Raw genomic sequence first — 72089 nt, 5'->3', positions numbered from 1 at the left:
GTCCCCCTCCGACGCACCTGTCTCACGTTGTAGATGTGCAAATAACTTTGTTGAGTATCGTGATAAAGATATTACTCGCAATAAACAAACATTGATTTGAATGTAAAAGGCACCACTAAAAAATATGAGATATGGGTGAAATGTCACGGTGAGAAAGAGTGATAAGAAGTATTTTCTGAATGTACAGTACTTGATCGGATCGGATTCCTGCTTCTGTGGGTGGAGAAAATGGTATGTCAAGAATGCAAGGTACTGGATATCACTAATAACTGTATATAACATTTGCTACAATGTTAATTCGTCTTAAGAAATTCCATCGACTAGCTTTCTGTTAATGGATGGACCTTTCAGCATGGCTTGAAAAAAAAGAGGGACTGCAGTGCACTGAGGAAGCAGTTTGCATCAATACAATCCTTATAGTTAATTGCTTGTTTCAGTGGATCGCAGATATTTAGTCAAGGACTGCAAAATAGTGAGCCGTCTGGCTGCAGACCTCATCAGCCTCTCCTTTTTGCTTTACCAAGATTTCATTTAATCTGCTTAAGCTGCTTGTTTTAAAAGTGGTGAAATAATTGGTAGGAGAGGAACCAATTAAGTAATGATACACCCATTCTCTCCTCGCATTATGGTACATTAATTTAATCCACTCCTCATTCTGCTGTTGCCAGCCTAAGAGGAGCATGCAAGGTCACTAGACCCTACTCGTTTTCATTACGTTTAAGCCCTTTCCTGAGGCATGGGCGTACATTTCATCTAACAGATGGGGGGGGACAATAAACATAAAATGTCTTAAGAGCAATTATTGAAAGGGACACCCATACAGCCACAATTGTACTTGTAGAGGATATGTGTAGTTGTGGAACTCCAGTAAGTAGGCTGGCAAAGCTATTTTATTCACTTTAAACATTGGATGAAGGGAGTCTTTTCTCTAATACAGATGATGCGGAACTGAGAACTAAGCCTTCTAGAAAGCTAGCTAGCCCACTAGCCGGCCGGCCGGCCACTAAATTAGTAAAGTTTAACAACTTAAAGTTTCATTCACACACTCTTGTCACAGGGTAGAAAAGCACAACGCTCTCGCCAGATGAGTGACAACTTTGTTAGGCTCGTCTTCGGTCACTAGTGAAAGCATGGTGGATGGAATTAACAAGCTAAAGTTAGCTGATTAACTATCCATCAAGCTACCAAACAAGCTAAGTAACTTTATAACTCCTAACATAGTGGACTCATGGAAAAATACATAATCTTTTTTTGTCATGACTAATTTATTAATGACTCAGCATCATCTGTATTAGAGAATATATCCCTTTATCCGATGTGTAAAGTGAATAAAACAGCCTTGACAGCCTACTTACTGACACAACTCGATCTCTCCCATGAGTCCCACCCATAGACAGTTAAAGAAATGAAGAAAGCGACGCCGTAGACTTCCACAGAGACCAGTGAAGGATATTAGAAGCACTTTTCCGGTGATGGCTGAGCGTTACTGCGCAGCCTCAAACTGAGCTTGCTGACGTGAGCAACCTGTCTGAAAGTGTGAAGTCTTCTGGTAGCTGTGCCAAGAGAAATCTCAATCATTCCTAATCTTACAGAGACGGAGAGCGTAGGTATATGTAAGGCGATAACATAGGCACAGGCTAATTATTGCTAACTAACATGCTAGTTAACATTAGTAATTAAACTTAAACAGCTAATGTAAGTCCAAACTGCCTGCGAGCTTCTCCTGACTGTATGGTAATTTCTCTACTATGTGACTAGAACTCGTTAGCTTATTTTTACAAAAGCGTCTGCTACGGAGCCATAACATGAGGTACAAGGTAATGGAGCCTTTTATACATTGTCGTGTTTCTTTAGAAATAAACAATGGACAAATAGAGTCTTTAAATGTAAAGTTATTCACTGTCAAAGTGACATCAAAATGAATGGCAGTCAGTGGAATGCTAACGGGGGGGAGGGGGAGGGGGGTTGATGGCTTGTTAGCAAATAAATGGCGCCATAGTAGGTACACTTTGTGGAGGCTTGCTTACCCCCTTGGTGCCACCGGACTTCTGATACTGTTAACATAAAGGGAGAAAACCATACAGTGGACCAAACCACTGTGAGGCAAGGGAGGGGGGACTCATGTTTTTAAACTTAAAACACATTTTGTTGCCCCGAGTGCGTTTTGTATTGTTTAACTACTTACACAATTATTTGAAGTGTATATTATTTACAACTACACAGCGTGGTTTAAATGATCAGACGGGGTCTCCCCCACCTGATTTCCGCTTATGTTCTGAGGCTCAACAATTTGGTGTTTTTGCTCAAAAGGCACAACAGGATGAGCACATTCGATGAAACTTGTAACCCACAGAGAACTGAAAGAGCACAGGGCACTAGCCTGCTGCTCTCTGCGACATGTCCCTTTGTTTAAATGCACAAGTATGTCTTTCATTATCTGAATTAGATAAGATATAGATGCTCCGTGAAGGCAGGACACGAGGTGCCCATGGGCGAGATATTTGACCTCTGTTTGGTATATGAGTCATACAGATAAGTGCTTTCATGCAGACATCATGGCTAATTTGAAATGTCCACATCAGGGCTGCTCATGCCAGAGATGACATCAGTACACTTCGCAGAGGGCCGGAGCATGAGAAACTCAGTGTGACTGATGGCTTTCGTCCTCTGTGCTTTTACAGATAAAATATCGCAGGGGTAATAGCAGAGTCATGGTGATCCAATTCACATTACTGTCTGCAGCAAGGATACTGAATCCCACTGCACAAAACAGTCACTCATAAATCAATAAGTTTAATTCATTTCGCCACACGTAGCATTTGGATGATAGATCTACTCGGGAGTATGTGCACTAACATGGATCACTCTTTCGGAAAAATGTTTGCCAGACTTGGTAGACAACTAAGTGAATCAATCTGTGTGTTTTGCCATCCCAGTGTGTTGTTTGCACTCCTCATTGCTCCCTCTAAGTATCACTGGGCTGGCATATGGCAAAACACACAATCCCAGTAACAGTAACACACACACACACACACAACACACACACATGGTCAGAGCAATACAGGCTGTCTTCAGTTTCTCATGGGATCTGACTAGAGTGCATCAGACGTACAGACAGCCCAGTGAGCCAGACATGGAAAAGAGAGGGAAGGAGAATGGAAGAGTGCCAGAGGGAAAATACAGGCTTATCGTGTAGACAGCCCAGTGTTTCCAATCTGCAAAAAGTTTTATAAGTTAGCAGTAATGTGTAATTGCACCACAGCTAGCCTAATTACCAGCCTGACAATGCATTACTTCAGGGCCAAGTGGTGGATGATGTAGAGGTGACAGGACGAGAGCTACAGAGGTTTTAAAGGGCTCGTTCACCCACATTACAAAAAAAAAACTCACTTTTTCTCAATTAACGCTTGTGGTGTCTGGCCACGCAGACAACTTTTCTTTAGTTAGTTTCTATTTTATTACTGTATTCATCTAAAGAGTTTTCCAGGATAATCTGGATAATACACAGAACACAATGTCAACCGTTTTCATTGGAACCATTACACACTATATATATATGTAAACATGGTTTGTGTGTTCTGGAGTAACTGACGCATTGCTGTAAAACCTTTGAAATGTAATTTTTTTTATGATTATAGCCCTCCAAACCAAACTCCATTCATCTTTTTTTTTAAAGTCCCATGCATGTCATGAAAATGTCACTTTATGAGGTTTTTTAACATTAATATGAGTTCCTCCAGCCTGCCTATGGTCCCCCAGTAGCTACAAATGGTGATAGGTGTAAACCGAGCCCTGGGTATCCTGCTCTGCCTTTGAGAAAATGAAAGCTCAGATGGGCCGATCTGGAATCTTCTCCTTATGAGGTCATAAGGAGCAAGGTTACCTCCCCTTTCTCTGCTTTGCCCGCCCAGAGAATTTGGCCCACCCATGAGAGAGAGAGAGACTTCATGGCTTTCAAACGAGCAAAGTGGCAGTTGGTCAAGGCCACACCCTCACCCTCCACCTCCCCCCCGCCCCCCCTCTCTCCTCCTCAATAGCATTTAAAGCTACATACACAGAAATGACACATCCTAAGGAAAGCTCATTGTGGGACTGGCTCTAGTGGCTGTAATTCTGCACCAAGGCTGAATTTTGGGAAAGGGACTTCAGATACAGTATTAGGGGACCACTAAGGTCTATATAAAAGAGACTTCAGATACAGTATTAGGGGACCACTAAGGTCTATATAAAAGAGACTTCAGATACAGTATTAGGGGACCACTAAGGTCTATATAAAAGAGACTTCAGATACAGTATTAGGGGACCACTAAGGTCTATATAAAAGAGACTTCAGATACAGTATTTGGGGACCACTAAGGTCTATATAAAAGAGACTTCAGATACAGTATTAGGGGACCATTAAGGTCTATATAAAAGAGACTTCAGATACAGTATTAGGGGACCACTAAGGCCTATATAAAAAGAGACTTCAGATACAGTATTAGGGGACCACTAAGGTCTATATAAAAGAGACTTCAGATACAGTATTAGGGGACCACTAAGGCCTATATAAAAGCATCCAAAAAGCAGCATGTCATGGGACCTTGATTTACACAGCCAAAGTCCTAAAATCACCCAGGCTAGCCACTGTCCCACTAGCAAGCACAATCTCTCCAAACAGATTTAATTAATCTGTCTTTCTGGAAAACTGTCCATATTCTAAGATAGTTGAGAAACTAATGCAGCACTTGCTACAAGAAAATTCAAACCCTCCATGATTTTGGCAAACTTAAAGAACAGTTAATGTGTTAGCATTAACTGCGCAGACTATGTCATCATAACTGTTGGTTTCTCCTTTATTTCTCCCTCATAATAGATAGATAGATAGATAGATAGATAGATAGATAGATAGATAGATAGATAGATAGATAGATAGATAGATAGATAGATAGATAGATAGATAGTCTTTATTGTCATCGAAAGGGAAATTCATTTTGATCTATCTATCTATCAATAATTAAATAGATAGATACCACAGTACAAAACAATATGATATGATATCTACATACTGTGCACTCTTTTCTAATGTCATCTTTTGTGTCTAACATCTAAACGGTTTGGCCCTCTCAGTTCTGCTGTTGTCGCAGACATGTCTGAACTTGCCTCTTCTGTAGAGCTGGTGAAATCGAATCCCCCAAATTCTCAAAGGCTGGTAAATGCATGACACGTGAGAGAGAAAAACAATAACATTTGTTTTTTAAAGTTAGCATCCTCAGGCTGAGCAAGCATGTTGTGTGACTGTTATTGAGTGGTCCTGAGCAAGGTTATGTTGGATTTTTGTCATTTGCATTAATACAAATGTTACTGTGATTTTTAATTAGTCAGGCTCTCTGTTAGGGTAAATTGCCAGACCTTTCTCCACAGCGCTGTGGAGGAAGGTCTGGCTAGTCCACACAGCATTCTGGGATGGGAGAAAAACGTGTTCTGGTTTATTGGCATTTCTTTAAACCAATCACAACGGACGGAGCCACGGTGCCTCTGCAAAATAGCCTCGGGAAGGAACTTGTTTTGGTGGAATGTGTACGTTCAAAAGTAGTTTTAGTCGTGCAACAGAAAACTCAGATTGGACAGATAGTCTAGCTAGCTGTCTGGATATAGATATAGACTAGGGTAAAGGTAGAGATTTCAGAAGTCAGGTCTTGTAGTCAGGTGAAATGTAGTGCAAATTTTAACCGAATTTCCAGAAAAATCAACAAATGAAAATGCAATTTAATGTGCAGTTAAGTGACTATTAGGAGTTGGATGTATTAAGATCTACGTTTAGTGGCACTAATTTCTCCAGTCAAATCTCATATGTTGGAAGAAAATGTAGAAAACATTTTTTTTATTGTTTTTCTCTCTCACTTGTCTTATTATTTTCTGTTTTTTGTTCTATATGATGGTATGACATTTTTAAATTATCAATGGGGATATAAGCCCACTGGGTTTTTTGTCTCTCCCTGCACTGTATTTGTTTGTTATCTTTGTCACTCTGTTAACTTTAAATTGTGCAAATAAACCTAAACCTAAAATGTGATAGAAATATGATTCAATTCAATTTTTTCATAGTTTCAAATCAAAACAGAAGTTATCTCGGGACACTTTACAGATAGAGTAGGTCTAGACCACACACTATAATTTACAAAGACCCAACAATTCCCCCCATGAGCAAGCATTTGGCACTCAGTGGCAAATATACAATATCCATTTATATTTCTTGTTAATTTGTTAACATTAGAGTCATCCTCATTGCTCCCCACAGATCCTGATGCTTTTCTCTCACATGCTTTATATACATCACAATTTATTCTCTAAGTCTGTTTCCATTGCACTTGTTAAGTTTCCGTTTCCCTTCAGCTCTCTGTTGGGGTGGAGGCAGAAATCTCAGCAACAGATAAACCTATTAAGGAACCTTTTTGGTTGGTGGCAAGTGTCTTTTTTTCGACGAGGGCCCTGCTGGGGCCAGGCACAGACTGATGGTAGCATTACAGAGCCTAATAGTTTTTGTTATAACAGAATCATGGATGGAATCGTGAAAATTGAGAATTTAAAAAAACTCTAAAACAGATTTCATAGGGCCCCACATTAGGTCACTGTTAAAAAATAATTCCCATTGACTTAGGCCCAGTGGGGGACAACTTAGGCCCGTTGGGCCACCAGGCTTGGAATACACTGGGGGAAACACTGTTTATTATTTCAGTTAACCAACCCCTTTTAAAGCTGATGATCTGAGTGCCAGCAGGATGACGCTCTGACCAGTACCAGGCACCCATCTCTACCCATCAACCCCGCTTTCGCCCTCCTCCACCTACTAAGACCATACAACCCAGCTGGGTGATAAGTATTGTGTGAGCCACTGACAAGAGATGAGATAACTCACATCTGGAGCCACACACTCACTAGGCGCTGAGAAGGGGGACAGAAAACCCTCACTTGAGTCAGCTGTAAAGCTCATACTCACTCTGAGAAAAACTCTCCATCTAGTCTACTACACTGGGCCCTCTCATTATTCACTGTTCAGTGGGTGAGCAGAGCACTGGTTCAGTTAACAAGAGGCAGGAGGGGAACATTGAAACTGCCCAAAACCACAGGATTGCACAATTTGTGTAAAGTCTTTCCTATCAAAACTAAAATGGAATTCCAAAACAGCAAAGGGTGATGATACCATGTTTATTTAACTAAAACCTGCAACTTTTTATCGCGCCGGTTAATTTCAGCAGATGGTATGTGTGCAAGACTTAGTCTGAAGTGTGACATGCAGTACTGTAGTGGCTCCATTATCACTTACACACACACTTCAGCATGCACGCAAACACACGGAACGACATCCATCCTTCCCAGAAGAGACATTAGCAGTATGTTTCGCTTTATGGGGGCCAACAGGCGTGAGAGATGGAAGAGCGACAGCGGTTGATGGAGAGTGCACGCACGCGCACACACACACACACACACACACACACACACACACACAGATGTTAGACACGGTTGGGATTCCTCAGCAGTTTCCCTCCTTCTCTCGACATGCTGCTCAGGGATAAGGAACTCTCTTCCTCCACCCTGAGGACTCACAGCGGTCACTGTTAGCTTTCCACGAAACCATTCCAGTGACTAATTATAGTGTCAGCCTATCTGCACCCATTCCTACACCCAGCTGTTCAACATACTCCCTGGGCTTTGCTTACTATAGCAAAGAAAACGGTACTCTTCCAGGATGCAAGAAACTAGGCAAAACTCATATTTCTTACTTACTTCTTACTTTATTTTAATGGATGGGTTATGCAGGAGCGGAGTGGGAGCCGATGGCATGAGAAGCACTTTCAATAAAGTTACATAAGTCCCATTGCACTTAAAAAGGCTTACCTGAATGTTCTGCTCTAAGGAATATCATTTTGAGTTCTTGGTAAATGTTGCCTGGTATGATTTAGAAATTTGAGAGAAACTGACCAAAAGAGAGAAAAATAGAAGAGAAGAGAAATAAATAAGCAGGTAGAAACTGGGAGGTAGAGCATGGATAAGTGGGAGAGGTGTGTCCGGAGTGTATCAAAACAAAACCACCGGCCTTTTTGTAAGCTCAATTGAACATTAAATCACTTTGGGCACGGGAAATATGACACAGTGTTATTTTTGCAGAGCTCTAATGCAAGCGCTCTGGAGAGGTAAAGACTGAGCGTAGAAGTTGAGCCAAGAGGACTAAAAGCGTTTGTTGTTTTTGAGCATGTTGATCCTGAGTGGAATCTAAGCTCTCTGTGCTGTTCAGTGCAACGCTGGAGGTCTGCGGCGAGGAATCGCTCAAGGATGAAGTCAAAGGCCCAATCCGCAACTCTCTTATGGCCCGTGGATGCTTCATTATCTTTGTCGCGGCGCTGCACGGTGTGGGACGGAGCTGGGAAGGGTGTCGTCTGTGTCAGATTTATAATTCATGCATCTGGATGACTGCTCCTCTCCAGCAGTTTGTGTAGGTGTAAACAATGTGACGGGGGACAGCAGGAAGCCTAGACTAGATCTGGATGCTCCATTGTGCTGTGCCGCCCCACCCGATTTGGTCTGCTACCAATCAACAATCAAATGTGTAGACCTCCTACGACGCAGCTGCATACACACACATTGCTCAACACGTTCCACTGGCTTCCAGCAACTCATTTACGAACATTATCAGCAATTGCCCAGTTCACTGCGAGTCCATCGAAGCAGACTGGAAGCAGAACACAGGGTCAAACACAGTGCATCACCACTGAATCATTCTTCCAGTTTACTCTGAGCCATAAGACCAAGGCTGCGGAATACAGATGTAGCGCTAGTGAATCACTGCTGCCTAAACTGCTCCAACCTCAAGCTGAACTGTACAGCTTTACTGTAGAGGCACTTGAGTTGCCCGCCGTCCTCATTCTAATCACCATAATATATTAAACAGAACCTGTAATGCCAGAGGTCAATAATTCAGCACACTGATGCAGTAATTAGCACATATGTCCAAGTCAACACTCTTCACATGACCATTATTAATAGGATCTTAAAGCATTAAAAGGGATGCAGTGTTTCATTAGTATGCAAATGTATGCATCTAGGTGCTCCAGTATCTAATCAGTTCATGTGCTCTGTATGTGGAACATGTACTGCGAGAATCATATTTCTAACATGTATTGTTCTTCAACAAACACACACCGGGATTACACAATGCACCACGGTGGAGAGACATAATGAGGGAAGAGGCTGTGATGACTGATGCAGGACAAATGCACAACTTCACTGACTTCCAGTGCAGTACAGTCCCTGTGTATCAGCTGTATCTACATCCTGTTGTCTATGACTATAACCAGTGGGAGAATGTAACTAAGTACATTTACTTAAGTACTGTACTAAAGTACTAATTTGAAGTACTTGTACTTCACTTGAGTCTTTTCTTTTCATTCCACTTTCTACTTCTGCTCCGCTACATCTCAGAGAGAAATATTGGACTTTTTAGTCCACTACATTCATCTGTTACAGCTTTAGTTACTTTACAAATTAAGATTTTTGCACACAAAACACATGAAGTTTATTAAATACGAGGTTTTATTAAACTACACAACAATGTAACAGCCTACGGCACTTAGCAGGATTTGGTTTTGGGCCTCACCCTTATTGTAACCAAGGGCGGAGTGAAGGGGTGGCTTCTGGGGCTCCAGCCCCGTATGTTTTCTCAAAAGCCCCAAATCTTTTTTACTTTTAATCAATGCAAAAGTTGTATTTCTGGGGAAACATCGCCATTCATTCTATAAAAAATAGGTTTTGGAAATGAGTCAAGTTATTGGTTGCATTTGAAGAAGGAATGATGTTAACACGTACAGTAAATCAGACGATACAATACATTTAGCTGACGCTTTTATCCAAAGCAACTTACAATTGCCACATATGTCAGAGAGGTTGCACACCTCTGGAGCAACTAGGGGTTAAGCTCAGGGACACATTGGTTGATATAACGCAGTGGGAATCGAACCCTGGTCTCCCACACCAAAGGAATGTGTCATATCCACTGCACCATCACCACCCCATACTATACACAGGCAATTTAGGGATATCCCTGCAGTTGTGGTCTTGAACAGTCTTGAAATATAATCCCGAGTCCTCTTCATCCGAGACAAGACCGAGGAAAATGTGATCGATTCCGAGACAAGACCAAGACCTTCAAAAGGTGGTCTTGATCTTGAGTACTACAACACTGATACTTAGTACAAATAAATAAGACATTTGTTCTCTCAAATGAACAGAATAGAATGTTGGTCTCTGCAAAAATCTAAATCAATCACCAATGTGACATGCGTGCTGGTAAAAAAAACCAAATGGGGTAGTGTGCAGGTTAAGAACTTGGTCACGTTGCAGGGCAGATCTGGGGCTGCCTGGCATGGCCTGTTTTGCTCTGAGGTTTGTATGCACACAACCTGTGATCTGAAGCCAGCAACAAACTATCCAACCAGCCACCTCCACCTCCCTCTTCCTCTGTAAACTGCAGTAATCTGCCGTCCAGCTGCAGCTCAGGGACAGTGGTGGGAGTCAGGGACATGAGGCGGCCATGGAGCCTTGACACTGTAGCCAAGGGGAGATGGGATAATGTAGAATGTGGGAGAGCCCTTGAGCCCTTCTCTTATTATTTGTTAGATAGGAGTTTTTCTGTGGCTGTTGGCCCTTACATGTCTGAGTTCACTGCTGTAACATGTGGGGTCCCCCAGGGTTCGGTTCTGGGACCAATTATATTTGCCCTTTATATGCTTCCACTTGGACACGATATCAGTAAATTTACAGGTATTTATAACCACTGCTATGCGGATGACATTCAATTGTATTTATCTTTTAAACCCAACCAGACTGATCATCTAATTGTTTTACAGGAGTGTCTGTCTGCTATAAAAGACTGCATGGCCAGTAACTTCCAGAGGTTTTGATTGTTGGACAGCATTGTGTCGGAGGTGGCTAGCAGTATTGGTTCACTAAACTCCAGTTCCAGCCCAAGAAGTCTTGGTGTGACTTTAGATCAGGCCATGAACCTTGACAAACATGTAAAGTCACTGTTTTTTTCCACCTTAGAAACATAACTAAACTCAGGCGTGTATCCTACACTGAGTTAGAAATTATTACACATGCATTTGTTTCTTCGCGTATGGATTACTGTAATTCTCTTTTTACTTGCCTCACTAGATCATCTGTAGATCGTTCACAATTGGTCCAGATTGCTGCTGCTAGGTTGCTGATAAGGTCAGGCAGGTCATGTCATATTACCCCTATTCTGGCCTCTTTGCACTGGCTACCGGTTAAATTCAGGATCCAGTTCAAAATTCTTGTAATTACCTACAGAGCCATCAATCGTCAGGCACCGGCTTGCATAAGTGATCTGCTGCACCCTTATACTGTCAGCAGATCGTTGAGATCATCACATCAGGGCTTAATGGCTGTTCCCCGTACTATGCTGAAAACAAAAGGCGATGGAGGTTTTCATACAATCGCTCCTAGACTGTGGCACGTGTTACCACATATTTTAAGAATGTCTGCATCTGTTGAAATCTTTAAAATAAACTGCTCAAGACGCATCTTTTAAATCAGGCGTTCATCTAGCCAAATTGCAGACTGTATTATTTTGTATTTATGATTTTGTGTTTGACTAAGATTTATTGTGGTTTATTGTGCTTTTTATGACTATTAATCTGTTTTAATGTATGTATTTATTTGGCCTGTGAAGCACTTTGCGACTTTATTTGTGAAAAGTGCTGTACAAGTAAACTTTTACTTACTTACTTACTTACTTAATGAAAACTGCTTTACGATCTGCTGGCACTTATTTTATTATGATGATAATTTTTTCTTTCCCTCATCTCTGGGGGTGTTATGGTATTCATCTTGTTCTTCATGTTTTAAAACTGGTGTTTAAAGGGTAATTCTGAAGAAGGAAACATGGAGGACCACACATATTCAAAATCCAAATTTCAGGAACAGGAGTCTTCTTCTTCGCCCAGAAAAAGAAAAAGGATATTGAAAAGAGCAAGAGACCGGCGTCATCAGAAAAAAAGAGTGAACATTGGAGCTGCCTTCCAAAGATGGAAAGACCTGATGAAGGAAAAGGGGATCGAAAGAGACGGCAAACGGCTACGGTAGCTGTAATACGTACTTTGAACTGCGTGGCGCGAGAGAGTTGATTGCGATATATGATCTCAACGCTAGATGGGAGAAATTCCCACACATTGGGTGAACGCTGGAACCGGCAGCCACAGACCGGGCGGCAACGTAAGCCTATGGGGCAAATGCACATTGTCGATTTGGTCCACTGAAAGTGCTTTTTTGTCACTGAAAGCCTGAGATTATTATTCTAAGTGTCTGACAACATTATGAAAAGGATCCCTACAGAGATAGGCATTTTAAAAACCTCTTTAAGACCTTTCTGTTTTACCAGAAACAGCTCTGAGGTCGTTAGCGCTAAACCCACCAGACTCCATTTAAAAATCAATACTTTTAGCGTGTATAGAGCCAACATATCTTTACATGTAAATCAGTAAACTGTGTGTTTATTTCAACCAAAACTAGAGTTGTGATGGTTGGAAAAGTGGAAAGACGACCCAGAACAGCTTTTCATAGTTTTATTTTGTATGAAGTGTATTTTACGATGCTAAAATGACTGTTTATTTAAATGGAGTCTGGTAGGTTTAGCAAACGCAATTTCGGCAATGTTTTTATGTTTAAAAAAAAGGATCTTACTCTTTAACAGAAAGGTTGACCTCCTTAGAAATCCTTTCCAAAATATTGTCAGACATGTAGAATATTAATCCGATCATGTCAAAACAAGCACTGCTGACTGCAACAATCTCGCTTAATACTGGACCAATGTCAAAGATTGTTGTTCCCATCAGTCACTTAGACACAAAAACACAGGCAAATAGGGTCCAGGTTGAAAAAAAACGGAAGTTACACTTTAATTTCACAAAGTGTCATGCCACAACAGATGGCCATGTGTCCGTGCCTGCTTAACAGTAGAAGAAGAGATCTCAATACACATCAGGGTGCTTCTGCACATGCAACACATTACAGCATTCCACTTCTTCTTGCCCCTTTTGCTATCCAAGAAAGACCCGAGAGCACTGACTAGACTGGGCCATAAAATCTGAGGCGGGGCGGACCACCAACGTAGCGAGGCCCTTTGGAGGCTCGTTTAGTGGTCGTTTTCTACAGCCTCCCCACCCTCCCCCAGTTAGTGGGTACTACAGGGTTTCCCCGTCCGGCCACATCAACCTTGCTGATGTCTGTGAAAATGAGACAAGGTAAAAGCCAACTATGAAAATATTGATCCAAGTGCTTTGGTGTAAAGGTTGACAGTGAGAAAAGATTTTCTGCTTCCTGGAGAATGATTTTGCTGTGTTTATGTGGGGCAGTGATGCATGCTTGGACACCTGCAAGGGAAAGTGGATTAAAAGAAAAAAGCCCACCATTAAACACTTTGGTGCTATTACAAACAGTTGTTGGTGATGTAACCTCCATGCTTGGGCCCATTCTGTTTCGTGGTTTTATTCTCATTAGCCAAATATTGATTAATCAAAGATGAAGACCCTCTTTGTTTAGTCACCATTTAATACCAGTCAGTTCAGTTATTGTAAAGACAGAAATCTGTTGCTGAAGAGGTAAAGATCCCAGTTTCGCAAGCAGCTGTGGCCTCTGTAAACCAGAATGCAATGCACAACACATGTTGCTTTGATCGCAGCTCTCACCTGGAAAAACTGTTATCACACTCTAGGAGTTTAGGGATGTCAGCATGTCCTGAGCAGTTTACATTTTATAATTTAAAGCTACACTAATCAATATTTGTCTAGTAACAATGGAAAAAAAATCTGTATTATGTAAAATTATCACCCAACTGCAGTTCCTGTCAGCTGTACGGAGAGTTTTGGCACCATTTAGCTTGTCTTTCAGCGACTAGCTGGTTAACATATTGGAGCATTTAGCAACTAAAGAGACAGGAGTTGGTGGAGACCTAGACTCACATTGCCAGAACTTCCTCCACAGCGCTGCAGAGGAGGGTCTGGCTAGTCCGCACAGCAATCCGGGATTGGGAGAAAAACGTGCTCTGGTTTATTGGCTTCTTTAAACCAATGACAATCGTCATGGGCCGCGCTAAGCGCCGGACGGAGCCACGGTGCTGCTGCAAAATAGCCTCGGGAAGGAACTTGTTTTGGTGCAACATGTGTACGTTGCTGCAAAAGTAGTTTTAGTCGTGCGAGAGAAAACTCAGATTGGACAGATAGTCTAGCTAGCTGTCTGGATTTACCCTGCAGAGATCTGAGGAGCAGGTAACCATAGTCCTCACAAATCCACCGGAGGTTAGAATTCTCAGACAAAGACAGAGGAAGGTAACGGACTTCCGGCCAGAAAGAAGGACATCCGGCGGAATTTCCAGCGGCACCAGAGCAATCCCGGAAAATGAAACATTGCGGATATAGACTTGTAGAGACCAAAACAGAGGTACAAGAGAGTGATTAGAGGACTTACAAAAGCCAGAAAAGGTGGCCAGAAACACAACTCCAAATGAATGCTAATTTTTCTCTGGTCTGCTTGATGTGTAAATAGACAACATAAACACCTTTATGATAATATGTCAGTGTTGTTGGAGTTTACAGTTTGTTTCACTGCCCCCAAGTGACCAAGATATAAATAATGCAGCTTTTCATATTAAGGTAACTCTAATAGTACGCTCTTCTGATTCAGCTTTTTTAGACTTTAAACATTTTTAAATGGATATGTTTAAAAAAGAATCAAATGATTTTCTCACCAGAATTTTATTCCTGGCAAATGAGAAAATGCTCTTAGAAAAAAGCAGTGGCTGACTTGTGAATTTGAATTATAAAACAAAAAATATATAACTATATTCAGTGCATTCAATGGAATGTCTCTTTTAAGGCGGAATTTCCCTTCATGTAATTCAATATATTAAACAAGATGAATTCCGTTTTGCATTGAGTCCTCTCTCCCTCCCCCGTCTTTATCTCACACACTCAGTGGAGTCAGTCTCGACATCCAGACGTCATTGCCATTTCTTGATTTTTAGGCAAACTGTGATTTCTGCCGCGTCCTTCGCTTCGCTCTGGACAGCGTCTCTGGTAGGGAGACACACCCATCCCGTCTCTGTGGGAACCCAGCCAGTGTCGATCCACATTCCAAGAGATAACAACATGGGAACACCGATAGCATGTCTTTGTGATAGCACTCCAAAACAAACCTGATAGCACACTATAAATACAAAACTTCAAGACGGCTTGATTCCATCAATAAGCAGTTTTTGCCCTGGAGCGCTACGCTGACAGCAACACTGAAGAAGTACAGTAAAAAAAAAAGGCATCCATCATAATTATAGCATGAGCTTTTAAGTTTACACCCACATGCTGATTGTTTGTAGAGCAAAGACATTCCTTTTGTCATGTCAGTTTAATAGGCTACCATGTAGGTCGGAGGAGGGAGTGTGTTGCTTTGGGGTTGATGCAGTAATCAGCTTTCTTGGAATATACCGCCACACGTTATTCGCATACAGACTGACTTCAGCAGTTCAAGCTATGTGCCAAGTCCAAGATGGCAACCGTACGCTACAGTTAGCGCCCACGTGATGAAAAAGCATTTCCATAAACAACACACCGGTCCCTAATAGGTCCTTACAGTGCTCCTTATTTGGGGAGTGGGGAGTAGGTCAGCTCTGATCCACAGCTACGCTAAGTTATGAAATGAAGGGAGTGTGTTGTCCCACTGGTGAAGAGGAAATTATACAAATAAATTGCTCTGGGACAAACAGAGTGGAGTCATGTCTCGCTGCAGCACGTGCATGCTGGAGTCAACTGTAAAGTGCAATGTTTGGTCTAGCCCCAACGCAAGCCCACAGCACCCTGAGTGTCTGTCTAACGGGGGCAGCCAGGGAATCTATCATGTGAATGGGGCTCTGTTGTGTGTCTGTGGGGGTTGGATGCAGGTCAGATATTAGCGAAGGTAGCGGTCAGGGGGTTAATCTCAGAGGGCTGGGCGGTCACTTTCATGGGTCAGGGCTCAGAGGCTCTCCAGGCCTCGGGGGTTGGTTGTCGTGGGGATGGACCGAGGGATCAGGGTCACTGGTTTGCGTGCTTCCGCAATAGCAAACACTAATCTGGGCATTAGACAAAAAAAAACAAAGCAAAAAAAAAAAGGTTGAGAGAAATCAGCCTTTTGTACATGTTGTGTTCTATATGGAAATCAAATGTGAATTTGGGGGAGAATTCTTTCCTAGTGCAGATAAGAGAACAATGAACTGGCGCTGGTGTCAGAGCTCAACTGACAGGAAACAACACCTCAAACTGAAACCTCTCATCACCAAGTGTCTACTGGAAGATTGCATGCGGCTAAATGCAGAGAGGGACATTGGAAAGGTATGATTAAGACGTGATTACACAGAGCAGGTATGGCAACCCCTCCCCACCCTCGCAAACACACACACAGACACACACACAGACACACACAGACACACACACACACACACACACACACACACACACACACACACACACACACACACACACACACACACACACACACACACACACACAAACACACACACACACACACACAGACACACACACACACACAACCACAAACACACACACACACACACACACACACACACACACACACACACACAGACACACACACACACACACACACACAGACACACACAGACACACACACACACACACACACACACACACACACACACACACACAAAGACACACTGACTGCTGTGGCTCTACAGATTGCTCACACATGCTCCTGGCTCCTGGCTGCCTGCCACCCGCCTCCCGCTCCCTCCCTCCCCCCCCAGCACAGGAAGCCCAGCAGGCAGGCTAGCGGAGCAGTGCGCTGAGGGTCTGGTGAGAGCGCCAGAGCACGGATCAGCAGGCCCAGTCTGGACGGAACCAGCGAAGTTCACAGTTGGTAACCCTGGACTCCAAAAACAACAACGATGGCCTGCTCCACATCGCTCACGGCAGAGTACTTCTTCAACTTCGGTCCGAGCCATTAAAACGGGTCACGGGCGCCAGGTTCTGGATGGTCGCCACATGGCAAGCTCAATGGTACGGTTCAGTGAGCCTAGGCGCCTAAAGACTACGTTTCTGATTTGGGGTATGTTAGTTTTAGAATCGCCCGGCGATATTTGAGTGTTTAAGTCCCTCTCTCCCCGAACCACATGCTTTCACTAAATCCTCACATTTCTCCTGGGTCTGCTTGGCCCCTCACATCTATCACTTTGTCCTTTCACGTCTAAATGAACATTTCATTTTTTTTTATGGAGCCAATAGACTCCAACTCATATTTACTTACTATTTTCGACCCATTGTTCCATGTTTAATAAAAAAAAAAATCAACACACTAGGTTTGTAGGAGAATGAGTATAATGATCAGCTGACCTACTGTATTGTGTGATGAAACATAAGAAATTGCCCGAGGTTCTACCGGTATATGGGATATCATTTTAAATGACTCTGTCAGCTGTATTTTATATGAAAGTAGGCCAGAATTAGCTTTAGCTTTAGCTATATAACATATGGATATGTGCAAAGCTCATTGTTTTAGGTGCTGCGGAGGAGGGTCTGGCCAGTCCGCACAGTATTCCGGGATGGGAGAAAAACGTGCTCTGGTTTATTGGCATTTCTTTAAACCAATCACAATCGTGACGGGCGGTGCTAAGTGCCAAACAGAGCCCCGGTGCCTCTACAAAATAGCCTCGGGAAGGAACTTGTTTTGGTGGAACACGTCTACGTTCAAAAGTAGTTTTAACAACAGAAAACTCAGATTGGACAGATAGTCTAGCTAGCTGTCTGGATTTAAAGTGCTCATATTATGCTTTTTGGCTTTTTCCCTTTCCTTTATTGTGTTATCTTTTTTGTGCATGTTATAGGTTTACAAAGCCAACCTCCATCATCTTTACCATCTCCAACAGAAAACACTGTTCACCAACTGCTCCAAACAGCTCTATTGTAGTCCAGCCTTTACTTCAGAGACAGACGTGGTCACTTTGTAACACACGTTATAATGCTCGCCTAGCTGCTAGTGTGGCATGCCCTCATACTCTGCTTCTGACTGGCTAGTAGTCCTTTTCTAGGTACTGTCAGGACACGCCCTCATACTCTGCTTCTGACTGGCTAGTAGTCCTTACCTAGGTACTGTCAGGGCACGCCCTCATACTCTGCTTCTGACTGGCTAGTAGTCCTTTTCTAGGTACTGTCAGGACACGCCCTTATACTCTGCTTCTGACTGGCTAGTAGTCCTTACCTAGGTACTGTCAGGGCACGCCCTCATACTCTGCTTCTGACTGGCTAGTAGTCCTTACCTAGGCACTGTCAGGGCACGCCCTCATACTCTGCTTCTGACTGGCTAGTAGTCCTTACCTAGGTAATGAGCATGTGCGACTCCCAATAAAGATGGAACAGAAGTGAGAGGTCTCACTCTGTAGCTAAAACAGAGAGCTCAACACACAGGGTGAAAAGAGGAGCTGCAGCAATGTGCAGTACAACAAAAATATGGTGTTTTTTATTTATTAAAAAGTAGAAATGGCTTACAAGGTCGTCAAACATGTTTTAAATACTACAACTGCAAAGTAGAATAACTAGAATAACAAGAATAACTAACTCACTAACTAACTATGAAGCGAAACAAAATATGTGCACCGCATCCAATCAAATGACAATGTTGACTACTTGCTAGTAACATTGTATTTGAGAGTCAGTAAATGAGGTTGTTGGACAAGTTTGTATGGACAAAATGTTGTCCTTGATCACTGCCACCAGTCAAAGACAAACAGTGTATTCTGAATGCTGGGAGGAGGGTTGGAAATGAACTTTTATTATCCACCAGCCAAATGGCTAGTGAATGTTGTACACGCTGCATATTGTACATAATATATACATTTTGAGTCCCCCCTCCCTTGCCTCACAGTGGTTTGGTCCAGTGCTTGGTTTTCACCCTTTACGTTAACGGTATCAGAAGTCCGGTGGGACTCGTGGGAGAAATTGAATTGCTTCAGTAAGTAGGCTGGCAAGGCTGTTTTATTCACTTTAAACATCGGATAAAGATATTCTTTTCTCTAATACAAATGATGCTGAGTCAATAATAAATTAGTCATGACAAAAAAATAATGTATTTTTCCACGAGTCCGCTATGTTAGCAGTTTTAATGTCGCTAAGCTTGTTTGGTAGCTTGATGGATAGTTAACTAGCTAGCCTGCTAATACAAACACTCACCGTGTTTTCAAGCTACTGCTTATAGAAAATGAGCCGAACCATGTCACTCATCTGGAGTTCCACAGCTACACATATCCCATACAAGTACAGTTTTGTATTATCTGTGTCCCCTGCAATAATTGCTCTTGAGAAATATTATGTTTTTGTCCCCCTCATCTGTTAGATGAAATGTACGCCCCCATGCTGCTGAGTGAAGTAAGTATACCAGCCACTTGCATGAACCCTGGCTGGAAGCACATCAAATTTGACATAAAAATAGCCGATACACCACACAAATGAAACAGAACTAGTGCTGTCTATAAGCTATGTTCACCATCCTGATGACGCTCAGGGGTCACACACCAAATATTGCAGACTTACGAAACACAATGCAGCCAGTAGCAGCAAGGCTTTTTATTCTTCTGATCCAGTAAAGCTGATTTAAGGATTTCACGCTGACAGTAGTCCATACTGTAGCTTTTGGCTCACCAAAATGTCTTTTCTTCTTACTTTAGATAATACCTTTCACTGTACAGAACACCAAAGCAAATGACCCTTTAGGGACCGATGGGAGGATTTTGGTGTCCGCGTTCTAACCGCAAAATTTAAGCCAAGCAGTCTGACCCCACCATTAAACCTCCTCACGACTTCACAAGTGCAGAAACAGTGCAGGTCTCACACCCACTACCCATCCCACTAAGAGCATCCACCCCTTCCTCTTAACGTCCTCCTCCTGTGATGTCCAATGCGGTTATTGATATTGAGTGTTGAGAGGCAGACGGCAGTGCCACCTCCTTGTGTCTGAGTTCAGGGAGAGGACACAGAGTCTCACCGAGCCGATAGCTGGCCCGGGCAACCCACTGCGCAGCGTCTCACCTCTACTTCCTGTCTTTTTTTGTCTTTAGTCTTTTTAAGCTGAAGTGAAACATTGTGAATATAGACTAGACCAGGGGTCTTCAATGTTTTTTTAGCCAAGGACCCCTTAACTGAAAGAGAGACAGATCAGGGACCCCCCTACTACATATATTGTATAAAATGAAGTTGCATATTAATCTGGCCCTACAATAACTTTTATTAAAGCATTTATAGATACATTTTTGGCATAGAATACAAAGCTATTCAAATAGCCTAATAATTGTTGCCATGATTTTATAAATCATGTTTTAATGTTAACCCTTAAATGTGAAACAGTCAGTCCTTTGGGATGAACTGTATCTGTGGATGGCTACCTTAGTGACCACATTACCTATAAGCCTGTAAGCCTACCATCAGTGGATTTATATTTGCTATTAATATGTTGGAATCGTGTCAGACTTTTTAATATTTGAAAAAACTTTAAAAAATTAACAATAATTCGGAGGCCCCCCTGGATTGACTTGGAGGACCCCCTGGGGGTCCTGGACCCCCTGTTGAAGATCCCTGGACTAGACCCTCAATTGTAGTATGAATGGAACCACGTGCGTGCGACTGGTAAAAGTTTGCAGCTGTCCACGGACGCAGAAAGTATGTCTGAGCCTTACTCACAGCTATTCCTTCTTTTTCTGTCTCTAGTTAGTTCTTAACTAGTCTAGCATCACCAGACCTATCTTCACAAGACTGTCAGCCAGACTAGTCCTTTACTGTCTTCTTTTTCCTTTCTTACTGTCATCTCAATCCCTATCTCCCAATCTGTCTCCACGATCGTACGTGGCTTGTCATCACATTGCAATGTGAGTTTTTTATTTTTTTATTTTTAAATCTCTGGATATCTTCAATAGCAAAAAAAAGACGGCGATTTCTTCCTTCCTTCCCTCTTTCTCCGGCCCACACCCATGTTTTCGTTTGCAGCCCAGGGTGGAGAGCAGGAGTTGGCCAGACAGCAGGGGTGGGTTTCATGTAACTGAAACTGGTGCAAAGGCCTCAGTCGTCCTCTCTTCACTTCCTGAGGATAGCTCATTGCAGCACAGTCATACGTTTTCCCGACTACACATGACGGAGAAGATGACTGACTGCCAAAGTGCTGTTGCACCCTGAGGATCCCCTTCTATTTGTAATATATCAGTCAAGATAGAATCCCATTTTGCAGATCCAATATATTTTAGAGTTTTTCTCAGATTATGACCTGGACAAACAGAAACTAGAGCAGGGCCTATATTTCATACGATGCTGCTTAACACAGTCAATTCTCTTTTTAGCTGTGCAGCTGGCAGAGTGCCATTTTCTAAAAGAGAGGGAAGAAGGAGCTGGTCATTAGATTATATATCAATTAGTGCTTGAAAAAGAGGTTTATTCTCCGATTTTGGGAGAGAAAAAAGCAGTGCGCGTCTCTGAACTCTCGTGTAAAGATCTTTTCTGAGCGTCAATGTGGTTATTATTCAGGAGAATGGGATTTTTTCCCCCCACTCTGTATTATAGTGCTGAGAAAAGGAGGCTTGAACGCATGCTCCCAGTATCCAAAATATCAAAGCTTTAGCATAATTGCTATTTCAAGTAGAAGGGACCCAACTGTTTCCCCACTCCTCTTCACAGTTTCTCGGGGAAAACTTCAAAAGCCTTCAACCACTGTTCTTTTTATAACCCAGCTTTTTCTTCAGCAGAAAACCAAAACCTAGGACGTGAGTACAAAAGCAGGCCAGGCGGTCAAATGCAGAGCCACGGATCTAACGTGTCTGACAGATCCATCATGCATTCAGTGATTGGGTTACTTGTGGCTCGCAGATTTCCCAAAGGAGGACGAGTGGGGCGGAAGAGGAGTTGTTTTGTGGGATAAAGAAAATGTTGTCTCTTCCATTTTTTATGTAACATGGCCGGGAAGCCTATTAAAAGGCATGACTCAGTTGAGATTTGGCTCATCATGTGAGGGGTAATGGGCAAACATTTTCATGAATGAGTGAAAGGGGGAAAGTGAGATAACGAGCATGGGTCGTCCAGGTTAACATAAATGTTCTCTCATCCTTCACTCATCCTCTCTCAAAGCATCCTCAGTGCTCGTGGCCCCCTTCTGCATAAAACTCCAGAGAGGACTGCAGTATTTATCCCTCTGTCACCTCTCACCTTCTCGTCGTTATCTCTCCATCCTGCCACTCTCTCCCTCACACTCTCCGGTAAACACTGAACACCTGAACAAACAGAGGCGAGGGCCGCATTTACTTTCATTCACAGGCAGCCATCGCCCCGCTTTCTTAATCCGATAATACATCCCCACTCTTGATTTTGCCTAATTGCTTCTGGGCTCACGTCAGAGGCAAGAGTGGAAAATTCCACAGCAGTAAGATAACTTCACTCCTGAGCTGCCCCGTTCCAAATTAAAGGCACGTGTGGAATTTTATGCCGGAGCTCTGACATGGGAGAGGAGACGATGGAGAAGAGGGCATAGTGTCAGAGGGAATAGACTAGAGGAGTGGGGAAAAAAAAGAAACAGACTACTACCACTTCTTCTCTCACTGCGGCATTCCCTATCCGGCTCCTCTCTCACCTCGTCTCCCTCCGCCCTCCCTCTCTCCCTCTCTCCCTCCCTCCCCAGGGCAAAGGCCTGGAAAAGAAAGGCATCATAGAGGCTCAAGCCCGGCTGCACATGCCCCAAATGCCCCAAATACCTATTTAATCAAAAGAAAATAAACCTGGCCACATTCACATATTGGTGTCTGCATAGGTTAACCTGCCTTGCTGGTGGGGAATTGAAACCTGCTGTTGGAGTGTGGAGGCTTCTGGCCCGTGTCTCTTTACCCCCACGCCTGCTACCTAAACACAGCAGAGGCAGGCACGCCCTGGACTCAGCTCGCACATTATGTTTGCAAAAATGAACCCAGATGAAAACAGGGCCCTTTATTCACATTCTTATCAAAGAAAATTGTGAATGAATCACTTTACAGAATTGCCTTTTTTTTCACATTCACGCATGAGGAAGTAAAATGAAATGCGATAGGTAAAAATAATAATTTTTTGGGTGTTCCGTAGCCCGAAATAAGCAAATGTTTTTCCTGTGGTAGCAAATTGAGTTTTCAGTGCACTCCAACATCCAGAGAATAATCACTTTCCAAGGACTCCTATCTGCCCCCACATCAGCTGAATTCGTACAAACTCTCCATCCCCAACACAACAGCTTATGGGTCCTTCTCCGAACCACAACACAGCTCTTGTTACAGAGTACTTGAGGCTGGATTTTTGCGGAGAAGGGCCTCTGTCCAGGAAAAAAGCATCAACATCATGCTGCTCTCAGCCCTCGCCCGCATGGCCTCTTCCTCTTCTCTCCACTCCATTATCCCAGACAGGGCTATCGTGTTACCATAATGAATCCCTTTAGAGGAAAGTCCCGTCTATCCCGGGCCCCCAGTCAGGCTCTGATCCCCGCACCCCCTCTCACTTCTCATCTAATCTCTGTCCCTCTTCTTTTCTTTTTTACTCCTTGTTTCCAGTGAAAAGACCTCTAATGAACCCCACCCCGGCAGCAGTGGAAATGCAACACACACACACACACACACAACATCAGTCTCTTCCAGACTCCCAGACAATGATGCTCTATTTCAGGGGCCCCTTCAGACAGATGATGGGATGCTTCCTCGTGCAAAGGGCTAACTGGGCCAGGAAGTATTAGACATGCAAAACATAAACATAAATTAAAGTCAAGGGCCGAAATGGACAATAAAAGGCAGGTAAATAGGTTTGCTTGACGTGAAAGCCCCAGGGAGGTCGACGCTCATAACCTTTCTCAATATGACCTTTAGACTTTGCTTGAGGGGAGCATGCAAGGCCAAATAATGCAATAGATTGATCCCTCCCATTAAACACATGGAGTGAAAGGTAAAAGTAGTATGGTATAGTGACATTACAGCCATATTTAAGGGTTTACAGCGATAATACTGAGCACATAAAAGACGTGAGTGAGTGATTCATTGCTGAGGCATAATCTTTAAAGAGCAATGTTCCTGCACTATCTTTCTGAACTGTCGCTTATTGCAGGGCAGCTTCACCCAGCTCTTGTAATTAAATGGAATAATTCACCTTCCAAAGATCTGCTACAAACATTGAAGCACTTGATAATCCATCAAAAAGGCAGAGATCAATGTCTGCACTGACAGTAGCATACTGACTATGCAGACATGTTTAAAGTCATTGGCATTGCTCTCACTTTTCCGACATTGAAAAAAAAAAAAAGTTTGTACTTACTGTGTTATTGGCTTTCTTCCTCCATATGCACAGCAACTCACAAATGGCTTTTTCATACCCATTTCATGAAAGGCATTTAAGGAATTGGGAGTTGGGAAAGTGCAAAAGTCACATTTTTAAAGGTTGACTAATCCTTTGATTAAATTATTAGTGGACTACTAGGTGTGTTCATATGAAGCAGATTTGAAATCTGCTGCATGCTATGACAGATTATTAACCTGTTTCCCAATGTTCTAAGCTATTTCTTGATGACAGTAGCCGTATAATTATGATTTGTGGGCTGTAAACTATGGATGCTATTTTAGAGGGGGTTTTCTGACCAATAGTCGAGCCTCGTGAACCGATCATTAAGCGTCACCGACAAGCAGGCAACACAGTCCCAGTTCACCCACCGGGGAGGCTCTGATCTACTTTCCACACTCCGTGTCCGTGGACCAGAGATTGGGACTCGAGTTTGAGACTCGGATTTGACACAGTGACTTGAGACTTGACTTGAGACTTGTCCTCAAGAGACTTCAGACTCGACTTGAACTTGAGATGCGGTACTTGTCTTCATTTTAAGGAAATGTCTGATGAGCTGAATGTTATCCCCCTCCCTGCATAACCTACCTACCTACGTAACACAGAATAATAAAATATATTAATAATAATGTGCCATTCTTGAGACTTGACTTGGACTCTAGCTCAAAGACTTGAGACTTGGACTTCAGCTCAAAGACTTGAGACTTGGACTTCAGCTCAAAGACTTGAGACTTGACTTGGTCTCCACTTCAAAGACTTGAAACTTGACTTGGACTCTAGCTTAGAGACTTGTGAGCGACTCTGCTGCGGACAGCGACAGACTTGTACCAGTCACGCAGCCACAATGTCCGATGTAGGATTTGAACATTTCTTATTTCAAAGATTCCTCATGGCAGCGTCACCCAGCTCCACTGATCTGACTTGATGGCGTTGAGAATCGGCTAAAAGCAACACACAGACTGCACCAATTTCACAAAAGCTATAGTCAAAAAAATTCAAGTTCTCTTGGTTGACTTTTGAATGTCAACTTGTCATCTTATGCCTACCAGACACTAGAAGACTCTGAACAGACTTTGAAAAGACTAAAGTCTGACACCATCTCACATCTAAAGACAATCATCTCACATCTAACGTCAAAGACTGTCAGAATATGTAAAGAATGGGGATCTTGCAGTGTCACACATTGCAAGACAACAACTAAAGACTAAAAACTTAATAATAATAATATCAAACACGTTTGATTTTGTCTGAACATCCAGATGGGAAAAAGACTGACTGGGACTGAGTTTTATGACCAGCTTACACCAAACCATTGAGACGATGGGAGCGCGCCCCAACTCTAGCAAGACTCTCAGGATTTCCTTCTGATTTAGAAATTAGTCTGCAACAGTGTAATTGCTGAAAAAGTCGTGTGTCGGTTTAAGGTCGGCTTTAGTTATTATTTCAGCCATTCCTTAGCTAGAAATCACCAAGAGAAACCAAGTAAACAAGGCACATTGGCAGAAAATGGATACATTAAAAACATACGGGTCAATCAGTGTGGTCAGCCAGCCAGTCTATCACCCAATCAGCCAGTGTGCCATGTAAGTGGGCCGCTACAGATGCTCTCTAATGAGCTAGGAGCCTCTGATCCAGTGGGCCTCGCCACATTCCACTGACTCTAATAAGACCATGTCCCGCTCTGTGAGCTGATAGCGGCTTCATTAACCACACTATGAACTTGCACAGGAAGCCGATAGGGGGTTTTATTAGGGTTTTATTACGCAAGAGGTACCAGGGCCAGTTTAATTGGAGCCAACGAGGAAGGTGGGAGATGGTGGAAGAGGGGGCGAGGCGGTAAACTGCGTTTCATCTCTGCCTTTTCTGCTATTCTCCCTGATCTTGAGGAAATCAGGGGTAGAGGCAAAGGGAGAGATAAATATGAATGTGTCGCAAGAAATAGGATAAAACTCCTGAGGATGAGTTTGTGTTTGTTCCTTTTTCTCTCATTCCTGCACAGCTAACCTCAATCCTGTTGTGCCGCTGGCAGGCATCAGGAGCTGTTTGAGGCGAGGAGATTTAATGTTTGACAGAAGCAAGCTTGGGAGGTTTTTTCAGATGTTTTAGGAATTTGGGTTGATTCTAAGTATGTACCTCCATTCTATAGTTAGTTCAGGGCCTATGTTTATCCAACCTCTCAGTGTCGATTTTTCATGTCAGAGTGCAAGAGGTGAGACACGACCTGCACTCCCAATTTTAGCTGCAGAGATACATATGAGGTGTAGGCCTTGTTCTCTGTGACAACAGACACTTGTAGCGATGCTGTGATGAGAGCGATACAGTATTTCTTTTGCATTTTCTTTGAATGAAAATGTGATTCCCTATCTCGTGATGCACTCTCAACACATCTGGATGAGTTCATGTGACATTGTGGGGGTGTGACAAAGCGTTGGGTCCCATGGACTATCCACAGATACAATACTGATCTATGTGTGCCTGCCAGCGGAGCCACTCGGAGCTCATGCTCAAACACAGAGCTGCCTTTGTGGCTTCCACCCTCACACCCGCATTGTCCTGAACCGAGCCCACAATGAAAAGTGCTTGTTTCCGCCCTTCCCTTGTAGCATCTCCACCTTCCAGGGACACTTAGTTTACAATACCTTACAAAGCCAAAATGTTGTAATTAGTCAAAATGTTATTAACCCTCTGGTCAAATTTGACCCATTTTCTAAAAGTTTCTATAATTTGGGTTTCTACCATTTATTGCAACCAAATTGTCCAAAGAAATAACGTGGATGGTTCTCTTTACAAGTAAAAGAAACGATTAGTTCAATACTTTCAATGAATTTGGGTGTTTTATTCAATTTTATAGCATTTGAAAAAAAAAATTATAAAAGAACTTTGAAAAAAAGTGACCAAAATGACCAAAAAAAAAACAGCTAGAGATAGCCACAGCTAGCCTTGACTGAAGTTGGTTGTAGACCAATAACCTAACGCCATCGTGCTTGTTGTTCACTTTAGCAGAATGCAGAGATTCCTATTCTACAGACAAAAAGGTCTCAGGGCTGCCAACTTTTCAATTTACTTTGGAGTGAGATAGTAAAATTCAGATTCTTCAGATGTACACGGTCATAGTCACAGTCATCCTGAACATGATTACTTTGAACATTTCAGAAAGCCCCTAAAGGATAATATTTCATGAGAGTTTAAACATGAGGACATTTTGTGTTACAATGTATTTTGAGATGATTTTCCCTTTATTTAAAAGAAAAACGACTACAGAAAAACAACTTCAAATTAGACATGGTTATAGTCAGGGTCATCCTTAAGAGGAATCGGTTGAATTTTTCAGCAAACCTATTAAGGATTTTTTTTTAAATGACTCAAATATGAGGAAAAGGTCAATGTGTTTTAATGTAGTTTGAGCTCAGCTTCCCCTTAATTGCCTGAAAGAATGTACAGTAAAATAACTTTAAATATGACATGGTCATAGTCAGGGTCATCCTAGTCTCGCATTGCCTATCTCCACAGCGCTGTGGAGATAGGTCTAGGTGAGTCTGCAAAATAATCTCAGGAAGAACTTGTTTTGGTGGAACATTTGCACCCCGCAAAAAAAACAAAAAGAACACATAAAATATTAAAGGAAGTTAACTGTTGACACAATACAGTAACGTGAGCTATTTAAATTAGCTGATACATGGTTAAACCTCATTAGCTCTTACCAGTGTATCTCCGTGTGTACTTCGTCCACAGCAATCCCACCAAACGGTCCCAAAACGTCCCAGTTAGAGAGGAAATGCCCTAAACATACTGTGGATGGGATGGATGTTCCAGCGATTAGTTACCAGTATATGAACTGCCGTCGCTCCAGACTAGGGTCATCCTTAACAGGATTGCATTGAACATTTTCCCAAACCTTTGAAGGAAACATTTATTCATTTATTTAGGAGGGCTTAAAAAAAAGAGGACTGATTTGAGCTGACTTTCCCTGTACAGTGAAACTACTACTATTTTACATGGTCATGTGTAATTAATTATTGCTTTAATTTGGCTCTTTTCAAGTGCTGGTACCATATTCCCAAGTTTGTCCACAGGACTATGACAATGATTTTGTGTTGGAATATGTCTAAAAAGACTCTTTGCCTTTATAGGACAGCATGGAAATCTGACCACTGTCACCGAGTCATTTGTGCACTTTAATCAACTTGAGGCTGGCATTTGGATGGTTTTCCTTCCTCTCCCAGCTCTTAACAGCATCTTAATAAGTTTGAATAAGTCCCTCTCTGTAGGGCACCGGCAGCACAAGGCTTGTTTTCAGTCTGTCTCATTTCATTTCCGTCGCTCTTTCTTACACGCAGATCTCCAATTTGTACTTACTGGAATACAGTGAGGCATAGAAAAAAAAAACACTAAAGTATTTCAGGAATTCACCAGCCACCTACAAGTGACATCTGAAATTAATTGTGCATGGAGGAGTAGAGGGAGGAAAATGTTTTCCATAGAAGTGAAACGTGTGGAGGTCGCAGTCTATATTGCATGAGCAATACCGCTGAAGGAAAACAATCTTTTACACTGAGGGGGAATGAAATACTGCGGCTTTGATTGGAAAAATAATAGAAAATAGAGGAGCCCCAAGTTTTTGATTATAAAAACAGAGCCTCTGAATGGTATCTTTATGATTTCCTGGAATGAATGCCATTTCGTCTGAATGGATGGGAGCCAATGGAACCCAAACACAGAAGCGTCTGGCCTAAAATTATGTTAAAGGGTTATGCTGCCCATTTTAACATATGCACATGCATTATTTCTGTGCCGCAACACAGTTTAGTGTGAACTTGCATCAACATTTTAACTAGTCATTGAAAGGAACCATTGAATTCCTATCACTGGAATATGAAATCAGGGACTGCTGCACAGAATTGTTGGAGCCATAAGATGCTAGGATGAGGTGTCAAACCTAATAAACTTTACAGACCCAATCACAATTGTTTGTTTACAATAACTTCCGGGTAGAAAACCCCTGCGTCCCATGTACAATATAACGGCACTGATCAAACAGAGACAAGGAACAACTGAATATACACTCATTCATTTAAAATGCATGTTTGATGCTTTCATATGTCACCACTTTGACTAACGTTAGCTTGGAGAGCTAATTTATCTGTTGGACCACAGACTAAAGAACATGACACCACCCAAAGTAGCAATCCATTGGATGTTGCTGTTCGTAACAGTAGATTGTTGGTTTATTAAAGACGCTAGCAAAGCAACACAGTACAGAAAATACGTCAGGTAGGCCAGACCACCATGTTACTTTATTTTTAGTCTCGCATTGCCAGACCTTCCTCCACAGCGCTGCGGAGGAGGGTCTGGTTAGTCCACACAGCATTTCGAGATGAGAGAAAAACGTGGTCTGGTTTATTGTAATTTCTTTAAACCAATCACAATCGTCATGGCGGAGCACGGAGCAAGGTGCCTCTGCAAAATAGCCTCTGGAAGGAACTTGTTTTGGTGGAACATGTGTACGTTCAAAAGTAGTTTTAGTCGTGCAACAGAAAACTCAGATTGGACAGATAGTCTAGCTAGCTGTCTGGATTTACCCTGCAGAGATCTGAGGAGCAGTTAACCATAGTCCTCACAAATCCACCATTTAGATTGCCAACACAAAGAAAGAGGAAGGGGACGGACATTTGGCCGAAATAAAAGACATCCGGCGGAATTTCTGGTGGCACCTGAACAATCCCGGAAGTGGAACGTTGTGGATATAGACTAGTTTATCTTTAACCGTAGCAGTTACGGCTGAAAATGACCAAACAAGTTTGCCAATTTCACATATCTCCATAATTCAAATCAACTGCCATTTGTCTACCCAGAAGTGATTTTTGTGTTAGCGCAATCTCATCGTGATTCGGTCTATAGTCTAGCTTTTCTAACAGATGGATGGATGGATGGAATCCAATTCATATTCATTTATTATTATAATTATTTTAGTGATAAGTCATACAAAAATCAAATGTTTCAAAGAATTAGGTGCCACATTTATTGGTGCCCGCAGAAACAGAAGTTTTACTTTACAGTTTACTACTTCGCTCCACTTATAGTGAGAAGGGAACATCACTCTTTGATTGATCTGCTCATTGCTCATAGACATATGCAACTGGTCACTGGGAAAGCATTTCTTGGCTATAAATAACCACAAGCCGAAAAATGTTTTGGAATCAGTCCAGTACAGTAAACTATTCAGCAATCGAAAGCTAATACTGTCTTCTATTCTGTAGCTTTCATAACTTGTGAATCTACTCCCCTAAAAACACTGTTGTAGTCCTTTCAGAGCTGAGTGTGAACTTGAACTAGCCTTGTGGCTGCGCATATTATGCATGTCCATATGAGTGTGGACTGGCTACACAGCCAGGTCTGTCCAGCGAAGGGAGCCAAGGCTGGAGCTGATATACAGGCACTCACACAGCTGATAAAGCCCCAACTGGCTGCGCTGCAGACTGTAGATTAAGCTCTTATAGAAAAGGAAGGAGAAATCTGGCTCATGAGGATGCGGAGGGAGAGGGGATGTTAGTGATCAAACACCCAGCACAGGGCCAACATTATTATCTCTACAACCCCAACACTGTACCCTCAACCCCCTTTCCAGCCCTACTGTCCTTGGAATAGCATTGTCTATACCCTGCTCGTAGGGGCCGCACGCAGACGGACAAACATTCTGGACACTGCACTGATGCTCAGTTCAGGGCCCACACAGCCTACACACTGGGCTAAGCTGACTGAGGGTTACATCAACAGTACATTTCAATGACCAGAATCAATCAGTTTTCATGACTTTGCTTTAAAATATTTTGGCCGTTTTCAAACGGGTTCTCTCACCTTATTATATCTGAATGAAAATTGGTTTTATCTGGTACCCATGGCTCTCCACTTTACAGACATGCCAACTTTATAATAATTCCATGCAGCTTTTCTCTTGCAGTTTTAAATATGTTATTTTTGCCTATTATAAAATGGTGTATTTAAAAACAAAACCAGTCCGTTTGTATTTGTATATTTCTAATTGTTGTTCTAAATGGTCAGGAAACTGGACTTTTAAGCTACCTCTTATTTTTTGCACCCCACACTCCACACTCCAGAATAATTATCACTTACTTCTATACTATTGATAATATTTATTTACAATCATATCTATATATTTGCCTTATGTCCTCTCTGCACCTTATCTATAGATCACATTGTAAAGCTCTTTACTGTGCAATGCATTCCCAATGTATTTGTATCCCTCCTCTTAAAGTGCATTTGTGTGTACTGTATTAAAGCTATAGAGCGTAGTTCCTGTCTCCCCCATGAGGAATTCTAAGTAATGACGACAAACTGTCGGCGCGTCCACATGATACAAGCCTTCCCTGATCGCGCATTCCCCCACCCCTCCTCCATGCAGTTGCTAGTAGCCAAGGAGGACACGGAGGATTAAAAAAACATGATAAACTCTTCAGAAGAGGTCATACAGACGCCCCAATCTTCTGAACATAGCCATACTGAGAAATCCCGAGAGAGTTGTGTGGAGCTGATAGTCTTCATTAGCTTTGTAGCAACTCATTTGGCGATGGCTTAAATGGAACGGACGTTCGTTAATATCAAAAAGTTACACACTAAAGCTTTAATAGTATTGTATTCTGTTGTAACTGTTTTTAAGGTACGTGGCTGCGAAGACACCTTAATATCCCCGCTGGGGATTAATAAAGTCATCCATCCATCCATCCATCCATCCATCTATCCGTCTATCTGTCTGTCTGTTTGTCTATCTATCCATCCATCCATCTATCTATCGGGGTCTTGGGATTGCATAGAGTGGGTCTGACTGGTAAGGTGAGAGTCTTGTGGGTTCAATGACCCAAGTTGTATTCATGTGTGTTGATGTTAGTCCCCATAGTAGCCATTTCATTGTAGTGAGACCATTTTTTTTTTTTTTATCTGATGATCTATTGTGACCGCTAGGATAATCACACAGCCTCATGAAACTTTACAAATACAGACTAGAGACCTAGGGCATGGACCTAGGAAACAAAAATCATCCCTGATTTACTGAATGGATCCACTTCAGTACAACATCAAGGAAGAGCTGGAAAAAGCTTGATGTACTGAAAGGTAGCTATCCGATCATAACTTTTAAATGTAAATGGACTGTTTTTATATAGCGCTTTTCTAGTCTTAACAACTACTCAAAGCGCTTTAACATAGTACAGGAACCACTCACCATTCACACACATTCATACACTGTTGCCGAGGCTGCCGTACAAGGTGCCACCTGCTCATCAGGTAAACATTCACACACATTTACACTCCGATGGCGCAGCATCGGGGGCAACTCGGGGTTCAGTGTCTTGCCCAAGGACACTTCGGCATGGAACTGCAGGGCCAGGGATCGAACCACCAACCTTCCGATTGGCAGGCGACCTCTCTACCACTTAGCCCCATTAAAGAATTCTTTTCTTACAGGTTGTGCCGGAAGTCTTTCAGTCAGTCCACAGCAGGTCAGCTGAACATGCAAAAATAACAAATATGTCTACAGGAAAGTACAGTTTAATGAAGTATCCCTGTTTGGCTGTAACAAGTACAACATTAGTTCTTTCTTTACAGACCAGGAAATTACAGCATTACCCTAATTTTGTTTGTTTCAAGGCGGCACTAAACTGTCAACTGCTATATCCCAATACTGTACATCAAACCAGTTTCAGCCTCTTCATGGCACAGCGGCAGCTTCGACAAAACATCAAAGCACAAAGTGATGGTACAAATGCAGCAGCCTGAGCTCTGGGGACTTGGTGTCACATGCATGTGGCATTACACATGCATTCTCCAGTCACGGAGTAAAGGCACCCAGGAGAGCTTGGTGGAGTGCTCTAGATGAGCGGGGGGGGCGTTTCCATGGATACCCGCCCATGTTGCGATCTCATTGGTATAACGGCCATGTGTGCTCGTGTGTGGTGTACCCATGTGACAGTTCATCTTCCATCACAACACACAGTCACTGTCTCAACAGGGGCCTGATCTGGCCAGTGTTGAATGGATGGAGCCTCTTAACTGTCCAGTAAGAGGAAGAAAAACCACCACGGTCACTGACACTCTGAGGCTTTGGCTGCTGGTAACTCTGTGCCAGGCTCCAATTAGGCAGCCATGCATCCTACACTGAAACAATGGTACTGTTGGAGGGTACAGTAAGTCCCAGGCATTCCCACACAGCGTAAACACAAAGTGTAAATCCTCAAGTTGTTCGCCAATAGTTTACCTCATGTTTTCATTGTTGAGAGACATGGAGACACAACGGAGATGCGGGCTGTCGCATTTTGACCGGGGTCACTTGAATGTAGCTTTCAATAAGCAAATTTTTCAGCCAGTACACCCCTCTGCGGTTACGCAGTAGTAACTCTGCAGCCAGAGATACACAAAATGAACCTCAGGGGCCTCGGCATGCGACAAGTGCATTCCAGCGCTCCCCTGCTCCCTCTCACCACCTCTGCACCGCCAACCGTGGTGTTGATGAGTGGGAAACCTGGGAGTAGGGGGGGGGGGCGTTTGGGTCTCCCAGGGGCCGAAAAAGGACGTTTGTCCCTCAACCACGGAAACCAGCGTAATGACTTCTAACAATGTTGCGGGAGACAATTCATGGAACTGCGAGGGGAAGTGCTTTGGAGATTCCGTTCTCCACACTGCTCACAGGTCTTTGTGGAGGTAAGTGGAAGGAGTGGCGTGGTGATCACACGGCATGATAAAATAACTTCTGAAAGGGATCCAACTGATAAGGCCTCCACATCAAACAGCACGTTCTCCAGAAGCAAAACCGTTTTCCTCAAATGCTCACAGCACTCTGTGAAAGAAGCTGCCCTGAGACTTTAACATTTGTAGGGTGTGGGGGCATTCAATCTCAAATGCGTGCCAAGATCTTTTTCATTTCTTGTTGTTTTTCCTACTTCTTCACCCTCACCATGTTTCCTCAAATCCCTCCCATGTTTTTCAAACCCTCAGGCCACCTTTTTACATTCTTTCAGGCTCTGAAGGAACATTAGGAGCCAAGAAAAAGGCAGCAACATAAACTCTGGCCATCGTCCTGCTGAACCTCTGCACTTCCTGAGAGAGGGCCAATCCATCTTGGACTTGTCACCAGTTTTACCAATAAATCAGAACCCACAGTGTGCTGAAAGGCAAACACCTCTGAGGAAGGTCACTGCTCGACAGGTTAGCTAAACACAACCTTGATCCCCTTTGCAGACTTAAGTGCTCTATCGCTGAAAGTCTGTCACATAAAACCTACCACTGCAGTGGTTAAGATGAGCTAGAAAAAAAATATGATTAACCTTGACATTGACCTGTGGCAACCTTTTGGCAAGTGGCTACAGTTTCTATCTATGCCTGTAATTACCCCATAAACTGTTCGAATAAATGGAGAAAGTACCATCCAAGAGGGGTCTATAAATTATAATGAACAGTACAGCACATTTAGTTTATCGGTGTTTTAAGCCCCCAACGTCTCCTCCCAGGCAGAGCTGCCTGGAAGGCACTAGGATTAGGCAATGGTTAGGGTTATGGTTAGGGTTATGGTTAGTTGCCTTGAAGTCAACGGTCGCAGCATTACCTTGAAGTCAATTAGGAAATGGTTATGGTTAGTAGGGTTGCACTATTCAGAAAATGATTTTTAGGCTGAAAATTAGATTCAAAATCGATTTTCGATTCAAAAAACGATTCACATTATGTAAATGTTGTTACTTTTCCAATGTGATTGCAGCAGACATACAATAAAAAAAAAAAAGTAATCGTGATACGAATGTGAAGCGATTTTTTTTGCACACCCCTAATGGTTAGGGTTAGGGTTAGGGTTAGGTGCCTTGAAGTCAACGGTCGCAGCGCTGCCTGGAAGGAGACGTTGGGGGCTTGAAACACCATCGAGCGCACATTTAAACAATCAGATAGAAATCCGAGGTTCTAGTCACCGCCATCTAGCTGCTTTAAATGAACCGTACAACACCCAGCAGTCCCATTCCATCAAATTCTCCCGAGGTGTTGATTTCCCCACCCAATGCTTAGTGTTTCATAACTCTGTTGCTTCACCAGAGCAGATCCATCAATCAGAAACTCACTTATGGTAATAAACAAACTCTGCAAACCTCAAGGCACGCTGCCACTCTGAGAGGAAAAAGAGATGACTGAGATAAAAAGAGAGGCACGTTGAAAAGCGAAATGAAAGCTAGAACAGAGGAGGCAGGGACAGTGAGTGAAGTTCAAAACCAGGAGGGGGCGAGGCGGTGATGGGCTCTCCTCTGCCTCACTCCCATTTCTTCCCATCTGCACTGTGCCCCCGTGGCAACGGGTGGATGGGTGGTGGGAGGGAAGGTAGTTAAAAGTATATCCTCTCACCCCCTGACCTCCCACAGCAATGGGCGGAAAAACAGCTGCGGGCTGCACACTCCCTGCTCTTCAAACACTATCCCATGGGCCTGAAACACTCGTGTACAAACACACTCAGGCAAACCCATAGGATGTGAACCTGCACCCGCACTCTTAACACATGCAGCCCTGAGGTTTTTTTCTCTTTCCTCTATCACAGACACAACTCAGGTTACAGGTTATATAACTTTGGAGAAAAACTAAATTGGATGTGAATGACCTTTTTGGTGTTTCAGCCACATTTCCATGTGATTAGCAGGCATTGTAAGCTGGAAACTTAATAAGAGTTAAAGTGGTATGTCTCTTTCACATACGTAGCATGACATATCAATCAGTGGTTATTTTCAGAGGGGTCGATCCATTCAACAGACATTGCCACAAAGCTGGCTGACTTTGGTTCCAATGATCTGGGTGATCAGGTTGATGGGCTGTCTACTTCGATATAAATTTGACACAGCCTAGCAACATTATGTCACTGTTTTTCTTCATTTGCTTCTAAAAATTGAAATCCAGATGTTACATTAGAGAAAATGCTGTTAGTGTTCTTTGTACCGTACAAAAAATCAGTAAAAGGTTATCAGACAAAGTCAAAAATATAAGTGAATACATTAACAATAAAAAAAATACAGTGTAAAAACATATATTAGGCTTTATACTTTGGAACTAAAAAGACGCTTTTTTATTTTTCCATTACCACCAATACATTTATATGATACATTGAAACTATATACACTATATTCTCCAAGGAAGAACATCATGCTTATGCATCAGACTAGAGCAGCATCAGATTATGTGGTTAGCTAGCTTACTTGAAAACACAGGTAGCTAAACAGCCTTTTCAACTAGCAACTGTACCGAGCTGAAGCTAACTTAATCATAAAACTATACCAGCCAGTAGAGGTTATGTTATTCGTCCATAATACATAATACTGTTGCCATAAAGTCCGCTTACAGTAGCTAAAACATTTTAGCCAGCGAGCTAACAGAAATAGAATTAGCTTAGTTTCTTTTGATAATTGATAGTTTTAGGAGACATTTTTATTCCACCAGGGCTACCCAGAGAAGTTTTTCGTAGCTGTTAATGTATGAGAGAAATTAGCTCACAATGCCACCAACAATCCTTGGTGGTCTAGTGGTTAGGATTCGGCACTCTCACTGCTATGTCCTGGGTTCGATTCCTGGTCAGGGAATTCATTTTGGGGTATCTGTGACTCAGCCCATAGTGACCAAGCTTGATAAACGGAGGGTCGCCGGTTCAAGTCCCCATGCGGACGAAGTACAAATCGCGGACTGGTAGCTGGAAAAGTGCCAGTTCACCTCCTGGGCACTGCCAAGGTGCCCAGGAGTGAGGCACCAAACCCCTGGTCTCACTTTGCCAGACCCTCCTCCAGAGCATGCTGAAGGAAGGTCTGGCTAGTCCATACAGCATTCGGGGATGGGGGGAAAACGTGCTCTGGTTTACTGGCATTTCTTTAAACCAATCACAATCGTCTTGGGCGGCGCTAAGCTCCGCACAGAGCCGCTGTAAAATAGTTGTGCGAGAGAAAACTCCGATTGGACAGATAGTCTAGCTAGCTGTCTGGATTTACCCTGCAGAGATCTGAGGAGCAGTTAACCATAGTCCTCACAAATCCACCAGAGGTTAGAACGCCAACGCAAAGAAAGCAGAAGGAAACGGAAAATACTGAACATGCATCCGGTGGAATTTCCTACGGCATCGGAGCAATCATGGAAGTGGAACGTCAAGGATAAGGACTACTAAACCCCCAACTGCTCGGGGCGCCTGCCATGGGCTGTCCCCTCAGTCCAACATCCCTCCATTAGTGCATGTAGAAGGTCCTGGGCATGTGTGTGCATTTCAGGTCTGCGCGTAATAACTAACAACAGAGTGAAACATGTTTTTAATTCCCCCTTGCGAGATTAATAAAGTAAATCTTAATCTTACCACAAATGTATTCAGTTTAATAAAGCACAACTAGCTCGGCAGTTAATAGAAGATTATGTTATGGAGCTAGTGTCTGTGAATGGCTAATTAGTGTAGAGCAGGGGTCGGCAACCTTTTTGATATGAAGTGCCCTTTTCAAAATGTATTGTTTATTAGTGTGCCATGTCAACATTAAGTTTAATTATGACATCACATCAAAATGTAATATCCAGGGAATCTGTAATTTTATTCCATAGCAACATTTGATAACATTTATTTCTCATAATCAGGACCTTGCAATTATTATTATTATTATTGTATATTATTATTATGATTATGGAAACATAGTTTTAGTATGCAGCGTCCTGATTGGTGTAAAATGGGCTGACAAAAATATCACTGTCAAAGAGCCTGAAGCGAAAAGTTGTGGAAAAGCCCAGCTTTAATAATGAATCGACTGATAAGCAGGTATGCCTCATTTTCAATGAAATGATGCTGTTGCAAAATAATAACACAACCAGCATCATTAACAAGAACGAAGAACACGAACATAATGATTGCGTCATTCACGTGCATATTAAGTAGCTACATGTATTTGTTTTGGTCTTATAATGGATCCATATTTAGGCATGCGGATGAGAGAGTGCTTCAGCATTTCAACCATGATTTCAACACATCAATAACTCTCTTGCACACATATTGCCAGCGTGCCATTGGTTAAGGTCCTGCGTGCCCATGGTGGCACGCGTGCCTAAGGTTGCCAACTCCTGGTGTAGAGGATAGCTTGTTACTTAGCTTGCCAGCTAAAAGGGTTAAAGGTCCCATGACATGGTGCTATTTGGATGCTTTTATATAGGCCTTAGTGGTCCCCTAATACTGTATCTGAAGTCTCTTTTATATAGACCTTAGTGGTCCCCTAATACTGTATCTGAAGTCTCTTTTATATAGACCTTAGTGGTCCCCTAATACTGTATCTGAAGTCTCTTTTATATAGGCCTTAGTGGTCCCCTAATACTGTATCTGAAGTATCTTTTATATAGACCTTAGTGGTCCCCTAATACTGTATCTGAAGTCTCTTTTATATAGACCTTAGTGGTCCCCTAATACTGTATCTGAAGTCTCTTTTATATAGGCCTTAGTGGTCCCCTAATACTGTATCTGAAGTCTCTTTTATATAGGCCTTAGTGGTCCCCTAATACTGTATCTGAAGTCTTTTTTATATAGACCTTAGTGGTCCCCTAATACTGTATCTGAAGTCTCTTTTATATAGACCTTAGTGGTCCCCTAATACTGTATCTGAAGTCTCTTTTATATAGGCCTTAGTGGTCCCCTAATACTGTATCTGAAGTCTCTTTTATATAGACCTTAGTGGTCCCCTAATACTGTATCTGAAGTCTCTTTTATATAGACCTTAGTGGTCCCCTAATACTGTATCTGAAGTCTCTTTTATATAGACCTTAGTGGTCCCCTAATACTGTATCTGAAGTCTCTTTTATATAGACCTTAGTGGTCCCCTAATACTGTATCTGAAGTCTCTTTTATATAGACCTTAGTGGTCCCCTAATACTGTATCTGAAGTCTCTTTTATATAGACCTTAGTGGTCCCCTAATACTGTATCTGAAGTCTCTTTTATATAGGCCTTAGTGGTCCCCTAATACAATTTCAGGAAAGAGACTTCAGATACAGTATTGCAAAGGCAGAGCAGGATACCCAGGGCTCGGTTTACACCTATCACCATTTCTAGCCACTGGGGGACCATAGGCAGGCTGGGCGAACACATATTAATGTTAATAAAAAATCATAAAGTGACATTGTCATGCCATGGGACCTTTAAGCTACGGTTACAAGAGTTTATAATTTATATACATTTAGCGATACTATAGCTGTATGTGGTATGGATGCTTGACTTAACTTGCTCTAGTATAGTGCTCTTATTAGCTCCAGCTAAGTAGCTATAGGTGAAAATTCTGGTGCTCAGTTTGCTTAGCTACTGTGTTTTTAGGTGAGCTAACTTGCCAAGTTGTCCTCTATTTGCTCTAGTTAAAAATTTTTTTTAAAACAGCTAGTCAGAGATGAACAGAGGAGTCAAATAAAAATGCCTGTAATTTATCTTATTAAGTTACTGGAGGTAGAAGAAAACAAAAAGATTTTCCCTTTTTTTAATCAATTGGAAATAGACGAAAGTATTACGTTTATTATTATGTTCTACCCTCCTTTTAACTAATAGTATTGATGTATTCACTTATATTTCTGATGCCTCTGATACCCTTTTACTGCCTTTTGAGTTTTGGAGCACCATAATAACCAAACCCAGTGTTTTCAGTTTGAAATAAAAGCTTCATTAATCCATCAGTATTGTAACATTAATACAAAAAAAGATATCCATAATGATTTTGTTTGAGATGTTAACAGATGTTAGTGATCAGTGTAAATAAAAACATCCATGTTGAACACATTTTGAACCAAATTAACCTGTGAATCTACAGTCTTAGCTCCTTAAGAGCGTCTGGCAGGACTTGCATCAGTTTCCTCAGCACTGGCTTTAATTACAACAGAGCAGGCAAGTCTATAGTAAAGCACACAGTAATCACTCCATTATTCCAGGTCCCAAACATATGCACATACTGTACAGGCCTCAGTAACACCCTCCAGTGTCCATGTTTGGAACTATAGTCCAGCAGATGAATTTAACTGCAGAAGCCTCTCCTCGCCTCCTCGGTGAGGCAGCAGACAATAACACCAGAAGATGTCCACCAATGCATGACTTAAAGTGATAGCAAGAGGATGGAGCGGATTTCTGTGATTCTTAGCTTTTATTTTGCTGATTGGTATTCTTCAAGGATTCCAGCAAGCTCTTGATCCGCTCACTGGCTGGCTCCCGTCTCCTTTTCTTGCGACTTTTGATCCCTGCAACCTGGGAGGGCAGGAGGAGGGTAGCGAGTCCCCAAGGTTTGGAAGGCTTTTCTTTATTACCACCTCTGGGTGTGTTGGTTTCACTCTGCTGGAGAAGCCAGGAGCTCTCCTGACACAAAGCCACGAAGCGGTCCAGCTGTGTGGCGTTAACGTTCTTGCTGACGTTCAGAGAGGTTTCAAACGGGTTCTGGATGTGCAGTGGGGCTACCTCAGGCTTGTTCTGCTCTTTGCCCTAAAGAGAGGGAATGGGACAATGTTAGCAGATGCAAACACATATGTGAGCAGCAGCCATAAGCACACTCCTGTATGTGCGGTATGCTAGGGTCCATCTAAAACGTTGGTCATGGTTTTAGGTCTTGCGGCTGTATCTGGGGAACATATAGCTGACTGGTACACCTCTCAGCAGGCTAGCAGATGGGAGAGGCATGGACATAGCTCTGGTAGCTGCTATGACTGCCAGGAAAACTCGCTGTGCACACCGGCCATGTAAGCAAAAGAAGCATACATGATCTGTACCTCGGTCTATCAGTCATGGCCATCAAATGAACCATCTATATGTGGCTCAGAGAGAAGTCAAGAACCTCCCATGGTACTTTGCATGCCGTATCCAGCATAAAGTCTGAGAGTAAAGGGGCTGAAAGGATAAAGGGATGGAGCTGTGGTGGGAGGGGGGAGATGGCAGCATAAAGATGGCAGCATAAAGCCATCAGTCAGAGGAGGGGAGCTAACTGGAGAATTGGAATACAGTAAAGCAGATTTATGGCTGTTGCTCCACTGGTGAAAGCCTATATGCGTGGGTCACGGCCACAGTCTACCTGCAGGCCTCCTTTGCTGTGTCAAACTTGACATTAGTCCCATATATTAAGCTGCAGGGTCTCTCTTTCACGGTGACATCAATTCATTAAACTCCACTGAAGCACTAGCAAAGTCTCTGCATCACACATAGTGCGCCACCAAAGCAGGAACGCCTAATTTACAAACTACATTTCTCGAAGCAACGTAATAGATGATAAACAGGATATCATTAAATGATTTTAGAGGTAGGTGAATTAACTAACCTGTACAGCTAGAGAGGAAAAGTCCGCCCTGAATACTTCCCACTGATATTATCTTTCAGACTTTGGAAAGACTTTTCTTTCCTCTCGATTTTATTTTTTAAAAGGTCCAAAGTTCCACGTGAACACTCTTTCAGTGCCTACAAAAAGTATTACACAGGCAGCAACAGACTCAATATGGGTCTAAATAGAATAAATATGTGTTTGTTTACACTTAGCCTGACGGAGCTCTTAATTGGGATTGCAGCGCAAGGGCGCCGGGCCCTGTGGGGCTGGCATCAATCACATATGACAAGGACAGCTGTCATCTGTGTGTGTGGGAAGACGCCATCCACCAAACACTGCCTTTATTACCAACAGATTTATCTGCTGGAGCTCAGCTCTGAGGCTGGGAGGAAATACTGGAAGGAGGTTGAACTGGGTTTCGTTGAGTGCTGAAGTTCTTTCTGAATATACTTTTTTATGTTCTGGGTTCTCAGTGATGCAATAATTTCATTTTCAGGTAAAATTAGATGCCATCCAAGCAGCAGGATGGTATTAGAGAGTTACAAAAATACACTTTATGGCCAATGTGCACTTTTTTTTTTTTTTTTTTTTTAACATAAAAATATAGATTAAAGGAACTTTTTTGATCAGGATCCCTTACATTTTATTTTTAAGAATGGACAGTGCTCTCTGGTGGACAAACTAAATAACATTGACACGGTTTCAAAATCCTATTAAACAAAGCTTCAGCATTTGGCATTCTGCGACACAGAATCCCCCGGACTCATGTCCTGGTTCTCCTTCTCCATAAACAACATGAAATCAAGGAGATGGTTAACTTTTCCTGCTATAGCTTTCCCACTGTGGTCTGAAAGAACAGGGGAGACACTTTGTTGTTTTGCGTCTATGCCTTCAGAGTCAGTACTCTCGCTCTACCACACACTCCCCACGCGTACACACATACCGGCTCTGCTATTCTCTTAAAGAGATATGCTAGAACGACGCAGCAACAACGCACAGGTATAAACTTCAGGCCACTTTTGTAGGCTACAGCGAAAGCTCTGCGTAGAGCCCCCGCATAAGCATAAATCCTGCTTTAGAGTGATTTTTGTCTTTCAGACATAGGTGACTTTTACAGTGTTCCTTAAGGTGTAGACACATTTAGCAGACGGCCGACCGTTGACAGAAAACCCCGTTGATATGATCAGTCGCGTCCCCGAGGTACAAAAAACTGCCGCGGGACACACTCACCCGACACCAACTTGAGAAACGTAATACGTCTTGATAACAGCAGGCGGCGCTACTGTGTATTGTTGATTTGGCGAACTTATTCGACTTGTTGCCTATTTACACATCCAGCAGAGCAACATTATCATTCATTTGGAGCCATGTTTGTATCCATGTGATGAATGTGAGTCCCGTATTCTCTTGCTTTTAGCTCAGTTTTTGGTCTCTACCAGCTCCTGAAAGAAATATTTGGTTCTTTAGCTGCTAAATGCTCCACTATGTTCATCAGCTGGTCTCTAACTGTGTCTATTTGATGGTTGGTCCCAAGGGCATGACTTTGGGTTCAATATTGGGTGGGGGTTTGAGATCTCCACTTTTGAGCAAAATTGAAATTGTGAGCATATCAAACACTTCATTTCCTGCATTCTGGTGAATTTTTCTGCAACAATTTGTGCATTTTCTGTATCAACTTAGGGTGAAAATAACGCCTATGGTCCTGTGTAGGTAGCGTACAGTGGGTTTTTACAACAAATTCAAGTTTCTGAAAACAACACTATGAGAGCGGTGAGAGTGAACCCAAACAGTTACGTTTCTGCCGGACAGCTAAACAATGACCTGAAACTCACAAAACAGCTCTGTGTGGCTGAGGGGAGCTGCAGATTCAGGTGATAATTCCCTGTAGGTTCATCACTACGTGCGACCCCTTTCACATTGTCTTACATTATCATTATAAAAAAGCCGCTTTAGATTAGCTTAACATTTGAAAGATAATGTAAACTGTCATTACTGGGCACAAATTATTGCTTCTTTGTTACAAGGGACTTAAATGGATTTTAATAATCATACATACCTTTCTGATATTTATGGACATCCTGCTGAATGCAAAGGTGGCGTAAAACTCAAAGAATTCGCACAGAAGTTGCTCTGAGAAAAAGCAAGAAAAAGTAAAGTTAGCGGGCTAACAGAAACATCGGTATCAATCAAACTGAATTGTAGCCCTGCAGCCCTGTTTCCACGCTCCCGTGCTCACCGAGTGTTTCCGTGTTGCTCTGGAGCTGGAGCTTGCTGAAGTCGCTGACAACGCGTTAATGTCGTTCCCATCAATGTGTTGTCCGGTTGCATTCATGGAGAGGGGACAGAAAGACACAAGGGGAAAGGAGAGAGAGCAGGTGCATGTACAAAGAAAAGGAAAAAGAGGGGCCCTGGATCATGTCCTTGCTTGGCTGGTTTGCTTCTCCAGCAATGCCCTTGTTAACAGTCTCCTTCACCACGATGAGGCTGGTGGTGGGGGTGCGCCTGTACGTTCGCGCGCGTCTGTCCAGAGGAGGCGGGGTCATTGACCTTCCCAGAGTGATGGGCCCTTTATTGTCCTGTAAGCACTCTGTGTGATAGAGTCTGCCCTAAACGGGGCCAAGGAGGAGGTGTGGGGAAGAGGGGTGGGGGGGTAGATTGCTTTTGGAAGGCAATTATCAGGCAGCCAAGGTGACAGAGGGAGGGAGAGAGGGAGGGACTGCAGTGGACTTGCAGGCAGACTGGCGCGCTGGTGGTTTAATGATAACGGGACACATTTATTACAGATGTATACATGGTAATATAGCATAATAAGGTATGCTCCTAAGTAGGGCTGCACGATGTGAGAAAAATGTCTAATCGTGATTATTTTACTGATATTGTGATTGCTATATGATTCACAGTATTGGAGGGAATCATTTTTGGATCATTATTCTCAGTTTCATTGAAAAATATTGAAATCAAAATGAGGGTGTCTGGGTGGCCTAGTGGTCCATACTAGAGGCTCAGTCCTTGACGCAGAGGCCACAGGTTTGGTTCTGACCTGTGGCACTTTCCTGCATGTCATTCCCTCTCCCTCTCCCTTTCCATGTCTAAGCTGTCACAATAAAAGCCTAAATGCAAAAAAAAAAAATTTATTAAAATGATTATAGTGTGATTTTTGCGAGGATCTGTACCAAACAAAGATTTTTTTTTTAGTAAGTAGATAGGATTTGTAGGCCGGGACGTCTCTGCAGCACCACAATACTTAAAGGTCCGATGACATGGTGCTCTTTGGATGCTTTTATATAGACCTTAGTGGTCCCCTAATACTGTATCTGAAGTCTCTTTTATATAGACCTTAGTGGTCCCCTAATACTGTATCTGAAGTCTCTTTACCGAAATTCAGCCTTGGTGCAGAATTACAGCCACTAGAACCAGTCCCACAATGAGCTTTCCTCAGAACGTGCCATTTCTGTGTCTGTAGCTATTGAGGAGGAGAGAGGGAGGGGCAAGGTGGAGGGTGGGGGTGTGGCCTTGACCAACTGCCACTTTTCTCGTTTGAAAGCCATGATGTCTCTCTCTCATGGGTTGGCCAAATTCTCTGGGCGGGCAAAGCAGAGAAAGGGGAGGTAACCTCGCTTGTTATGACCTCATAACAAGCAAGATTCCAGAACAGCTCATCTGAGCTTTCATTTTCTCAAAGGCAGAGCAGGATACCCAGGGCTCGGTTTACACCTATTGCCATTTCAAGCCAATTGGGGACCATAGACAGGCCGGGGGAACTCATATTAATGTTAAAAAACCTCATAAAGTGACATTTTCATGCCATGGGACCTTTAAATCAGAATGGGTTGACCCATATTTTGTCAAAAATATTTACCAAATATTTTGTCTACTGTGTGAGATGTGGTGCTGGGTGGTACCTGCGAGGTCCCTGAGGTGGTCCAGGGTGGGGATAATGGGAGGGCTCCTCCTCTGCAGGAAGAACAGCAGCATGACGGTGAGGGAGAAGTTGGTGATCCAGGCGCCGGGGATGCTGCTGGTGATGCCATGAGCTCGGGCCCAACAGCGCACTGTGAACACTAGACAACGGACCCGCGGGTCCAGCTCTCCGTACAGGTAGAGCAGCTCTGTGCTCTTCATCGCCACCCTATGGAGAGAACATAGAGTTACAACCACTGTTTTACTCTGCTGCATGTTTTTGACAGGGCTTAGTTCTAATACAAGTGCAGGCAGGACCGTTCACTGGGTGAATATTGAAATATTTGATATTTACTGCATTTTTTGCTTGCTCTTTTAGCCAAAATGACTGGATAGAAATCCAGTGTCCTGCTCTGGGACAGCCAATAGGAAATGCTGCCAGGACAGTATAAAATAATATCCCACACAGTGTACAGTTTCCACAAATATCATCTGATGTCATGTCGTTGTCAGTCACCATGTTGGAATGATTCAAGCTTCTTCTTTAATATATTGATGGAACATTAAAAGGAAAAATATACTTTATCAGCGGCTGTGTTGTAATGTGGGCACGGTGTCCCCACATGGGCTTATTGAGAACATACATCCATCTTGTTTCATCTAATCTGCACATGATGACCTAATTGTAAGTTGTAATACATTTGTATGTACAGTAGTTCTGTATATTATAAATGTCTAACTTCTTGCCTGGCTCTGTGATATTGATATCAAATTATTGGATTTGTCAGTGGGCTAACTTATTACATGTTTTAGTATGCCTTATGAATAATGTTAATTGTGACATACTGTATGTCATAATGTAAGAAGATCATATTTGTAATGCTCTTAAGCAACAGTGTAAGCATCCCACTATTGTTTTGTGCAGTGGATATTTCTAAAAGCATCAGCATAAATAAGGCAGTCCAATCCTTGGTCTTCTTCATGCCCTTAAGTGCCTGTATTTGTACACACATTTAGCATCATTTGAAAATATTTTTGATCTCCATAACTCAAAGCCTCCTCAGTACAGAAAACAAAATACTCCATTATGTTGAATGTCAAGGGTCAGTGAAACTACCACCACTAGAGAGCAGCCTTCAGCTGTTGTTACAGCCTCAGTCACACACAGCTGCGGTTTTTGTGGACACACACACACACACATTCACACACACACACACACACGTTCACACACACACACGTTCACACACACACACACACAGAGGAAAGTGCTGCGCTTCAAAGATCTCAGAGCATGATTTAAGAAAAGTCCCCCTCACATCCACCCACAGCCGGTGGTTCAACCCCATTTCCTTAGAAACTGCAAAGTGGTTTTCTGTACGTTAGCGAGTATGTGTACGTGTTTGTGTACATACCTTTAATGTTGAAAGGGAAGAAGTGAAACACAAACAAGCCCCCTCTTTGGCCCTGCTGTTCAGCTTCACTGCAGCACGCATGCAACTGTGCCACCACAGCACTTCCTGTCAGAGTCAAGTTTCTGTTTGGGGCTTTTGCAACGCCAAGGACGCCATAAAACTAGCAGTTTCTGTGAAGCGAGAGGCCTTTGACCAACTCTAGCTGACATTTCGAGTTATGACCCTTCTGAAACTGACCCATACTTTAATGAATCACTGCAACACCAGAGCCATGACAACTCATTGTTCATACTGTTTATGTATGGCAAATAGGCTCGGTCTCATAATACATGGGCGCACAGGGTGAATACCTGTTGTTTGCTGTGAGGTCACACTGAAAACCAGAGGGCTGGTGGGCGAAACGGACCAGGGGGCATCGTGCGTTGAGAATCTTCTGCACCCCCACGCACCCCGGCCCAAACTGGTCCACGCACTCCCCAATGACGGACAGGATGCTCTGGGTGACGGCCCGCTCCGAGCTGGCCCTCTTCATCTGATACTCCAGGGACAGACCAGATTTTGGCTGCACACAGACAGTTTAGAGATGTTTAATGTTCCTAAAAATCACTCTCCGTTTCCTACCTAGTGCACTGTATTCATTTTGTACCATTTTATTCAGGCTGCCAATTTCCCAGTGCCCCCCTTGAGATGATCACTCATGGTTTTATATAATCCCGGCTTGATTCCTGCAACTCCGTTTTCGCCTGCCTCAGCAAGTCGTCCCAGGACCGTCTACAACTGGTCCAGAACTCTGCTGCAAGGCTGCTGACCAGGCTCAGCAGGACATCGCACATCACTCCCTTTTTATCCTCGTTACATTGGCCTCCGATCAAGTTCAGGATCCAATTTAAAGTTTAATGTTCTGACATATAAAGCTCTGCATGGTCAGGCGCCAGTTTGTATCTCGGACCTGCTCCATCCGTACTCTACTAACAGGTCCCTCAGGTCTTCTGACCAGGGACTACTGATGGTCCACACGCACTCGCTTAAAAACTAAAGGTGACCGTTCCTTTGAAGCGGGGGCTCCAACTCTGTGGAACGCCCTTCCTATTAACTTTGTCTGGGTTGATGCTTTTAAAAAGCAGCTGAAGACACATGTTTAAACTCGCTTTTGTCTCATGTTTGTAACTTTGGGTTTTAAGTTTTTAATCTTTTACTTCCATTGGTATTTTATTTATTTTTGCTTGCTTATTTTCTGTTTGGATCCTACTGTATTTTAACAAATGTTTATCATGTGAAGCACTTTGTCTCTTTGTCAGTAAAAGGTGTTATATCAAATAAACTTGTATTATTATTATGAACAATTATAGCTGCTTACAAGCTACGTTACAGTGTATAAAAAAACATTTATTATACACTTATATACTGCTTACAAATGCTATTAGGAGGGTTACCATTATTGCATCGATTCTTTTTTAACAAAAGGATTATGAAATTAATAAATGCTCCTCTTAACAAGGGCAAATACTCTATGAATTATGAATACAACAATTCCGACAATGGTTAGATTTTTCATAGCAAGTTCTTCAAAATAAATTACATTTTACATTATTTTACATTTTACCGACTTGTCAAACATATAGCTCTGCTAATGTAATATAATTAAGAGAGTCCAGGCATCAGTTTCTGAATTTATGCAAATCCTTTACCAAGATAACGTTTGTTTAATTTTTAAAAGTAGTAAGTAAGTGCGTAAAAAGTAAAAGCTTCAAAGAAAAGCTTTAATGCAAAGCAGCTAAGTTTGTCTGTAGTATTTCTTTGGTTGGTTTTGGTTTTTTGGCCATTGCCATCAGCAGCTGTCTTCAGTTCCACTCTGCAGAACTCAGCCCTCACAGAACTCAGATGGCGGAAAATGACTGTGGCCACAGCAGCTGGTGCTTTAACTTCAGCTCAATTGTGGATCAGTATGAAGTACCTAGAACCAAAATACTTACAGTACATGCTTTTTTTTCATGGCAGATGTGTCGTGTCTTTGCAAGCTTTTATGTACAGTAACTGTTTAATCAAGCACAACTTCCTATTTTGTAAACTGAAAATGTTATGTGTGGCAGTAATAATGTAAACACCCCCTGTCAGCTTGTGCACTGGTTCTCAAACTCTGGTACAAGTACCACTGCTGGTACGCGTGCTGCCTCTAGTGGTACGCGGGTGGAATCCCTGATATACTGTGTTTAAAAAAATAATTAATTAATTAATTTAAAAACAATACTATAGGAATACTACAACATTTCCAATAATAATACTTAAAATATGATCAGTTTCAAATAAGTGTTTGTTTAAGTGTAACAGTTTTGTTTGTAAGGTTTTTCCTCGCCACTGTCACACTAAATGCTTGCTTTTGGGGGAATTACTGGAATGGTTGGGTCTTTGTAAATTACAGTGTGGTCTAGACCTACTCTATCTGTAAAGTGTCCTGAGATAACTCTTGTTATGATTTGATACTATAAAGAAAATTGAATTGAGTATCAGCTTGCTACATAGTCACATTCATGGACGCAGTGCACATACATCCATAATTAGTTATGAGCTGTGATTGCAAGATAGTAAGCAGAGGTAAAACAAATGGTTCAAAAGCAAAACTCCAAACAGTAACTATTAGGAAGAGAAGTGTGGATGAGGAGGAAAATATTTCGAGCAGCCCTGTTGAAACTACAGTGGACGAGCACAAGTGCTAGTCGCTACTGAAGCAGCGACGGTGAAGTCTCCACGGCACCTGCTAGCAGCAAATGATGCTAAACCGGAGGGAGATATGACCCGAGTTACCTTAAATTAGGATTCAGTTGGAGCGGTGGGAGTGCAGCGTGGCTGTGGCTGCCGGCAATAAATATTGTTTTTAGCAATCAACCTGCCTCCCGCATGAACTGTCCCTAGCTGAATATAGTAAGTTTATGCTACTCTATTTTAACGTGGGACATAATGGTGGTACTTAGAGAGCCCTGATATTTTTTGAGGTGGTACATGGTGCAACACGTTTGAGAAACACTGAGCTAGTGGCTTTGGTTTTCACCTCATTTAGTCTACAGGCACCTACTCAAGGACGACCCCCCCCCAAACTCCCCTTATTACCATTGATGCATTTCTCCCACTGATACCATCCAGGTCCAGGAACATGTCCAGGTCACAGCCCAGCTTTCCAAAGCCGTTCACGGATGAGCCAAATGGCTTGATGGTGCATTCTGGGAAGTACGCAGCAGCAATGTCCTTGAGCAGAGAGCAGACGAGGAAACGCAGTCGGCTGTTCTCCTCTGTGAGCTGATAGACATCTGTCAGGGAGGTTATCTGTTGGTCTATCTGAGAGTAAAGGAGGAGAGAAGCCACGATTAACACAATCCTTGACGCATACATCCTACTTCGCTGTGGAGGAGTGTCTGGTTAGTCCACACAGCATTCCTGGATGGGACAAAAACGTGCTCTGGTTTATTGGCATTTCTTTAAACCAATCACAATCGTCATGGGCGGCGCTAAGTGCTGGACGCAGGTACGGAGCTGCTGCAAAATAGCCTCGGGAAGGAACTTGTTTTGGTGGAACGTGTACGTAGGGAGGCGAGCTCTGGAATTAAAATGGCTGTTGAGTGTGTGATGAGAATAAAAAAAAAAAAAAAAAGATAAATATAATTTGATTGTAGGTTCTAGCTCGAAGAGATGTTTCCCGAATCGTTTAGAACGACAACACAAAGAAAGCGGAAGGTGACAGACATCCGGCTGAAAAGGAGGAACATCCGGCGGCACCGGAACAATCCCGTAAATTAAATGTCGTCGATATAGACTAAGTGTTACACAATCAACCCAACAAGTTGTAAATGTAGTAAATGTACAGTGTAGGTTTCAGTTTGTACATTGTACTTGCTTCCCAACTGCAGGGTAAAGAGAAGTGAGTTAGCCTCGAAGACCGACCAACGCGTTTACAAGGAGGGTTTGAGTTATCTAAATATTTTCAAGTGGTAGCGCCGTAGTCAGTGTGCACTTTAGTTTGTGTGATTTGTTACATTACTGTTACTGACTAGAGATCAGTAAGATTCATATTTACTGTTCAATAACAATGCTACTACTACTACTACTACTACTAATAATAATAATAATAATAATAATAATAACATTATAGATAAGGAAGAAGATAGAGGAAGATGAGGACCTTTGAAAAAAGAAATCCAATAGGACATCGTAATCCAAATATTGGTCTAAAGAGATCGCAAAAGATTATATTCCCATATCATTCAGCACTAAATCACACATCCACTGGATAAATCCTTTAATCTGAACCATAAATCTGGGTGTGATAACCCAACCACTTACACTCTCCTCTTTGGACAGTCTCTGTATGAGCTCGTTGATGGGAATGGGTGTTTGTGGTTGGCACTGTTGGCCTGATTGCTGGTTTGTTGAGTCCGCTAAGCCGATGTTCCTTAATGACAGCATCCTGGATTTAAAAGGCACCATGGATTCATGGCTGACGCTAGGGATGGCAGCCCCTTCAAACAACGAGGCAACGCTTTCCCGGTTGGCAAATTCAACCACGGCATACAAGCCCTAGAAAATAAGTACAACATACACACACACAACTTCATCATCCAATTGAATCCTAGCGTGACAGCAAAGTGTGTCGTATGCGTCTTAAAATATGTTGGAAAACAATGCTTATCGATGAGAAGAACTTGGTCTTTCACTTACATAACTTTCATAAAAAAAGTATTTCTTGATATCTCCATGTCTTGATATATACTTGAGGAACTTTTTCTCATTGGTTCTGGAGTGGCAGCTGATAAGAACGGATCTCTCTGCTTGTTCTTGTCCCTCCGCCTGGACAGCATACAAAGATTTGCATCCATGCCTTTCTTCTGACAACGAAGAAGCAGAATATCCAACAAAACATGAATAACTTTCAGTTTTTCTTGTGCTGTCATATTTCATCCCTTTGTTGTTAGCACACTTGTTGTCAGACAAACTTTGCAGCATCATCTGTTAAAGACTTAAGCACTATTTGTTACACAAGTCTGCGCTTCAGTGGCCCCAGAACGCAACGCCAAACTTCATTAAAAAAACTGACAATTTTACAGTATGTGGCACTGCTAAGATTATTTCGGCATGGCACAAAACACATACAAAAATGTCATACGTCACAGAGCACGTCTTATGAACTCTTAGAAACAACTTCACTTCGGCATAAATATCATCCACAAAGCAGCATGTTATTAAAATGAAATCTTATCTAAAATGACAGCTAGAATCACTTTACACACAGAAGATTTAGCTTAACTAGCTAATTGTCAAGACTCCTTGGTGGACAAACACAGTGCCGATTTTTACCGAGAGCCCTAGTGGTTTCTTCAGTTTTTCGTTTTCTATTAAATAAGTTACCAATTTTGATATACGGCCAAGGCTACTGAAAATATAAACATTTCTGAATGAAGTCTGGAATGACGGTCACTATACAGGAGACAGGGCTAGCAAGTAGGCTAACCTCGTTTGTTTAACAGCTTGATTTACTAACTAGCGCTTCACCTTTGGCAGCGACAACGTCTGTTCCAATATTCCTGTGAAGAAATGGATCGACCTTCTGTAGACACTTCACCAGGCTGCCCCTTCCCTTCAACCTGCACACTGCAAAGGGGGACGCCATTGCTGCTCCGAAAGAAACGGAAATGCGCATGCGTGCGGTTTTGTCTACGGCAACAGAGAGGTACCAAATCTCACGTGTCGATACATAAAATATGTCTGAGAAAAAAATGTAGGCCTATGTATGATTGGTTACATACTGTCTATGGTTACACTTCTACTGTGTCACTGGTAGCTATTACAGTTACATATACAACTTAAATTTGAAATGTGTCGTTTGACTTTTTCTACGTCTAATGAACTTAACAATTCGAGTATGTTATATATTTCTGTAACCGATGGTTTATTATGTTGCAGGGACTCTTTACCTTACATTTCTATTATGACCTCTTTTAAACGTTGCAAACCCCATTTTCCCACAGGAAAACACCCGATAGTTCTGCGGAAGGTGATGTCCTGTGTTTCAGCCTTTCAGCAGTCAAGCCACATGAAATTTGTTTTTCATTTGAGATGGGAAAACGAAACCTACAGAGTTGGAGAGTAACGCGCTGGCACCACCTACGCTGGCGCTGATCGACGCTACTTCCTCTGTTTACTTCCTTCTAAACACAGTCCGACTTGTGTCAGACAGCCAGTCGGCGAGGGACGGTTGAGACGCACAATGGGGAGACGACAGTCGCTTTAAACCTTTGACTCGAAGAATACGGCAAGTACGTGTGCATTTCCCTATATCATCCGACGTAAGCTGTTGAAATAAAAAACAAAAGAAAATTAGCAGCTAAATACTTTAGAGATTGGTTGTAACATCTACAACATCCCGAATTATTCATAGGCTATATTTCATTTTTCCAAAGCAGGTTTTCTTAATTTGCTTTTAGATTGGGATAAAGGGGTTGTATTGTATTGCATCAGTGGCTTATTTGTTTAATTTTAACATGGTCTGAAAAAAATATTTTGCAGATGTGTATGATTTGCATGCAGTAATATATGTGTATGAGCTGGATTTCTATTCACAGGCCAACGAACATGAGCTTCTTCTTCTTGCTTTCTTTTTTACACGTTTTTATTATTATTATTATTATTATTATTATTATTATTATGAGCGTTTTATAATTGTACAATAAGGTCCAGGCTTTCCTGGGGGCTTCCCAGCTTTACTGTGAAACTCCCTTCATTTGCTTGAAAAACAGTTTTTGAAGCCCCTCCCAGCTGTGCTTCCAGCCTGCTGAATCAAAGTTTCAGTGTGTGCTAAGTGAAGTGCCATACTGAGTATCCTGCACATCCTGTGTCATTCACTGACTGATCACTGACAGGATCTTGTGCAAGTCTAGACCAGACAGAGAAATGTCCATCAACTGACCTCCTGATGTTTCATTTTAGGGTGAGCAGCACAAGTCAAGCAGCAACATGGATTACAAATACGGTAACGGAGTAGAACTGCTGTTGGCTCACATGAACATAGAAGACATCATCAACGCTGCAGAGACTCTGTATCAGCTTGAGGAAGAGGAGGAAGGAGGCTTGTCATTCGAAGAGGAAGGTCTCTCCCAGGAGGAGATGGACGAGAACGAGGAGGCGGGGGACTCGGTGGGCTTGGGGAGTCAGCAGAAGGACTACGCCGATGGGGTTGGTGGTGTTCGGTACGGGGCGGTGACAGACCTCCTGTCCTTTGTCAACCAGCTCTCCAACATGCAGCCAGCAGCCCTGCAGCACCTGACGGAGGAGACGGGCATTCTGCTGAACAAGGTCAGAAGATTATTTATTATTTTTTTTGTCTTTTGACTCCAGAACAAAACTGAATGTCTTGTGCATGAAATATAGTCATGCACAAAAAATCTTTAACTACTGTCTTTTAGGGGTGGGAATCCGCAGAGGCCTCACGATACGATATCATCACGATACTTATGTCACGATACGATATTATTGCGATATTATTATTACTTTACAACATATATTTTCCCAGTTTCAAATGATGTCCCCAAAAGAAAATCTTGTCAACATCTGTTTTATCTAAAAAGATACATTTCTCTGTTCATCTCACTTCATTTGTATTGCTGCAAAATGGGATTGTCAAGCAGACAAACTGACCAACACATATATAATAAAAGATCAATACTTGGCATCTGTGTATCGATACAGTATTGCCACGGAAAATATCGCGATACTATGCTGTATGGATCTTTTATAGGATCCATTTCTTAACTGAAACTTTTTTTGCAGAAGGCCATGGCTGTGAAAAAAGGCCGCTACCAGATCAACATGGATGTGCTCCTGTTTCCATGGAAATTGACCTACAAGGATCACGGCTCTAGCCTTGTGCCCAAGGGCTCATTTGGGAAAGTCCACTTGGCTCAGGACACCACCACCAGAAAGAGAATGGCTTGCAAACTGGTGAGTCCTGCTGAGCAGTGCCTGGAATCCAGCCCCGTGCTGACTTCTCGAAACTCTTACCCTAGGTGCCAAATATTTCACCTGCCAAGTACTCTTTGTTAACAGGTCATCTACTCCCGTGTTTGTACAATGAATGCTAACGTCAACATGACATTTGGTATGTTTGCCCTTGAATTAAAAGAGGAAGAGTGCTCTTAAAAGCAGAACCATGTTTTGTGTAACAAACTTACAAAATGGGCCAAGATTAAAGTAAGAATGGAAATTTAACAGCTTTCCACGGCTTCTCTGGATGTTTGTGACAAAGTTAAATATAATGTATAATAAATTTGAAATACTGCATGTTGCGCGTGTGGCACACTTTTCACACATTCTGTCCTTTCCTTATCTATCTGATAATAACTCCCCTCATTAGATAAATAGTTGTTTGTTAACTCTTTCCTACATGGGAACAATTAAGGAAAGTCATTTCCCATTAGTCTGATGGTGTCATCAGAATGCTATGTTGACACAGTGTATTGTAAGCACTGTTAAATACACAGAGAAGGCTCACTGGCACCAGTTTATGTGCTTGGTATCTGAGTTACCTGAGTTGGTATAAGAGATTTCCTTGTGATAATGCATATCTTATCATCATCCTCACAGATCCCCATGGAGCACTTTAAAGCAGCCGACGTGGAGTTCCAGGCCCGGTTCCGCCACGAGAACATCGCCGAGCTTTACGGCGCTGTGCTCTGGGACCAGAGCGTTCACCTGTTCATGGAGGCCGGAGAGGGCGGCTCGGTCCTGGAGAAGCTGGACAGCTGTGGGCCCATGAGGGAGTTCGAGATCATCTGGGTGACCCAGCAAGTCCTGCGGGGCTTGGAGTACCTGCACTCACACAACGTCATCCACCACGACATCAAACGTGAGAGCAAAACACTTGGCAGTTGTTGATGGGTGTACTGCGTTGTAGTAAGCTCTAACACATGGTTCGGGAATTATGTAATGTCACTTTTTACCCTCTTTACGTCAAAGTCAAGCCACAGACGGATGCAGTTCTTGTAAAATAATGATAGAGTCTTAAGTGGCGAGCAGGAAGCGCTGCATCAGTCCCAACTGACACAAACCAAACGGACCACAGAGATCTGACACTGACAATCTTACACACTATTGACAGAGTATTACTGTATATCAGTTGTCTTCTCTGTAGCTTTGACGAACACGTTTTGAGGAAGTCACGCTGCCTGGTAGCTAATGGACACATGCCAGTTTCAGTAGGTGGGTCTCAGCTGAGGTTTGATGCGAGGTTGTTTCACATTGGTTGAATCACAGCACCGCTGCAAGGATCAAAGCATTCTCCAGAGGCTGTTTGGTGTCAGGAAATTCCAGTTTGCTTCTCATGCTCTCTCAGGGTTAAATGTAGGGTCCAAAGAAGCAAGTGACTTACGACAATGGCCTGCTTGGCCCTCCGAGATGTTGCTGTGGTACTTAGTGTTTCCTGCCTGCGATCAAAATATGTAATTACACCTCCTGGGGGTTTTAAAGCGTAATGATGAGACTTTTCACGAAAGGCTTGCCCTCAAATTATCTTTTAAATTCACTGGCTTAAAGCACATGACTTGGTTGTTTTCTTCTTGGGAGGTTTTAGTGGCCTTTTTTCCAGTTGAAATCAATGCAAACTCAAGCCAGTTCAGTATGCTGAGAAGTCACTAATTACTATCTCAAATGCCAACCTGCACAGCAAAGCATAAATACTGAAAAATGCTGTACACAGCAGCCTCTCCTACAGACAGTGCCATAACTATTGTTTTCTCTGTTTTCTTTAGCCAGTAACATTGTCCTGATGTCAGACAAGGCAGTGTTGGTGGACTTTGGCCTGACGGTGCAGATGACAGAGGATATATACATTCCCAGCGACTTTAGAGGAACAGAGGTAAGAAAATAAGCCAGAGATCTGATCGGAGTCTTACAGGCTGCAACTGTAAGCCCGTAATGCATGCATAAAGCCAACATGTCTTTTGTAATTGCTTGGTCTAATGATAACTTGTTTTCCTATCTCTGATCTAAAGTATGCGTTTTTACTAGAAAGGAGAGCACTCTTCTTGACTCATGACTCAGGCTAGACCTCCCCAGGGATTTAAAGAAATTAGTTTTAGGACTTGTCAGCACTTGAATGATTTAATTGGAAGTCACTGATTGGCAAGAGTTGTTGCAGAGCAGTGAGTGCACTCATTGACCTCACTGATGTTAATAGTGTGTTTATGCTTAGGGTTCTCAGAACAGATGTAATCAGTACTTTGGACATTTTAGGATTAATCCAAGAGATTTCTCACGTGCCTTTTCTCCCATCATGTATCTGCCTAGCTTTCCCATAGACCTAGTTTGTGTGTCTGTATTTGCACATGCACCCTGGGCCTCTCATGACTTGGCTTGTGGAAAGTCCCAGGGCAGACACCCAGCAGTAATAATAAGAGAGACAGAGCTAGCAAATGCACTGGGCTGCTCAGGCCTACATTAACATGGAAGAGCAGACTGGAATTTCCAGCAGAGAAAGAGATGAACTCTGGTCGTGTGTTTACTTTTCACACTCCAAAGGCCAACACGCTTTTGCACTGCTCTTACCTTGACCCACACCCACACACACACACAGCGTGGGTCTAAAGGTTATCTTGTTTGTTGAAACAGAAAAACCCTTTTACTGTGAATGTGTTTATCCTGTATGTTGTTTAAGACTGATACATGTATTTCAAATGGGAAACAAAGAAAGAGGAACCACTTTCACAATGCAATTTCTAATGCATGTTTTGTTACCCTTCTTTCATTTAGATGTATATGAGTCCAGAGGTGGTTCTGTGTCGAGGACATAACACCAAGACAGACATCTACAGCCTGGGTACTACCATCATTCACATGCAGACTGGAAGCCCTCCATGGGTCCAGAGATACCCACGCACTGCATACCCTTCCTACCTCTACATTGTAAGAACTGTACATTTTTTTATGAGCCATGCTATATTGAAATATCTCTCACTATTGAAATGATTGCAAAGATATTGCAAGACATGCATGGTTGCCAGAGGATGAGGCCTACTGACTTTTCTTCTAGTGCCACTAATTTGCATGGTTGATATTTTCAGATTTATAGTGAAATGTCTCACCAACGATTGGATATGTGTATATCTTTGAAGACTTATTCAAGAATACAAGGACTGAACTATTTCTATTTGCGCCAAAGCCCTTATCATTTTTTGCCACCACCCTCTGGACAATTATTACTTTTATGTCACCTCAACTGCTAAATATCAAAATCATGTTTTTTGGGCCCTAAGCTTTTATCCATCTGACAGTTTGGTTTTCTTTGCAATTAGCATCACACCTGCACAGAATTGATAGCATATATTACGCTTGCGAGATAGGCAGTATCTTGTATCTTGCTGCATTTAAAAAAGTGACACACTTTTCCATGACCTTGTTCAGGTCTTCCACAGCCTAGATTAGCATGCGATAAAAACGGCTCAACAAGACTGATTGCAGTTTGTGACCTATGGCTCAGTTAGTCAGTCACTACTTCTGTTTCTTTTAAAAGGTTTTCCATTACATGGGTTCTTTGCTTTCAAGAAGTCATGTTACATGATTATCAGCTCTTTTGATTTACTCACTTCCTTGTGAAACTGCTGTCATGGAGAAGTAATGTTACGTGGTTTAAGTCGCTTCTACAGGCTGAGCTTTGCTGCTTCTCTTTGTTCCTTTTTAGTATAACCAAACTTGTTTTACAATGACAAGAAAACTGGGTCACAGCTGCTAGAGGAGTTATATATATATATATATATATATATATATATATATATATATACACACACACACACACACACACACACACACACACACACACACACACACACACACACATATACTAGGGCTGAACAGTTTAGGGAAAAAAATCTAATTGCAATTTTTCAGCCAGATATTGCAATTACGATCTGATTGGCTATTATTATTTTTTGTAAGTAAAGCTAAAGTTCAATATTCACTGTGTAACATATACAACATGTCATGGAGCATTATAAAATGAGACACAATCAAAAGTGATCTATATTCTTATGTAGGATGAGAACATAGATATGAATTGCCAGCAATAACTGTTTTTCTTTTAATAAGCATGGAACATTGAACAGTCACACACAGAACATTTATCACAAAGGCTAAAGTTATAATAATAGAAAACAATTCCAATAAAAAATATCAGTACTTTCTTGTAAAGTGAAATGTCTGATCTACCTCAGTTCAACAGCAGCATCTACATATTACTGCTTCTACCATCATGTTCAATAAAGTGATCCAAAATAAATGAAAAATCCACTGAAAATAGGACATTTCTGTTAACAACCTGTGATATGTAAAATTATTCCAGTATTTATCTTATTATATATATATATATATATATATATATATAAATAAAAAAGGAATAACAAATGTTACACCAATCATTTGACTAAATATTGCACATTCGATTTATCGCGGTCTTCACGATTAGCTAATCGCATTCTTTTAAATCGTGATTTCGATTTGACAACAATTCACCGTTTAGCCCTAATATGTTGTTTTGTTTGTTAGTTATTTGGAAGCATTGACTGTCTTTGTAATTTAGTTTTTTTTCTCTCATGCTGCAGTTTTCTTATGCCAATTTTTGCCTTATCTCTCTCCCAACAGATCCATAAGCAAGCCCCCCCTCTTGAGGACATAGCTGATGACTGCAGCCCGGCCATGCGCTCCTTCCTGGAAAGAGCCCTGGAGAAGAACCCTGCCCTGCGGAGCTCGGCGTCCGAGCTGCTGAAGGACGAGGCCATCAACCCGCCTAGGGAGGATCAACCACGCTGCTGGAGCCTTGACTCGGCCCTGGAGGAGGCCACACACACAATGTTACGGCAGCAGAGCCAGCACCATGACACCACACAGGGTAAGCACATGCTGAGGTCAATTTGGTTCCAGTAATTAATGACAAGATACCTGCCCTATTCAGACGTGTATGCCTTTCTTTCTTTCTGCAGATTCTTCTCTGTACTCTGAGGACTCTGGCCACATGAAGAGGAAGGGCTCCTTGTATATTGACCTAGGGGCCTTGTCAGGTTACTGTAAACTGGTGACAGGGCCCCCCACCTCAGAATATGGCTAGCACCGGACCACAGCTCCCCATTTATGTGGCTGAATTTTAGTCAAAGCCTACTGATATTTAACTTTTTAGCCTTTTTTAAACATATGGCTTTCACGTTGGAGGACTGAGGAATACTTCAGACAGGTGGACAGCTGCAGGCGACATGGCTCATTGACGAACTGCTATTGTTTACAAGACTTCAAGATGACTTGAAATGAATGGAATTAGCTCAACTTTGTTGCTGAAATGGGCTGATGTGACTCAACAACACTGCAGGACAGTGGTTGGAAGAGATTGGTATTGTGTATCATTATGCATTAACTGCCAGCTATTGGTTAAATTTCCCAGACCTCCCTACGTTATTCTAGTACATGCTATATTTCAGTGTGGTAGTTAACACAGTAATCAAATGAATGCTATTTTTTTAATGAAACTATGTCTAATAGTCTAGAAATGATGTATCACCAAAAATATGTAAGCTATCTGTTAAAGTATGCGTGCATGCAAACATGTATATGTAGTTCTTTATGGACTGTGGGTAAATTCCTGTGGAATATTAATACATCACGATGCTATGCAAATGACACTGCTGTGGAATGCATGTGATATCTAATTGAAAATGTGTCATTATGAAATATGCAATAAAATGAAAATACCATTCTGTCTGTGATATTTCAGTTCTTCTTTGGGTAGTGATTTTAACAGTTTATTCACTTTAGATTTGTAACTTCACAACTAAGAAAGATTCCTGTGAAATTACAACATTCACTATGTCAGAATGTTTCACATTAGTCTTGATAACCTCTACTTTCTTTTTCTAACATAATGTCCTTACTATTAGACGTATGTGTTGGCAGCACTGACATAAGGTATGTATATCTCTAAGCAACAAGGGGTTTTTGATTTGGTATTTTATACAGTCTTGATCACTGATGAGCATTAATGGAAAGGACAGAATGAGGTCTGTTCTTGAGGGAACTTGGTTCTATGGTAACATGAGAGTGGGCATGGGACACTTGAGTTCCCCTTTCTCTTTCTCTCTCTCTCTCTCTCTTGCTCTCTTTCTCTTTACTATAAAGGTAATTTAAGAGATCAGAACCAGCCTACTGGAAAGTGCAGCTCCTGCACTTAATGCACCCACATAGACTGGGATTGTAATTCTCATGATACAGCCATATCAACTTTTTTTTTTTTTAAGATTTATTTATTTATTAGGACAATTTAATCAAGGCACATTAAACAACAATATAGCCAGTCGGTGAACTGCAGTCCCGGTTACCTACAATGCATGTCTTTACGGGGGGAGGAAACCAGAGCACCCAGAGGAAACCCACACACAGGGATAACATGCAAACTCAAGCCGAAAAGCCCAGCTCTGACCGGGGATCGAACTCTGCCCAGACCAGGGATCTGCAGTGCCTACAGTCAATCGCTGATCATCAGAAATGTATAAAGTATGCATGAAAGACAAATGCCCATGAAAAGAAAAGCTCTAGACAGAGGCACAGGAGCCATGTATTACAAAATTGAATTTAGTTAGTGGTATTAATCCTTACTAAATAGGAGACATAAAATGGCCATAGGACCCTTACAGCTTGCCACCCATTATGGTCACTGATGTTTGCATAGGTGCCTACAACGGTGATTCATTCAAAAAATCCTTGGAGGCTCATGTCCAATTTACAAACAGGTGGGTACAGGACCTAAAGATCTAAAAGCCAAATGCCAGCTACACAAATCATACACGAAGATAAGCTAGCTAATGCTATGCTAACTGATTGCCAACAAAAAGTTGGTTAATAATGCATAATTAATACACCGTTATCTAGCAAAATGAAACACATAACATTAGCCTACCTTTGTGTCTGACTGTAAACTATATACTACATTTTGTGTTTTGAATCTTATTCACTGTGTAGTGTTTTCCTGTCAGATCAGCAGTTTTTTTTGACACATTTTGACAGTAAACAGCCAGCGGATGTCACTCTCACCCTTGTCCTCCAAAAATGGCCGACTTGCTGTTGATGACGACACATTCCCATTCCCTTTGGCTGAGGCTGATGGGATTGTCATTAATTTTGCATGTATTTGGTCATCACCCAATAAAGGCAGGAAGCTCTGTGAGTGAGTGAGGTAGTCCGTCCGGATGTCTGTCTGAATGCGGTGACATTGTAGCAAACTCAAACATCAAGTGATTGGGTAACTTTTGGAATGAGCCCTTTTGTTCCGGGAAAAAAGGCTGGGTCCCAAATAGCTAGCTTTTAGCAAATAATACAGGAGGCCAAGCAATTGGCTGGTTCTGAACAGGCATGTTTTCAACGGGCACTCCACTTGTAAACTAAATAGGCAATAGACAAATTGGCAATCCCTCCAACAGCTGCAAGGACATTTCAGTCTAAACTACAAATGTCAACCTTGTAGTGGCACTAGAGGAAAAATCAGGGGGTCACCAAAGTCATACACTGGAGACCATGAATGCCTGTACTAAATGTCATGGCGATCCATCCAATAGTTGTTGAGACCAAAGTGGAGGGCCGACCAACGGACATTAACTGGAGTCAATATTTATACTATTGTATTCTATATCAAGTACTTTTTACGACTACATTTACTTGACAACTATAGTTACTAGTTAAGGCATGGATACCCGACCCGAGGCCGATGGGTCCCGACGGTACCCGACAGGCCGGGCCGGGTTCGGACAGATATTTAGAAATTATGGTCAGGGTCGGGGCGGGCTCGGTCTATAAGGCAACAGCTTATTAACGTGTGCTTGTTGCCCCGTGTGCGCTGATGCGCTCATCTGTTGACATTTCCGAATGCCTTCCTACAGTTGCTTAACAAAAGCGGGCTTTCCACACAAACAAACGTAGCCTACATGTGTCAGTATTAGTATGAGGAAAAAAATGAGATTTTAACTGTGCCGGGCTCGGGTCAGGCTCGGACACAAATTTCTTAATACCTGTCGGGCTCGGGCCGGGTTCGGTCACGGCTCTGTCGGACGCGGGCCGGCATCGGACAGAAAAATTTGTCCCGATCCGGACTCTATTACTAGTTACTTTGCTCATTTTGCAAAAAGGATTGAATGCACCATTATACTTTTAATTGTGTAGCTTTAAGAACATGAAGTAATAATGAGTAGTTTTCCATTGTTCCATTACTATTTTTACCTACGTAAAGAATAAGAATACTTCATTTTTTGATTATTGTTAAGTTGCGACAGGACATTTAAAGTCCAAGATGGTGATAGCTAGTGAATATGTTTTACCCAAACTGAATATGAAGCAAAACTGTACAACTGGTAATGTTCCTGCTACATATTCTACAGTATGTCATAAAGAAAGAGTAACAAAATGGTGAAATCCCAAACTAATATTTCATTGGAAACTGGTTAATGTGGGCTTTCCTGGATTTCCCAGCTAGCAGCTATATCACAGATGAGGGTTGAATCAAGTTTTAGTGAAGACCTCTACTACGTTACTTTTAATTGTTCTTGTTTAGTCATGGGCCATATCTACTACTGATTTTGCATCAGGGAAACCCAAGTGATTAAAATGTCTGATGTGTTTTTCTCCTATCTGTGGCTCAGGCCTACTCTTCCTCTTTCTAAAAGCGTCACACGTGAGTGGGCGTCAAGCCCTGCTGTGGAGGGGCTTGCCTCAGAATCTGATCTGAAAGCGGCAGCGTTTACAGTGAAATTCAACAGTTTCCCAATGAATGGGAAAGACAAATACTACCATCTGCTGGTAAATAAAGATACAACTCGCTGAATGAACTTGCCACTGTGTTGCTGAACAGATAAAAAACAGGCATATTTTCATCAGGGGCTGTGTGTCCTGTTACAGGGTTTTAGGAATCTATATCTTTGGCACTCCTCTTTTATTTTGACCTTCTGTGAACTGCTGACTCTGCAGGAATTATTCAGTCTTCTCTGATTTCAGCTATCATGGTTAAGTAGTTAACATAACTCTCCTCCATGCAGTTGACATACATTTGAATTCTGGCCACTGCAGCTTTTTAATGCTCAGAACATGATATGGCTTCATTTTAGGGAAATTGATCACAAGTATTGGACATACATGCCGCCATTAATCTGCAGGTAAGCATAGCCCCTTTTATGACTTCTTCAAGTGTTTAAGACACATTTGAAGTTGAAATTTTGATTAAAATATAGATTTTGATTGAAATCATTTTAATTAACAGTGTTCACAGGCCATGTACCTTAAAGACAAGGAGTACTGCACATGTTCTCTCTTTTTCCAAAGCTGCCTTCAAGTGCGGTCGGAAACGTTGGGTTCCCCCGCCGTTGCCACCGCCACCGAAGCTTTGAATATTCACTGTTAATTAAAAACCACCTACGCTCAAGAAATGGTATTCAGTACAGCTCTACTGGTGAGTGAAGCTAATCTACCAGACAATTGCATATTTAACTAGATCTGGGCTAGAAGATGGTGCTACTTTTGAAGCCTGACTGTAAGCAACTGAGCTATTTGTATTGATCAAGTTTTAACAATTTAGCAGACAGAACATAAAACCAACTGTTGTCAGCAGGATTAGAACCTGCGCGGGGAGACCCCAAAGGATTTCTAGTCCATCGCCTTAACTACTCGGCCACGACAACTCATCCCACTTCATATTTCACAATAACCACATCTCTGACTATACACAGACTTTTTGGTGTATTAAAGTGATGGTTCGGAGTAATTTCACCCTAGGGTCCTTGGCACTATGACCTCGAGCCAAACACCCCCCCAGAAGCTTTTTTCACCTTGGTCGAACATTGGGAGAGTTAGCATAGAGTAGCGTTATCAGCCGAATAGTTTAGCGCAGGGGCTAATGGACCCACGTTTGTATCTCATAAGTTACCCCACTAATAATGCCCGAAATGATACCAAACGTCTACACTAGTACAAATAGGTTATGCACTCATAAAACGATGGATTGGAAAGTTTGTAAGTACACCAGAAGTTTATGAACACTTGCCTGCTCTCTTCAGCTCTCTGTTGCTGCTGCTGCTACTTGCAGTTAGACGAGTGCTTAGGGCCGTCTACAAATTACTACACCGAAAAGAGATACAACAAAAATATTTTTTTTTTTTTTAATTTTAATTTAATGATTAAATAAGGTAATGTCTCCAAACTTACCTCAATTATTACTTGTCTCCTGCTAGTTATACTACAGCACTTACTTTAAAAAAAAAGTTAAATTAAAAAATATTTTTGTTGCATCTCTTTTCGGTGTTGTAGACGGCCCTAAGCACTCGTCTAACTGCAGGCAGAAGCAGCAGCTAGCAGAAGAGAGCAGGCAAGTGTTCATAAACTTCTGGTGTACTAACAAACTTTCCAATCCATCATTTTATGAGTGCATAACCTATTTGTACTACTGTAGACATTTGGTATCATCGGCATTATGATTGGGTAATCTTAAAAACAAATGGACGATCCATAGCCCCTGCGCTAAGCTATTCAGCTGATAACGCTACTCTACGCTAACTCTCCCAATGTTCGACCCAGGTGAAAAAAGCTTATCGGGGGGTGTTTGGCTAGAGGTCATGGTGCAAAGGACCCTAGGGTGAAATTACTCCGAACCATCACTTTAATTAGGACGATTGCCAAAATTAAAGTACCACATTTGCAGCTTAGAAAAATTGCTTTGCAGTTATGTTACCAGCCAAATTCAGTCAGGTTTTTCCTAAATACAGCTCCATCTCAGGTTTTGGATCTGACCAAATTAGTTAGTCTACAGCAAACACTCCTCAGAAGTAAAGTTTTGCGATGGCCGGGAATCGAACCCGGGTCAACTTGGAAGGCAGCTATGCTCACCACTATACCACCATCGCAGTACAAACAAAATCATTACACTGCAGACTCAGCAGTTTATGTGACGAAGGGATTGGGGGGAAAAAGGAGGAGTGGAGAGGAAGGGGGAGGTGCATCAAAAACTCTGCTTGCCTTTGAGATTCAGAATCTGACATTATTCAGTAGTACATGTATCAGTAGTGTCTGGGGATGGTAATGATTAACGTTTTAACCGTTAACTGAAAATAAGAATTTTGAGTCGACCGATTAACACTATGAGTTAAAAACAACATTATTAAAACAAAAATAAAAAGGTAATTAAAAAGGTTTTTGCATTGTAAAAGAAAAATAGGCTATACAATCTTTCCTAAATGCTAGTTAACTTGCGTTTTAACTCGTTTTCTGCTGAGTTCGTGGCTCTCAGTTGAACGTTGCTCACAGCGGAGAGCTACGTGACACATGCCACTTTATCGATAAGGACTGGTTGGTTAAATCGGCCATCCTACACACAGAGTATGCCAGGCAGACACAGCTGACTACCTCTCAGGTCAACAGGCTCGGACAGCTGCGCACTTGTGACGGTCGCACGGACGCGTAAGCGGTTCCAATTATGTGGCTACATGTGTCCACGACAATGCTTGGAAAATCGTGGCTACACGATGGTTTCAAGTCTGCAGCTGTCTGCAGAACACAGAACGTATGTCCGAGGGTCCTGGACAGATGATCTGCTTGCTGGTTAATAGTTAAACGAGGGTCGGCTATTGGTCAGAAAAAAACACTTAATTAGCATCCCTAGTAGTTTGGACAGAATGTATATCATTCCAAGCATTATAAGCAGGATTCAAAATTTATTTTTTCGTCCAGCAGCCAAATGGCTAGTGAATGTTCAAATTTTACCAGCCACTCATTACCATTGTTTTTTTGGCTGGTGAGTAGGGCTGCATCCGAATATTCAAATATTCATTCGATGGGTAGGTATCTACCTAATTAATGCAGCGCTATGTCGTCCATCTCAGCCAAGAACTGAGTATAGATTTAGATTTGAATGAAAAATAGATTTGAATGTTAAATTGCTGATTGGCTACTGTTAGTGTTTGTAATAATAATAATAATAATAATAATACATTTTATTTAAAGCGCCTTTCATGACACCCAAGGTCACTTCACAAACAAAAAAGGACATTCAAATTATAGTCATCTTATAAAGGTGCTGAGGTTCACACCATGCAGCAGGCCTTTTGATAATACCTAATTATAGTTTGAATGTTACATATCTAGTCGTTCTGATTGGCTGCTGTTATTTAATTTGAATGTCAAATGGTTGCATTTTTTTAAAAACCTGTAAATATATATCATTTCTATTCACATGGCTTTTTTGATACATGGGAAACTAATACATGTGTTGTTTGTCATTCAATGATTTGATTTTTTGATTATTTTTGATAACAATTGTAACAACAGTAATAGGCCTATATTAGGGCGTAATCATTAATATTCGGGGCAATTAGCCTATATTTAATGGGGGACGTTAGGGACCTGGATAATGGATAGTGGGGCGCTGGCACAAAAAAGGTTGAGTTTACTTACCACTTTAATAGAAAAATGTTTTTTGACGCATCGTGATGCATCAAATCGATTCACTGACCTGATAATTGTAATCGAATCAGGAGATCAGTAAAGATTCAAACCTCTACTGGTGAGTGAAGCAACCCTGACTGTAAGCAACTGAGCTATTTGTATTGATTAAGTTTTAACAATATAGCAGAAAGAACTTAAAACCAACCGTTGTCGGCAGGATTCGAACCTGCGCGGGGAGACCCCAATGGATTTCTAGTCCATCGCCTTAACCACTCGGCCACGACAACTTGTGCTACTTTAACTTTCACAATAAGCAGATCTCTGACTACACACAGACTTTTTTTGGTGTATCAATTAGGACGATTGCCAAAATTAAAGTCCACATTTGTACCTTACAAACAGCTTTGCAGGTATGCAGTCACGTATTTCCTAACTAATAATCACAGCTTCACAGTTAGCAACATAAATTAAGCTGGAGATGCCGGGGATTGAACCCGGGGCCTCATACATGCAAAGCATGCGCTCTACCACTGAGCTACATCCCCTGGCTGACAAAATTTGAAGACAGCAGACATCAAACAACACGTACAAGAACATTCTACCAGTAACCGTATCACTACTACTAGTAACCGTATCACTCAACTTACTCATTACTTGGTCATAAATTCAGCACAAGTCAAGGGAGTCATTAGAGTGACAAAACTTGAGGTGTAACAATTGCCTGGCAAAGCTTTATCCCTACAAAGACAGAAATGTACTTGTACCACAAATTCTTTGAAAAAAAATATGTTTGCGATGGCCGGGAATCGAACCCGGGTCAACTGCTTGGAAGGCAGCTATGCTCACCACTATACCACCATCGCAGTACAAATAAACACATTCCACTGCAGACTCAGCAGTTTATATGACGAAGGGATTGGGGGGAAGAGAAAGGAGGAGTGGAGGAGAGGAAGGGGGAGGTCCTTGCCTTTGAGATTCAGAATCTGACATTATTCAGTATTATATTATATTACTGGTTGGTTAAATCAGCCATCCTACACACAGAGCATGCCAGGCAGACTAGGGGTGCACCGATGTTTTTGTGATATTCTATGTACTCCTGACAGTAGAATAAGCCATTATAAACCTATATAAAGGTGGCCCATTATTGAAGGCCCATTATTGTTATTTATTTAAATTTATTTTAAGAAGTTTGATTACATTATATTTTCGATTTGAATGCACAATTGTTTTGTAAATAACAAATAAATAAGAATTCAATACATTACATCTATATTATTTTGTCTTAGTTAGGAGAGTAATGTTTAGTTAGGAAGGTCTGGTGCCTTTAGTCTCTTCCACATGGTGGAAGGAAGGTGGAAGGTATACAGTTCATTATTAATTCAGCAACGTATCGGATCGGTAACGACAGATACACAAAGCTCTGGCATCGGTTTCGGTACTGAAAAAGTCAGATCGGTGCATCCCTAAGGCAGACACAGCTGACTACCTCGCAGGTGGACAGGCTCGGACGGCTGCGCACTTGTGTTGGTCGCATGGACGTGTAAGCGGTTCCAATCAAGTGGCTACATGTGTCCACGACAATGCTTGGAATATCATGGCTGTGCGATGTTTTCAAGTCTGCAGCTGTCTGCAGAACACAGAACGTATGTCCGAGGGTCCTGGACAGATGATCTGGGACTCCTTTGCCTGCTTGCTGGTTAATAGTTAATGATCGGTTAACAAGGGTCGGCTATTGGTCAGAATAAAACACTTAATTAGCATCCCTAGTAGTTTGGACAGAATGTATATCATTCCAAGCAATGTAAGCAGGATTCAAAATTAACTTTTTCGTCCAGCAGCCAAATGGCTAGTGAATGTTCAAATTTAAACAACCACTCATTACCATTGTTTTTTTTGGCTGGTAAGTAGGGCTAGATCTGAATATTCAAATATTCATTCGATGGGTAGCTATCTACCTAATTTATGCAGCGCTAATTTATGCAGCGCTATGTCGTCCATCTCAGCCAAGAACTGAGAAATGTTGAGTTACAAGCAAGCAGTCTGATGTTTGTAGACATCTATATGGTTATACTGTAGCAGCCTGGTGTCGTTTTCAGGTCATTTGATAAAGATAAACATAGTACGGCCGTACCTAATGCCAATACAGTGAGACAGCGGCCGACTGAGCATTCATTCACACACCCACTGAGTCTGTCGTCGCTCGTCAGTCAGTCTGGTAAAAACACAGGTCTTTCCGTTTGTTTTGAATGCCAGCGGCAAAAAGTTTAGTCCAAATCAATTTTTGGAAAAAAGTAACCCGACTTCAACCTGCTGTAGACAATGATGTAACATTAACAGTCTATCAGACTCATCAGTCGCGTTGTGCGAGTCCCATAACGTTACGGTCAAAAACAGGATTTTGTGTAACAACTGGTGACTGTGTCCTGTAATAACAAGGCACGTCGCTTCTTCGCCTTTTAGTTTCTCTCTTTTTCCAAAGCTGCCTTCAAGTGCGGTCGGAAATGTTGGTTTCCCCCGCCGTTGCCACCACCACAAAAGCTGAGGTGGTTAATTAAAAACCACCTATGCTCAAGAAATGGTATTCAGTACAGCCCTACTGGTGAGTGAAGCTAATCTACCAGACAATTACATATTTAACTAGATCTGGGAAAGAAGATGGTGCTACTTTTGAACCCTGACAGTAAGCAACTGATCTATTTGTATTGATCAAGCTTTAACAATTTAGCAGACAGAACTTAAAATCAACCGTTGTCGGCAGGATTCGAACCTGCGCGGGGAGACCCCAATGGATTTCTAGTCCATCGCCTTAACCACTCGGCCACGACAACACATGCTACTTCACCTTTCACAATAAGGACATCTCTGACTATACAGACTTTTTTGGTGTATCAATTAGGGCGATTGCCAAAATTAAAGTCCACATTTGTACCTTACAAATCGCTTTGCAGCTATGTTCCCAGCAAACTTCAGTCAGGTTTTTCCTAACTACACCTCCCTCTCAGGTTTTGGATCTGACCAAATTAGTACGTCTATAGCAAACATTCCTCAGAAGAAAACTTTTGCGATGGCCGGGAATCGAACCCGGGTCAACTGCTTGGAAGGCAGCTATGCTCACCACTATACCACCATCGCAGTACAAACAAACACATTCCACTGCAGACTCAGCAGTTTATGTGACGAAGGGTTTGGGGGAAAAATGAGGAGTGGAGGAGAGGAAGGGGGAGGTGCATCAAAAACTGTGCTTGCCTTGCCTCAGCAGTTTATGTGACGAAGTGAAAGGGAAGAAGAAGAAGATGTTCTAAGAGGCAGGTCATTACAAAAAATGATTTGAAGATGGTCAACGTATTTTGAGTGCTTCTTCATTACTTTAATGCACCAATTTCATGTCTTACCATTAAGTATTTGTGACCTTCTGCAACAGTAGCAAAAATACCATCACACCAAATTATTTAAATTCTAGTCATCGTTTTATTAGTCAGTAATTTATTATTAAACTCATGTTCATGTGTTCTTTAAATATGACCATTAAATAAAAAAAATGCATAACATGCAAAATAGTGCAACACTGCATCTCACTCTTTGCTACACAAGAAAGTGCTGAGGTAAACATAGAAAAAAAGCAATCAACCCTCTCTTTGATGATGTCAGTGATTTCATTGTCACAGTGAATCCTTTCTACGAACATGTCCTCCTGTGTATAAACAACAAAATTGCACCACTCACATCCAGAAAACAGCAACTGGGCCTGTATCTGCCAGAAGTAAGGATGGGTTTTCCTCAAAGTTGGTGAGTGTAATGTACGGACAGTCCACATAGCTTGCTACGTTTGGGCACTTAAAGGCAGTTACACACCAACCAGACGGCCAACCGTCGGCAGAAAAGCCAGTCGGACTGATCAGTCTCCCCCGAGTTCGTCCAAAAAGTGCCTCAGAACACACCAAAGAGACAAGATGTAATACGTCTCCATAACAGTAGGCGGCGCTAATCTGTATTGTTGCCCAAAAAATGAAAACCGGCAGCTGATTGAACGAACGCGTCACAGGTTTGTTTTCTCCGGAAATAGAGAGCAGAAGTCCCGCCCCTTCCGGTGGACCTCATGGGACCTAAACTCGGAAAAAATATGAACGGTAGTGAACGGCGAGAAGCAAATTATTTTTTGATCCAGTTTGAATTGAGCCATGGATTACAAATATGATGTTCGTCAATTTAAAAGATAATTTTTCAACCGAAGAAAGTCTCAAAGTTACCCGTAGGTTTGTCGTAGGACCACTTAGTTTTGTGTGAAACCGCTCAGTGGACTACATCTCCCGTTTCACACAATCTACTCACCTAGCTTGATGCTTGGTTTGCTCGCTAGCTAGCTAGCTTAGCTCTGTTCCACAACTGAACATGCATGATCCCTTACACTTGGACTGTGAGACTTTTTTCGTTTCTCCATACTTCTGAAGCACTCAGACCTAACAGTAGTCTCTCCTGCCGGACTCTTGTTTGAAGCTGAGATTAACACTGGGGTTAATATATTATATTGCACACAAA

General features: G+C 42.1%; 2 protein-coding genes and 6 non-coding genes across 10 annotated transcripts; 1 reads left to right on the top strand and 7 right to left on the bottom strand.

The window, feature by feature from the left end:
- Nucleotides 1-39569: 39569 nt before the first annotated feature.
- On the bottom strand, nucleotides 39570-52777 carry LOC120552392 (mitochondrial poly(A) polymerase). Its single transcript, XM_039790417.1, is given in 10 exon segments — nucleotides 39570-40919; nucleotides 43805-43878; nucleotides 43985-44044; nucleotides 44163-44185; nucleotides 45641-45877; nucleotides 47411-47622; nucleotides 50166-50390; nucleotides 51393-51626; nucleotides 51768-51934; nucleotides 52599-52777. Coding segments are annotated over 10 exon segments (1719 nt in total). The 5' UTR covers nucleotides 52747-52777; the 3' UTR covers nucleotides 39570-40580.
- A 380-nt stretch (nucleotides 52778-53157) lies between these two features.
- map3k8 (mitogen-activated protein kinase kinase kinase 8) lies at nucleotides 53158-60835 on the top strand. 3 transcript variants are annotated; one of them, XM_039790414.1, is made up of 8 exons: nucleotides 53158-53362; nucleotides 54033-54398; nucleotides 54873-55043; nucleotides 55686-55947; nucleotides 56849-56955; nucleotides 57849-58001; nucleotides 59733-59979; nucleotides 60071-60835. In XM_039790414.1, the coding sequence occupies exons 2-8, from the start codon at nucleotides 54060-54062 to the stop codon at nucleotides 60193-60195; spliced, it is 1404 nt and encodes a 467-aa protein (XP_039646348.1). In that variant the 5' UTR covers nucleotides 53158-53362; nucleotides 54033-54059; the 3' UTR covers nucleotides 60196-60835. The 3 variants fall into 3 exon arrangements, with proteins under 3 accessions (XP_039646348.1, XP_039646350.1, XP_039646349.1); XM_039790416.1 differs by having other exon boundaries at nucleotides 53172-53362; nucleotides 54876-55043; XM_039790415.1 differs by having other exon boundaries at nucleotides 53173-53358.
- Nucleotides 60836-64713: 3878 nt separating this feature from the next.
- trnas-aga lies at nucleotides 64714-64795 on the bottom strand. Its single transcript has one exon. It is a non-coding gene; the product is annotated as a tRNA-Ser (tRNA).
- A 2960-nt stretch (nucleotides 64796-67755) lies between these two features.
- Nucleotides 67756-67837, bottom strand: trnas-aga. The gene has a single exon. It is a non-coding gene; the product is annotated as a tRNA-Ser (tRNA).
- A 186-nt stretch (nucleotides 67838-68023) lies between these two features.
- trnaa-ugc lies at nucleotides 68024-68095 on the bottom strand. Its single transcript has one exon. It is a non-coding gene; the product is annotated as a tRNA-Ala (tRNA).
- A 246-nt stretch (nucleotides 68096-68341) lies between these two features.
- trnag-ucc lies at nucleotides 68342-68413 on the bottom strand. The gene has a single exon. It is a non-coding gene; the product is annotated as a tRNA-Gly (tRNA).
- A 1886-nt stretch (nucleotides 68414-70299) lies between these two features.
- On the bottom strand, nucleotides 70300-70381 carry trnas-aga. The gene has a single exon. It is a non-coding gene; the product is annotated as a tRNA-Ser (tRNA).
- A 232-nt stretch (nucleotides 70382-70613) lies between these two features.
- On the bottom strand, nucleotides 70614-70685 carry trnag-ucc. Its single transcript has one exon. It is a non-coding gene; the product is annotated as a tRNA-Gly (tRNA).
- Nucleotides 70686-72089: the final 1404 nt, after the last annotated feature.

The sequence above is a fragment of the Perca fluviatilis genome, chromosome 22, assembly GCF_010015445.1.
Source record: "Perca fluviatilis chromosome 22, GENO_Pfluv_1.0, whole genome shotgun sequence".
Lineage (NCBI taxonomy): Eukaryota > Metazoa > Chordata > Actinopteri > Perciformes > Percidae > Perca > Perca fluviatilis.
The sequence above is the reverse complement of the archived record's forward strand: the minus strand, read 5'-3'. Positions and strand labels throughout refer to the sequence as shown.

Excerpts from the sequence above, each read along its gene's own strand:
- map3k8 (XM_039790414.1), top strand. The coding sequence starts at position 54,060 with ATGGATTACAAATACGGTAACGGAGTAGAACTGCTGTTGGCTCACATG. Across the intron at positions 54,399-54,872 it reads CGGGCATTCTGCTGAACAAG|AAGGCCATGGCTGTGAAAAA; the intron begins GTCAGAAGATTA and ends CTTTTTTTGCAG. Across the intron at positions 55,044-55,685 it reads AGAGAATGGCTTGCAAACTG|ATCCCCATGGAGCACTTTAA; the intron begins GTGAGTCCTGCT and ends TCATCCTCACAG.